Consider the following 72,089-nt stretch of genomic DNA (forward strand, 5'->3'; position numbering starts at 1 on the left):
TCATATTTTTGTTTAGGTCGACGAAAATAGAACCTATATCCATCCCTACCTATTAATTAGTAGAAGAAAAATTTCATTATTGGAGCACTTGATTTTCAAATGCCAATGTAGACATATATACTTTAGAGTGAATTCGATTTCGTACACTGAACTTACAGAATGAATAATATATTAAATACAGAAACTTCGCGAAAATAACCGTTCAAGCAGAGTAACAATAATTAACAAATTGGCAATTTGACTTACAGTTTTTGTGAAACGGCATACCTACCTTTTTTTGGTTTTTAACCTGATAACGAAATACCTACTAGTGGTTCAAAAATCACGTCAATAACGAATATAGGTAATGGATATGTGCTCCACTGTCAATAAAAATAATAAAAACGATATAATGAGTAACTGCACTTGTTCCACCGTTTGTTATTTAACGAAGTATATTTTATGTTTCCCATTTCATTTCCACATCCTACAATGAGGTACATACCTAATTGTCATATCGGACATGAACTCTATAGCATCTTTAGGTATAGAGAAAGCGTTTAAAAAAATTAATTACTTTGATTACTCTACAGGTACCATTCAATTTTCTTCAATTAGCAATTCTCTATTCGTATTTATTTTGACAATATTCAATTTTAATAACAAAATCTACGTTCTCTTTCGAGAATTGTGGAATATTGGTTCTTTCGAAAGCTAGTTATTTCGATTAGCTTTACAGAGATTAAACTTTAGAGAGGTAGAAAACTGAATTAAATAGACATAGAGGGTGCAAATAAAGAGAAAATAGTAATTTAAATAATTTAATATGCACCCTCTACCATCAAATCTCGGGGACTGCATCGAATTGGGCTGAATATTCGAAGCCTAATCCGGTTAGAATTGAAATCCATGCAAAACAGACCGATAGAAATAATAATGTCGATTATTTGCGATCCGAAATCGCTGTATGAATTCTATTCGTGCGTATGAGTACGAAATTAATTCCTATAAAAAAAATTTGAAAATTTCTCCTGAAAATGTGCTAGAAGGCAGAGGTATAGGTACGTAGTTCGATTTTTGCAAATGGTAACTCATTTTTTCTATCAGAAATGGATAGATCTTTCGTTGTCGAGGATTTGGTCATTTGATTGGGAAATTTTATCAAAAAATCTTTCTTCATCTTGAGGTCAATGACATACACTTTTTTATTTCATTATATTCATCCTTCAAAAACATCTTTAACTCTTAAAATGTACCTATATACATTTTAGGCATACCTATGTCATTGAGCATTGTCCTCAAATAAAAAAAAAATTAATTTCGAATTCAATGAGTTGATGATAAAACTCATCAATGAACAAATCATCCCCTCAGCAGCAAAAGGTCTATTTATTCTGGTAAAAAAAGTTAGGGTTGCAATTTAAACGAACTCAACTATCCTCCATCCATAGTAATACGGGGTGACTGACATTCTCTTATATGAAAAGTTGCGAAATTTAAAATAAAAATTGACCTGTTTTCTACGAAATAGCGAATACCTAAGATATAAGTGCTCATTATGAATCAGATAGTATTTAAGTAGTAGGAAATGATCTGATGATTTTCAATTCATATATTTGATCAAGTGTACGTTGTATGCTTATGACTTCAACACAGGTACTGCCACCTATATTTGAACTAGCGAAGCTTTGAATCTATCGTTTGGATCTCTCCTTTAGGAGAGATCCAAACGATCTCCCTCTGTTTTAACAGAGGATTTCTGTTTCCTTGCATGGGCAGGTTGCCCTTGCTACAGTGGTTTCATCAAACATGTTCAATAAAGTCACTGTAGTCCTTGCCATAATCCCATGGCATTGGAACGAAATCAAACCCCGGAGAAAACTTTTCTGTTTTAATCCCCTACAATTTTCAGTTCACTTATTAATACTACTAATACCAAACTAACAAAAATACATCCATTTGATTCTTAGGCCTTCCCTTTGAAACCATGAGAGCTAGGCAACTAAAATTTGGTGGAAAATCCAGTACCCTCTGACAATGATCCTTCCAGATTATCAAAGCTATCTACTCATTCTCAATGTAGACAGTTGAGATTCTATGCATAATTAATTCTTTTGTGAAATTCAGAATTATATTTTTCAGAAGAATGGTCTAGATAAAACTCAAATCTTTATTGTGTATATACTGTTGAATTTTATGTACATAAACATATTATTAATGTCAATTCTATAACTTTATATCAACTACCACCTGCTTGGGGACCAATTCCAACAATTTCAGATATGCCTTATTAGTAGTTTCTTCATCAGAGGATTCAATGGTTATTTTCAACTTATAGCATCTAAAAAAAAAAAATGTAAAACTTGAAGTTAATCAAAAAGTCGAGAGAGTTAGTAGATCATACATGTTTTAAATTAACTTAGTGGCAGTGTTCTCTCACCACCTTGAACTCCACAGCACTAATAAATTATTAACTGTGTGTGCCCAATTAGTTCTTTCTCAACTGGCGCTTCTAAGTCAGGGTTTTCAACCACTGCACCAATCATAAATACATTATGAATGAACAAATTCGTTTGAGCATTTCATTTCCTACTTACTCATCATTAATTTTTGGATAAGATCCAAATTCCACTGCTGGACAAAGGGCCACTAAGGAGTTCAAATCTTTCAAAATTTGTTCTTCTGTTGCATTAAGATACACAGATTTTGAATAGAACCGCCCGCTACACTGGAATGAGTCTTTCGCTACAACTAAGAAAGCTTTCTGGAAAAACTCAGGAATACCAGGGAACAAAAATACATTTCTAACACTTATTCTAGGAAATTTCAGTTCAGGGTAAAATTTCAACTTAGCTGACAGTGGTATCTGAAAGTGAACACTTGGTATAAACATATCATAAACAGACTTGCGATTCCTTACACGTGAAAGTTTGATCTTTGAACATTGATGATTGTATTTTTCACATAGAGCTTGAATCTCAGTATTATTTACTAAGGGCTCACTGAAAGCTTGAGCTACTCCTGAAAGGTATAATCATTCAGAATCAAGATGATTTGACTCATTAATAATAACCTTCAAAAGTAATATCATCATGTGTTGGGCCAATTCCTCCTGTAGTTATTACATAGTCATATGAACTGGAAAAATGGGATACCTCACTACTTACTGCGGTGATATCATCTCCTACAACTGAAATCTGTTACCGGTGGTAAGCGAGAAGATCTGAAAATGAATTACCTTTTTCATCTTAACACCTAAGTCATGTAAAATTTGGCAGGAAAGTGGGGAGTTAGTGTCTGTGACTTGTCCTTTCAATATCTCATCTCCAATAACTGAAATTGATTAAATGAAATGAACTAAAGAAAACAGGAGAGAGCAATTGATTTGATAATTAGTTGCTGTTTACCAATCATTCCAGCCGTCTTATGTATTTTATTTATACTAGCATATTCCATCCCTCGAGAAAGTTCGCGAGACATATTTCTCAGGAAGTTTGAAAACTGGGACCTCATCTTCAGTTTTTTTATCATTATACTGGCATTCGTATATCTAATTCATTTTTGAAACTATTAAATAGATTATAGAGATTTTCTGAAAATCATTTTAATTTCATTATTTTTGTTTTGACTGTGACTGTCACTTTCTGCATTTTTTAGGTTAGCTCATAGAAGTCGTAACTGTTCTTTTTGGAATGTTGGCGACTGCAAGGCTTTGTTAGTTGGATTCAAACAGATGTTTTAACAGTTTATGAGTTTAAGCACAACATGCTGTTGCTTTATACTATATTTTTCTGACAACTGCGATGAATGATATTTGAAAACAAAGATTTTCCAGTAAATCTAAAAAACAGGGACGGCTTCAGGGTAGCGTTCGGAATCATTGTGTTCTATTGGTTGTCAGATCCAGGGCCGGCGCGAGTAATTTCGGCGCCTGAAGCAAAAAAATTTTCGGCGCCCATGCCAAAATGTATCAATATATCAATAATAAAATGTACAGGATGGGCAAATTTCGCACAACAGCATTTAAACCAGAGGAGATAGAGAAACTAACAAGAGTAGTAGTCATTTTTGGACACTTCTTTTGTTTTCGAGTTATAATGGAAAGTTTTAAAAATAGGGATATCGAAATAAATTTATATCTCGGCTAATACTGATGATAGAGCTCTGAAATTAAAACATTATACAGGCCCTTTTTTACGTAGAATCCAGTGGCGTGCTCGCCACTGGATTTTATCAGGATTTTTAATTACGAAGCTATGACCCAAAGTTATGTTTTTTTAAATGGGAAAACTAGATTTCTGTGCAATTTTTCGAAAGTTCAATTTTCACTGATTATTCATAGAAAGAATGACATTGCCGGAAGGAGGCTGATGTTCTTGGTATAGGAAGCTGTATGCTCGTCCAAATTAGAAACCATAGAAATATTGAGAAGAAAAGTTTTTGATCATATTTAATTATTTATATTGATACAAACCATATGATGTTAAATATTTTTGAAATCAGTAAAAATTAAGCTTTCAGAAAATTGCACAAAAATCTAGTGTTCTCATTCAAAAAGACTTTGGGTCATAGCTTCGTAATAGAATATCCTGCTAAAAAGGCAAGCACGCCACTGGATTCTACGTAAAAAAGTGCCTGCATAATGTTTTGATTTCAGAGCTCTATCATAAATATTAACGGAGATATAAATTTATTTCGATATCGGCGTTTTTCCAATTTTCGCTTATAACTCGAAAAAAAAAAGAAAGTTGCCAGAAATGACCACTACTCTTGTTAGTTTCTCATGAAAAGAGAACGAGAATGGGAAATCAGATTTTGTCTATCTTCTCTGGTTTGAATGCTTTAGTGCTAAAACATCGAAATTTGCCCAGCCTGTACGCTGTCTACTGTGGAGATCTCGAGAACTATAGCAGCTAGAAGAAAACAGATGGCAAATTTTCATTTTTCATGACTAATCCAAATGTGAAAACAGAATCGGCCTATCACTTTTAGATTTCGTGTTATAAACAAAAATTGAGATTTTGACGATTCCGAAAAGTTCTCATAACTTTTTTGTCTTTGAAGTTACAGATCTGAAACTTGAACCTTCTCAGGCACTTTCATACGTAAAATTTACTGACAAAAGATTTTTTCCAATTCAAAAATAACAAATTCAATAAAAGTTTTCTTTTAAAAAAATTAAAATTCACCTAATGATTCGAAATGAAAAAAATATTTTGAGGTCATCAGTGGATTCTACGTAAAAAAGTGCCTGTAGAAAGTTCAAGTTTCAGATTTGTAACTTCAAAGACAAAAAAGTTATGAGAACTTTACGAAATTGTAAAACTCAAAAGCGAAGTATCGTACCAGGCTGCTGTTTTCACCACTCTTAGTTTCTCCGAAAAAGAGCTCGGAAATGAGTCATCCGTTTTCTTCTAGCTGCTATAGTTCTCGAGATCCTCTCAGTAGACAACGAATTTTGCCCACCCTGTACTTCATCACTAACAACGCCCACCCCACAAAAAAAAAATCCGCTCCGATGATAATACACACATTTCTTCTTCCCATGAATAATTTTGAATAAGAGCGTAAAAAAAATTAAATTCTAGTGAATGAGGAATATTTGAAATTGAAGATGAAATTCCAAAAGGCGGATGGTAAACTGAGCCTACATGCCGCCCCTCAGAAAGTGGCGCCTGAAACATTCGCTTCACTGTTTCACCCCTAACGCCGGCCCTGGTCAGATCGTTAAGTCCCGTTAAAGAGAGCGTTGGGCAACGTTCGACGTTGATTCCGAACACAACCCTGCTCATTAGGCTCGGTTTTTGCTGGCTGTTCTTATTTCCTAATCCAGAGGTTTCCAAAGAGTAGACAGGGAAACCCTAAGGCGTTATTTCGGCAACAAAACATAAGGTTTCAAGGATAAAAAACTAACAATTCGAATCGCTGTACCATTTTTCAATACCATAGGGTGCCGAGACGAAATACAAATAAACGTAGTGATTTGAAAATTTTTTGGGAATCCCTGAGCTAATCCCTTAACTGTTGCAGGAAACATGAAATTCTTATGTTTTTGAATGAAAAACTGCAAAGGAAATTGCAGCGATTTCCAGCTATTTTGACCGTTTACAGTGAATGTGGAAAATGATCATATAAATATGATATGGTAGAATACTATTGCTTGTAAACGCTTCTGAACTCCATATCTTATTTGATGAGGTTTTTCTCTAGAATATATATTGTATCAAAGCAAAAATAAAATGAAAGATATTAATCATTTACATAATTTATTCATTTCAAGAGATAAATACTACATAATCTACTTAATCATAATAATATTGAGCATCCATAAATATACAAATGATAGTCTAAACGTTCAAGTGGCAGAACAAGTCCCTAATAGAAAAGTGAAAATTTGATAGAAATAAAAATATTCTTCTGCCAGTCAAACAGTTTAGATCTCGATGCGGATACGCAACAAATTTATACTAAAAAAGGGCCCAGTAAAATGTAAAATGGCTCATCGAAAGGGATGTCTAAAAGATCCTAGATACAAAAGTGTAAAATTTGCATTTCAGTCGTTCCGTTGTAATATGTTATCACCTTAATCCAGAATAATATACGAACTTAGTTGTTTTAAATTAATTCAGAGCTGGCACTTTTCCTATATTGATTAGATTTAAATAAAAGGCAAGGGAAACTGCAGATTACTAATTTAAACTTCCAACAAATTCGTCATCGGTTAAAAACCGATCACTTGGACTAGAATAATGAAAATTGCAAGTACTAGGCTTCCACACTCTTCGAATTAGCATTGGTGATCATCCCTTTTTTACATAAGATATCACAACTCCTTCGGTGAGTTTGAGAGAAGTCCATGTTGTAAGTGAAAAACATTTGATTGTAGATGCGGAACCAGCTCTGTATTTTGGTTGAAATGTCGCCCTATCACTTTTCAAGTGGAAATTGACTGGTTTGATCCGGTCAATTCCTGGAAGGCACATCTTCAATAAGAAACAACAGTTCAATATGTTTTTGGCACCCAAGAATGCGTTACGCAGTGGTTTCAAGTCCCGTCACGATATTCTTCAATTAAAAAAAGTCTGTATCACTTGTACTAGCCCATTAGACTGTACGGTTGTCACTATTCGTTGTTAGGAACTTTAGATTCATCTTCTCCTCTTCGACGTCGCGGCAACTGTCAACATCTGCTCCAACATAGGGCTCGGACTGCAAACTACAGGATTACACTCCATTTGTCCATGGCCTCCACATCTGAAAGCAAAAATGTTATTGAACTTCTGCTAATGCACCTCAAATATTCGACTCATAAAATTTGTCAACTCTAATTAAAAAGACATGATATGATTCTAAAACATATGGCTTTTGATCAAAATTCATATCTACAATTACATTGATGGCTGATACTCACTTGCACTGGAGGCATGGTCCTGAAGCAGATGGTACAAGATCGCCCACTTGATATGCCTGACCCTTGATCAAACATCCAGCCTTCACGGCTTTACCTTTGTAAGCATGAGAAAGGAAATGAGGCGGCAGTGTGGTAGTTGTTGTAGTTGTTGTGGTAGTGACGTTCATCGATAAGGCCATGCTAACAGGACACTCGTATCTTGGGCAACAGAATCCTCTTATCGGCTCTTGGTGACAGTTCCTGATGGGCGGTGGACAGCTCTGCTGCAAGCAAATGATATCACTTCTGAAACAGAAGCAGAAATCACATGGATCGTCTCTTGGAATCTGCTGCGCCGACACATAGACTTTTCCTCCATAACGGCACGTTCCAGGCCCAAACTCATCTCCGTTTTCTTCGTAGTCTGGTTCAGAGTAATCCGGAAGACTTGGAAGTTTCTCAGGTTCGGCCGTTGTTGTAGTAGTGACGGTAGGAATGAAATGTGAAAGTGTTGATGGTCGATAAGTTTCCCGTTCTGGAATATCTCTAGATGTTGTTACTTCAGTTTCAATTGGTTTTCTGACGAATTCTGTTGTTGTTTCTTTCTCAGTTTCTTCAGCAGGTACCGTTTCTTTTCCGTCAATAACGGAAGGTTTCTCTGAAGTAGTTCCTTCGGAAGATGTTGAAACTATATTTTGCTCGGTGACTACACTTTCTGAGTTTGCACGAGTGGTTGTGGCTTCTGGTTCAGAAACCTTGATGGTCGTTAGTTTATCGTTCTCATCGCTGGTACTTATTTGAACAGCATGGTCAGATTCTTTGTCAACTGTGGCCTCAGTGGTAGGTGAAACCGCTTCTGTTCCTTTACTCTCTGTAACACTGAAAGATTCGTCAATTGGACTAAAAACATCCTTCTCTTTTTCAGATGAGAGAATTTCAGCTTTTTCTGTTTTAATATCTTCTGAAACGTTATCTTCTGTGGTCAATTCAATTTTTTCTGTTGTAGACGTTGTTACATCTCTGTTTGTTTCTGTTACTACTTCAGTCGATGATTTGATGAAACCATCAGTGAATTCTTCAGATTTCAATGTAGTTTCTTCCTTTGGAATTTGCGTTGAAGATTCTGAAGAAATATGTGAACCTGTTTCTGTTGGACTTGGTAATGCTTCTTGATCGGTTACCGAGGAAGATTCTTCAATTTTTTCTTCAGTAGTTGTTTCGGGTTCTTTATACACAGATTTTGGACTAGTCACAATTTCGTTTGGAATTGTTGTCGGAGAAGAATCGCCATTCTCTGCATGTTCTGTTGGCACCGCTGTTGTGGGTTTATTTTCTTCTATTGGTGATGAAGTGAGTTCAGATAGCGGAGAAACTGTTGTTTCTTGGGGTTCTATTTTCTCGGTTTCTGTTTCCACAGATTCCACTCGTTCAGTTGATTGTTCAGAGATCACAGATTTTTCAGTTGTTCCAGCTTTGGTAGTAGGTTCTTCTGATGAATGGGATGCTATAGTCGACAAATCTTCAGAACTAGATGTAACTGATTCGGACCCTCCGTCTTTCACTGGTACTGGCGACAACGTCGTTAGATCTGAGGTAGATTCTGATAAAGCTTCCTGTGATTCATGTCCTGGTTTTTCAGTCGACTGAGTAATTGCTGTTGATTCCAATGATTTTTGAGTTGTTACTTTATTTTTTTCTTCAGTCAACTCAGTTCCTTCATTTTCAAGAGATTCAACTGAACTTGATTCAGTTGATTCATGTTTAGCAGACTCTGTCGAAGGTTCATTTCCTTCCTGTTCTCCTTCGGAAGGTTCAGTAGAGTCAACAGATTTTTCAGTTGTTTTCTTCGTTTCCTGTTCTACAATCGAGGTCACAGTTGTTTCTAATTTGGGCAGTTCGGTTGAATATTTCACGAGATCGTCTGACCCATGTTCACTATTTTTATCAACAGAAGATTCTGTCGATTCTTGTTCAACAACTTCGGTTGAATATTTATGGGTTGTTGAACTTGCTGATTTACCCACTGTTGTTTTTTCTTCCGAAGACTCTTGTGTACTAACATCCTCTTCAGGAGTTCCGGTCGTTTGATGAATATCCTGTTCGGAGGCTGTCGAAGTGGTTTCCTTATCTACTAATACTCCAGATTCAGTAGTTTCCGATTGTTTTGGGGTGGTGCTAAGATCCTCTTTCTTACGTTCAGATTCAGTTGAATGTTGGGATGGTTCGTCGATTGCTTCAGTTGCCTCTGATACTTTTTCAGTAGTTGTGACTTTACTGTCTTGTTTATCGATCTCATTTTGTTCAGCTTCAGTCGGTAGATTATTATTTTCAGTCGTGCTTATTTCTTTTTCATCTTCTTGGCTGGATACAATAGATTCAGTCGATTCAGATGATCTTGGTGTTGTGGTTTGGTCCGGCTTTTTATCGAAATTAGTTGACTCAGGAATGTGTTGATCAGTCGTTTGTTCCAATGTCGTGTCCTTTTCTGAGGAATCGTCAGGTAATGATTCTGTTGGGTGATACTCTCCTACGGATTGGTGAGTAGTAACCTCTGATAACTTACTGGTTACTTCTTCAACCGATTCTGATGATGATTCAGATTTTTCAGTTGAACCTTGATCGGGAGTAACCTCTGATGCCTTACTTGTTACTTCTTCAATTGATTCTGATGTTGCTTCAGATTTTTCAGTTGAACCTTGCTCTGGAGTAACCTCTGACGGCTTACTTGTTACTTCTTCAACTGATTCTGATGATGATTCAGATTTTTCAGTTGAACCTTGATCAGGAGTAACCTCTGATGCCTTACTTGTTACTTCTTCAATTGATTCTGATGTTGCTTCAGATTTTTCAGTTGAACCTTGCTCTGGAGTAACCTCTGACGGCTTACTTGTTACTTCTTCAACTGATTCTGATGATGATTCAGATTTTTCCGCTGAACCTTGCTCAGGGATAGCCTCTGTTGGCTTACTTGTTACTTCTTCAATTGATCCTGATGATGATTCAGATTTTTCAGTTGAACCTTGCTCTGGAGTAACCTCTGATGCCTTACTTGTTACTTCTTCAACTGATTCTGATGATTCAGATTTTTCAGTTGAACCTTGATCAGGAGTAACCTCTGATGCCTTACTTGTTACTTCTTCAACTGATTCTGATGATGATTCAGATTTTTCAGTTGAACCTTGATCAGGAGTAACCTCTGATGCCTTACTTGTTACTTCTTCAACTGATTCTGATGATGATTCAGATTTTTCAGTTGAACCTTGATCAGGAGTAACCTCTGATGCCTTACTTGTTACTTCTTCAACTGATTCTGATGATGATTCAGATTTTTCAGTTGAACCTTGATCAGGAGTAACGTCTGATGCCTTACTCGTTACTTCTTCAATTGATTCTGATGTTGATTCAGATTTTTCAGTTGAACCTTGCTCTGGAGTAACCTCTGATGCCTTACTTGTTACTTCTTCAATTGATTCTGATGTTGCTTCAGATTTTTCAGTTGAACCTTGATCAGGAGTAACCTCTGTTGCCTTACTTGTTACTTCTTCAACTGATCCTGATGATGATTCTGATTTTTCAGTTGAACTTTGCTCTGGAGTAACCTCTGATGCCTTACTTGTTACTTCTTCAACTGTTTCTGATGAAGATTCTGGTTTTTGAGTTGAACCTTGCTCAGTTGATGTGGAGTCGATTTTTTCCTGTTGTTGTATTTCTGTAGAACTACTGACTGCTCCTTGGGGACTTTCAGTGATTTGTTTATCAAGCGCATCGATTGGTTCACTCGACTCCGTTGGATTCTGAGAATCTGCATCTCCACTTACTTTATCCGAAACTACTGGTTTTTGCTCAGAAACTTCAGTCACATGATGCTCAGGTTCAGTAGAACTTGTTTCAGTTATTTCCAAGAATTTTTGTGTTGTTGGTCGATCCTCATTTATTTCGATAGATACATTATTTTCTTCAGATTCAGGTTTTCTCGAAGTAGGGAAAGATTCATTAGATTCTGAAGATGTTTCTGGTGTTTCTTTAGTAACTTGTCCCAAAGATTCGTTTTCAGTTGAAGTTTCTTTAGTAGTTGCCGTGGTGACTTCTCCAGAGATTCCTTCAGACGAAGATGAGGATACACTCTCATCTACAGTGCCTACAGTGACCTTTCCAACCATAGATTCTGTTGTCTCGACAGATTTTTCAGTAGTATCTTTATTTTCTTGATCAACACTAAGTTCTTCTGAAGGAGCAGAGGTTGAAATTTCTTCCGAATGTTCAGTCACTATTTCTTTCGGTGCAACTGTGGTCGTTTTTAAGTCTTCAGAGATACTCGAAACTGTGTCTTTTTCGGTATGAGCGGGTACGGTGGAGACCTCAATGGAGTTTTTGTCTTTGATATCAGTAGTACTTTCAGCAGATTCTGTCGAGGTATCTTGGTTTTCAATCACTTGTTTCTCTGTTGAATGTAGCGTTTCGGTTGATATTTCTTTCGGTAAATCACTACTGGTGTTCTCCACACCACTATCCAAGTCATTCACGTGAGAAGATGACTCTAACTCGGAAACTGGTTTAAGGGTACCTCCGTGGGCTTCCTTCTCACTGGTTGAATCCTTTTCGGATGAAACTGTTGTTCTCTGAATATGTTGAGTTGTGGTTTCAAGTTTTTCATCAGGGCTTGAAGGTTCACTCGGAGCTTCCGTTACCAAATTATCATTTTCAGGCATTTCAGGCTTAGTATCGTCAGGAATTGTAACGTGCTCGGGCTCAGTAGTTTCTTCTCCACTCACTTCGTCAATTCCTTTGATTTCTTCTTCAGGATTTTGTTTTTCTGTTACTATGAAACTCGGCTCTTCGCTTGCTGGAGTTGCAGGGGATGATACAGAAACCACTTCCTCTACAGGCTGTTGTTTCGTACTGGAAGTTTCAACATGTTCCTCCTCTTCGAAATCATCGCCATCATAGATTGCCGCATCATCAAGATCTGCTGTATTGGATGGGCTCACCTCGTTTTGTTCCACTGATGGCTTGCTTGTATAGGGTTCATTCATATCTCCATTTGGCACTTTCTCTGATACTTTATGGTCGTCAACAATAGTAGGCGACGTGAAGGGCGTTTGTCCCTCAGTCAATTGTTTTTCGGTGGAGGTTTCACCTTGAGAAGATATTTCGTTCAAAGTTGTGTAACCCGATCTTTGAGTTGTTATTTCTGCTTCGTTCAATTTTTCACTTGCAGTAATTTCGGTCGATTGTTGCTCTATGCTTGGTCTGGAGGTAAAAGGTTTCTCTTCTCCAGAAACTGTTGTGTCTTCTTTATTATCATCTTCTACCACTCTTTCAGAAGTCTCTTCAGGACGAGTAGTTTTATCTGTCAATGCTTCTCCATCAGAAGGTTGATTTGGTTTTATGCTGACCTTGTCATCTTCTACAGGGATTGATTGTTGAGTGGAAGATGATGTATTTTCTTCTTCGTTCTTTTGAGTTCCTGATAACTCTTGTTGCGGAGTTTCGGTAGATGTGGCGCCCTCACTTGTTTCAATGGTGGTAGTGCGAGAAATCTTATCTTCTGATGCTACTTCAGGTTCCGTAACACTTTCAGTGAAGATTTCTTGTTTAGATGTGGAACTGCCATCGTAATCTGAAGCATCAGTGCTGGGTGAACCGCCTATGTATATGGTTACTTCATCTGATGTGCCTCTGCTGGATGATGTGGAACTTTCACCTTCTTTGATATCTGATTCCTTATCATCACCACTGGTTTGATTCAAATTATCATCTCCTGTACTTGATTCCGTCAGACTTTCATCAGTTTCTTTTTCACTACTCTCGACTGATGCCTGTTCGCCGGTTGATGAACTTTCAGATTCCTTAGAAGGTAGAGTGGTTGATTCTTGGACAGGTTCTTCTGTTAACTCTGACACCTTGGATTTGATAGTTGTGATGTCGTTGTGAGATCCTTGGATCAAGTCAGTTGAGCTTTCTTTCTCGTCATCCACACTTGAAGAGCTTGTAGTTATGAAACTTGTTTCTGTTGTTTCGGAAGCCGATGTTTCGGTGACCACAGGAGATCCTTGAATTTCATGTTCTTTCTTCTGACTGCCGGATTCCATAGACTGATCTCCAGGGGTTGCTGAAAATAAAGTATGTATATTAATTACCTACCCATATTTTGAATGAGAAAATAGTGATGCTTACCACAATTGTATATAGGACAACAGCTATCAGGTCCTGGATAGACAGCCATACAATTTTGTAAATCGGCAGCAGGAGGATCGCAGGTGATGGATTCACATTTAACGATAGAGTTAATGCACTTACAGGATACTTGGCACTGGTTAATTGGTTCAATGTGAGCATTGTTCTCGTAGGTTATTCCATCGACTAAACAACTGCCTTCTCCTGGAACCAGACGTTCTTCAGTTGTTTCAGATTGAGCAATACTTTCAGTAGTTATCTGAGCAGAATTTTTATCTAATTCATAGCCCAAAGTTGTGGAAGAAGTACGTGGTTTTTGAGTTTCCGTAGATTCTGTTGAAGCTGCTGTTGATTTTTCAGTTGCAACATCTGCATCTGCCTCAGATCCAGTAGTCGAAATGGGTTCCTCATTTGAGGTAGATTGGCTACCAGTTGAGCTCTCTACTAATATTGATGGTTGCATCGTTGTCTGGCCACCTGAAGCTTCAGGTGAGGTGGGAATTTCTGAGGAAGATTTTTCTGGTATATGGTACTCTGTAGTTTCAATTTCAGGCGTTGTACTCGCTTCATAGATTTCGAAAGTTTCCTGAGGTTCAGAATGATTCGATTCGCCTTCGATTGATTTCTCAGTTACAACATTTGGGACATTTTCTTTAGAATTGTCACTGGTTACTTCAGATAAGTTTTCGGTCGAGGTTGATAGTTTTCCTTCAGTTATTTCCTGTGTTTCTTTCGGGGTTGTACTCTCTTCTTCGGTTGGACTGTTAGTAGAAGATTCTTGTGGCTTCTCTGTTCCTTGGAATCTATCTACATCCTGTTTTTCAGGATTTTTCGGTGCTATTTCTGTTGTTGACTTACCGGATTGATCTTTCAGTGATTCCGTTGAAAAGGATTCGTTTACCGATGCATCTTTTTCCGTTGTTTCTTCTCTGATTGTTGGGAGTGAACTTTCGCTCGATGGTGATTGTTCATTTTCGATTGTTTGTACAGATTCAGTAACAACCTTATCTTCTACTCCAATAGTAGTTTCTGCCGATGGAATTTCTGGTATACGATCAGCGACCTGGACCGGCGTCTTTGGAGTTGGAGCTTCCATACTGATAACAGTAGTCGAACCCATAGATTCATCGCCATTGTTCAATATTTCAGACTCACTTGATGCCTCAGTTGTTTCTTTAGGATGTTCTTCCTCAGGAATTGTTGTCTTTTCATTCGATTGTGAATCTGTGGAACTGAATACTTCACTTATGTTCTCAGTAATTGTTTCGTGTTCCTTATTGTCCTCTGATGTATCTTTTGTGAATGCGGTTTCTGTATTTTCCCCTGATTTAATGCTTTGTGTTGTCGCTTCTTCGCCTAATGTTGTTTTCCTTTCGATTGGGGATTCAGTACTATTAATTTCAGGTGACTGTTCATTCTGCGATGATTCAGTCACTTTTCCTGATTGTTCAGATGTATCTGTAGTGATTTTAGGTGATGTAGTAGAGTCAGTTTCAATTTTATCTTCATATTTGGTAGAATCCTCGGTATGTCTTTCTGTACTGCTATCTTCAGGGTGAGATGAGCTTGATTCTGCTTCGGGTACAGATGTTGACTTATCGGATTCTTTCTCTAAATCTGAAATATGAGCTTGAATTTGAGGCGCTTCAGTAATTTTATCCATATCTTCTTCTCCGACTTGAGACAGTGTAGTGGGGGCTGTGTCATCGTCAGTGTTAGGGAATTTAGCTTCCGTTGTAGCCTCAGGGGAAACTTCTTCTGAGGCACTTTGAGCGTTTGATGAGTGCGTAGTAGCTTCAGCAGAGCTTACTTCGGTGGTTTCTTGGAGGTTTTGTCGTAGGGTTGTTACTTCACTAGATGAATCTTCAGAGTTCTCTCCTGTGGAATAGGAGATTGGTTCAGATGTTGATTTATATGTTGAATATCCTTCTGTTGTAGTTGTTTGCTTAGCGTTATTATCGTATACTTCATCCTGTTTTTCGGTGCTAGGAGATGTCGAATGCTCTTCACTGACTTGACTGATCGTTGTTGCTTCTGAGCTTACAGCTTCAGTGTTCTTTCTAGTAGTTGGTGTTTCATGTGATTCTTCTTCGTCACCATCGGCAGTATCGTCTGACGAAGTATTCTCTCCTTCTGTAGAGTGTTGCAATGTAGCTGTTGTTATTGCTTCATCTTGCTTTTCGGTTGGTTTTATTACCGAAGTTGTTGTTTCATACTGGACTTGGGATCCTTTACCTTCTTGTGGTTCATTTGTCGTGACTTGAGATTCTGAAGAAATAGTGGGAACGTTCTCTTCATCGTGCTTAGAAGTTGTGACGCCATCTTCGGGAATTTCGGGGGTTTCAGATGAATGTTCTTGACCTTCGGTGGACAGATCTGCTTGAGCTAAGCGGGCAGTTGTTCCTTCCGGCTCCGGTTCTTTGTGAGGGTTAGTGGAAGACTCTACATTGGAATCTGATTCGCTGCTGGTGTCAACTTCGGAAACAACTTCTGAGCCGACAGGAACCATTGGGATGCCATAAATTTCTTTCCCGGAATCTGTTTCGCTAGAAGGTGCAGTCGTGGATAGATCACCTGAAATGTTGTCGCATTCGTACATCGAAGGACAGCATTCTCCCTCAACCGGTGGTAGTGCAGTGCAGTTGATTTTCTCTAATGGTGTTGGGGCGCATTCTTGAACGGCGCAAACTATATGACCTTTCATACAATAACAAGTTTCACATGGTTTATCATTCTCGTTCTTTTCTAATCGTTCGCCGTCTTGATATACTTGTTCGTTGTAAATACAACTCGAGGGCGCTTCTGTTGTTGTGGGAGCCGCTGTAGTGGTTGTCGTTGTTGTTGTTGTTGTGGTTGTGGTTGTAGTGAATACCAATCCTCCTTCTGAATCCGTGGGTCCTTCAAGGCCAGGGCGATCTGCAAAAAATGAATAGAATTATATGGATGTTTGATAATCACTTATAACTTATTTCATATTGTGGTTATATGGAAATTCTGAATACTGACGCCTTCAGAATATTCCTCTTTATATTTTCATTCAAAATTGAATAGTTCATCTGGATAATACTCACCGCAGTTGTAACGAATCGGGCAGCAGATGTCTTTGTGGTAAACAGGAGTGCAGCCATGAATTTTCAGCGTGCATTCTTGCATTACACATGCAGTCTTATTCTTGATGCAGTAACACAGTTCGCAAGGCTTGTCTGGATCCCCGGGTATCCTGACACCATCAGCGTAAAATAGACCATTGATGGTACATCCGTAATTTTCTGGTCGACCCAAAGCAGTGTCGTCTGTGCTTTGTGTTTCGTTGGACGGGATCAAAGGCACTGGAACTACATAATTAATACTTCTCGTCAAACTATCAATTACCAAACGAAAAATAGTCGAGCAAAGGTGATAAATTACCTTCTGGGCAAGTGATGATTGGACAGCACAAATCAGCACGTTTTTCCACTCGACAGTTGTCTCCATAAGCTTTAACGAATGGGCAAACTCTCAGATAGCACATGAGCATTTTATTGTGGCAGGTACAGTTCAAACATGGTTCGTTTGTGAATATCCTGTCCCCTTCGTCATAGTGTTGAAAGTTGTAGTAACATCCTGTTTGATCAGATACTGAAAAAGAGATGAATTGCATTATTGTTGTTAATTGTTCGAATATTAATGTAGATGTAGAAATCGTAAGAAATAACCTGGTATTGTGTCAATATTTACCTGGGTAATATCCAAGATTATCCGATCCAAGCTCTGATAAGGGAGCTGAAACAACAAACAAGAAGAGATCAGCTTCATGAGTAGCAAATAACATATTGTATGTGAGTCAATATTCAGTATTGGTGTCATAATTGTGGATATTTTTTCTCCTTATTTATCGGTTATGATGAAATCGAACTTTACTACTAAGATTGCGACCTGATTGAAAATGAACTCTTTGGAATAGGCAGACCATTGGGAAATGACAATTTTCCCATCTTCAAAATAGCCCATATTCATTCTACATGGAAGGATTTTGGGGATAGCTTTTCAAACAGCGTTCCACAAATCAGAAATATGTAGCATTACATCCCTTCTTTAGGAGCATTTTGAAAGGTGAGTAAAAGACATCTGAAAGCTTTTAGCTCAGTTAATCAGACCAAATGGGTGTGGTATATTGATGTTGCCTAAAAGAATAATGCTAGCATAGATACCTTAATTTTGCAGCTGCGTTAATTACCGGGGTTTCATTTCGAGAGGTCGCATATCTATTCCAGATGTTTCTGAACCCCTAGCGCCACATGTAACATGCTTAACAGACGCCACTAATTGTTAACTTCTAAAAGGGTCGCTTGAGTGGAAAAGGAATATCATAAATATATGTGATGGACCAGAAAAATATTTCTAGGGGATAACAATTTTCTTATTCGTGGAAATGTTGTGAATTTTCAGTTGAATTTATTGCCACTAAATATTCCCCATATTATTCTCTAGACGGAGCGGAAAGCTCTCCTTTTCATTATTAGATATCTCACAAACAGGCTTCACCTCAACTTATAAGACCTGAAGGAACAAGTGAGATTTTTTTATCGACCATAATATACACACATCCCTATTGAGGTTGCCATGGAATGCCGTTTATGGGTTTCGTAGTCAAAATATCGTCTCGTCTAGTTGCAGAAAACGAAAACGATTTTCTTATTCAATGAATAAGTTCAACAACCCCAGATGGAAAAAAATTGCATATCTGAACCCATTTGATATTTTGGTAATCGTAGTATAGTACCTACTAATTCCATTTAAATAGAGTTGCTATAATCGTATAGATAGAATCTCTGCTTGTGTGAAGCCTCAGGCGTCCAAAACTACTGTTAAATTATGTCCAAATTTCTTCATCACGATCCTGAGCATTTCGTTCATCTTGCTACCACTATGAAGTAGTTAGAAAACTTTTGGTAAGTTCCATAAGTTCATGTCCCTTTAACAATTTTAAACAGTCCCTCAAGCTCATGTCTTTGTTACGTTGGATTCGAATCTTTGAATACCAATTATAAAAATATAGATATGAAAAAACTAGGATTCATTGCCTCAATCTATGAAGTAGTAGCTATTTAATCTGAATGAATTCAAGCCACCTCTGTTCGAACCATCCAAACATCTCTGAACTGGATCAGAAAATACCCCTATGCAGTTATTTGTTTGTTCTCTCGAATGCCTTATCAGGGCCAGATGTGACACCACATCACAGTTATAATTCACCTACGACTTATTCCTTCGACTTCCTCGTTCCACAAAGACATTCATCACAACCTTTAACCTCGTGTAGCTGCTCCACGAAACCAGTCCAGAAATGTTACAGCATATGACACAGGATTTGTTCTACATTTTTGCCGCTCGCGAAAACCATGTAGAAGTCGGTCCCGTTTTCAGGTCTGACCATCAATGGTTTAAAAATAAACCTGCAAGCCGGTATATGGGGATCGTGATTATGCAAACGGGTACAGTTACGTTTATGCGACTTGTGAAACGAGATAACGAGAAGTCTGCTCGAAAAGATGCAAAATTCACGATATCGCGTCGATATATGTTGACCCAGACGATCCTCTGAACTGCCACGAGACGGAAAGTCATCCACGAGGAAATGGTTGATTTTTGGGCGAAATCTGACCTTTTTGAATGAGCAAGATTAACATTTTTTCCTTTGTTTGATGCTATTCTGCCTGAAACATTAACAGACTCTTCAAGATAAGAAAACCCCTCCATATTGATGAAATTATGGATTACTCCAATATTTGAACCCCCAGAGTTGATTATTACTCATCAATTAGAATCAATCACAGCTCTTTTTAGCTGAAAAAAATTATGCTACATTAATGCATGTAGAGGAAAGGAGTAGAGCTTTAATATGCACGAATTCTCTCATCTGTAACGAGAACTTGACGAAGGCGAAAAAGCGGTGCAACCATTAAACAAAGACTCATATTTCCAACCTCAATTTTTAACAAAAAAAATAAGATGTATGACACCAGCGATACTCTAACTCACTTGCATAGAATTTCTTTCAGTGCTCGATTGATATTTGCGAAAGAATAAACCCACACCATTGGTGTTACCAATGTTACCAAAAGTAGATAAAAAATGAAGGAATAAGTGAATAATATCAAGCATTCTTATCAAGTTTCTAGACCCATCGTCAATACTTGATTTCTGTTTCAAAGAAAAAGTCTGGGCCCTTTTTTTATTGAAAAATCTGAGATGGAAAGAGAAATATTGTGGAAAAATTCCACTAAGACATTTATGTACGTTCTGGGGTGGTTCTATACAATTAAATCGTTATATAAAGATCAGTCATTGATCATTCTCAAGTTATTCCTGAGAAACAACATTTCCGATGCTGCAGTTCCCGATAACAGATGAAATAATAAAATTCTATAGACTTCTTCGAAGCATAAACTCTCCATTCCCATGAGAAGATGGCTAGCGTCCTTGGCTTGTAGAAGGAATTTCGCAGAAAAAATTCTACCTAGCCGTAGGTTCTGAAGTGATAATATACAATTAAACCGCTGAAAAATATCAATCAGGTACAACTGGAAGGATGGAGCACCCATAAAACATATGTTATGACGGTATATCCCAAAAAAGGCCGACCAATACAGAAAAAATTATGGCTATTCCCACACTCCAAAACCTCTACTATATTTTGAAACATTGATGAAAACTCGAGTGTCCGCCCCATCTCGATCACTCTTCGGTATTTACATACAGGGTGAGTTTTTGACTTTTAACAGTACATTCCTGAGGTCGAAGGAAAAACTTTTTTCCGACGTTTTTTCCGATTCGGCATAGATAAAAAGATATAGCCATTTTGTGTTTTTATAATAAGCTATGCCAACCCTGAAAAAATTCCAGTATTCAATACAGAATTAATTCCTATTGTTTTAAAAATCATTTCGTACTGAAATGGGACATGCACGCAGAATGAAACAATCAATGTAGAGCATATATTAGAGCTCTTGGTGGCCACTTTGAACCCCTTTCCTAAAATTTAATTCAATAAAACGATACTTATTTTAAAATTTTTATTTTCTTTCGTTTTTATCTTCATTGATAATTCAAAAATTAATATTTTAAAGTTAATTTCAAGTAATGCAGTGAATTTTAGCACTTTTTAAGAGCAACAAAGCTCTTGACTTACTGTAATAGGAATTTATTCAACTTAAAAATATTGATTACCTACATGAAAGGTAATGTTAAGGTTGAATACTTATTTATCTTACTTCTAGTGCCGTTAACATACGTCTCACTGAAATAAGTATGACTTTTAAACCTCCTTGAATTTGTTGGTGTGAACATGCATAAATACACATTTGGATGAAAACTAATTTTTCTGAGCCTGCCACCAAACTATCTTTCAAAAGGTAAAAGGAGTTATTTACGTCTTCAACCAAGTGAGAAAAAACCTCTATTGGTTGGCCCAAAATGGTATCATCGATAATGTTCATGAATCAGTACAATATCGGCAGTCGACGCACTCGAAACAACATTAACATTGGACTTGGGCGAATGACTTTCACCTTGCTGAACTTACTGATGTCCACGAGACTCCGCGGTCAAGTCAGCGTGGGAGCCGTGGTGAAGAGAACACAATCGTCTTTGGAGGTCAACAATGCTAGTAAAACTGCAGACATTCAACCTGTCATAATAGTTGAAATTTGCATTTATCGTTATGCACCTCGTGATTGACTGCAGTTAGATCCCAATCCGTCCGAGACATTGAACTCCTTCGCTCATAGATACGTAAATAGTTTCTCAACATTATCATATTCGATTTGGAGTTATGCGATTTACTGTCATTATATGATTCGCGGGGTCTATTTTGATGTATGCAGGTTCAAAGTTTTGTGTTTACGACGTGGAATTTCAATGGCGTATTTGAGGTTGAGTCACACGGAGAAAACTTGGCTGGACTAGAACAGACCCTTGGGGAACTCCGTGACTACTTTTGACCTCTATACTTATTCCCAAACATTTCGCTTATTTGACTATTGAACGAATAAAGACACGAATTCAAATTTTTACTCTTGTTTGGTTAGACTACGTCTAATCAACTATCTTATTAATGAGACACGTGTAATAGTAAGAAACCTATCGTGTAATTCACTCAAGCGCTGCAAAATTTTGAGAAAAAACTGAATGAAAATTTAATTACTACACAGAAGAAAATGATAAGCAATTAGTAGGTACACCCTTGGTAAGGATGTTTTTTTCTAGCCGGAGTCCATTATTCGTTTTTGTTGTTTTACTCTCCATCCCCATAGACAATTGACTCAAGGGCTTTCCATTGAAAGGAGGAAGGGTCAGTTGGCACCTAGTAATTCGCAAAATTCTGTAGCAATTGAATGCCGGTGAATGGAGAACTCTTTGTCCTTTTAAGAAATCTCAGGATCATCCAATCTTTTTCTGCGGCAGCGTTGTTATTTTAGGAATTCTTTTCTGCAGGAGCATTACGCAAATCTCAAAAAAGTATATCTTTCATTTGTTTCGGCGTACTCAAAGAAATAACACTGTTCAGTTTTCCAAAATTTGCTCGAATAATTAAATTTTGGCACACAACTTTTGGAACAGGTGTTTTGATTGAGTATTGCAGTTCGAGATCATTCTGAAGATAATTTAAACGGCATAACAAGCCCTCTAGAAGTTTTTCAGTGAGTTTGAAATAAAATCGATCTAGTTTTTTGATTTGGTCAAGTCTTCCTTGAAATCTAGTTCCACCCTAGTTAAAAAAGATTTCCTTCCAATAAATGCTCAATTTGTCAAGAGCATAGCTCAGGGACATATCTGCTCTTCGTGTGAGGAAGACGAAAGTTTCAACAATACAACACAACTGGTCGACCAAAGTTCTATTATTGGCATTCAAATCGTTCTTCAATCAATTTTCGCGAAGGAAATAATTGGCCATTTACAGTGGCTCGTACCATTCCTCATATTTCATGAATGGTTGCAATTCCTGAACATAGGCCATACAGCATGGGACATAGTTCCATACCATCACATTAAAATTCTGCGTGGAAACCATCAATTTGATTATTATTCATGACACAAGCGCGACACTACATCTGTCGTATTACATGCTGACATCGAACATAAATATTATGCCAATTCACACACACATACCGGCTGTAATCTCACATAATGCTAACCTAAAAAACTATTTGCGAGCGACACAGTTCTACATTTCAGCGTTCTACTGGACCTGACCGTGCATAAATTAAAATCGGAACGAACAAAACGATGGCGGATTTTTGTTGTCAACGATTGTTTCTATTTGTTTTACTTCCTGAACACCGCTAAGTAGGTGTTTGATGACGATTTAGCCGATAGTTACTGAGGAATGTAGTAGGCTGTGAAAACGCGCCGAGCAACGTTGTTGCGAGCTTCAAATCTTGATGGCAAACTTACACGCCACTCCGGACATGCACCTTAGAAATTTAATGCCTCACAGATTCAAAGCGATGGTTCTAATCTGTGTACTTTCTATCTTTATGGTCCTTTTAAAGCTGAACTCTTGGTGAAAAATATTGCTCATAATTATTTTCAGGCGATTATGGATAAGACTCTTTTGGTTCGAGATTTTTCTCTAGGAAATGTCTACAATAACAATGAAGAAAAACGTTAACTCACCTGCATATATCACTGGAATCAGAAAAAACACAAGTAGATTCAGACACACCATATCTGAACGAGACCACGCCATCTTGGCGTGTGCTGCAATAGAAATAAAATATTAGTATACGATGAAATCACAGACGATAAAATTTTAGCACACATTTGAGCGTAGCATGAAGAACCGATTTGTTCTTTGGCATGAAAATTTGAAACAATGGTCAATTTTGCCGGTGTCTTATAAGCTTCCAATAAATCTATTAATTTTTCTACAGTAACACGATTCAAGATCTTTTAGTTAATGATTTATCTTTCAACCCATCAATGTTTCAATTTTGAAATTAATTTTTTCAACAACGAATTTTGGTCCATTTACTGATTTTTAGCCGCCTTATCATCGACTCCTTGTCATTTTAATAATATACGAGTAATTATTTCATTCAAACACCCAAATCACTGTTGAATGCTTGATAAGGACTTTAAATGTTTGCATATATTTTTACTAGAGTTTTGGCTGTACCTAACTCTTGTGGATGGGTTCTTGGGTTCTGTGCACTGTGCAGTCTGGGAAAATTTGGTTTTTTACATAATTCAAATACCACTAAAACGAATTAATTAGGAAGAACAATATTTACCGATCAAATAACATAAAAAGTTCATGAAACCAACGAAATCAAACAAACGAATCGAATACGACCAAGGATCGTTAATTGACTTTTTTCAAGAGAATTTGTCATCATCTTCAAGATCCGAATCGAATTCAAGGCTGATGAATTCTGTCGTTTTAATGACGGTCCGCTAAATGGCTTCTTTAATTGTTTGAAAATTGTTCCCCTTTTAATTCTTCACGCTCACCTCTAAACCGAGACCGTAAAATGTAGAAGCCCGTAATTATTATTGGATTCATAGATTATTATTCTAATGCCCAACTTACTACACTTGTTATTAGTTCGTTCAGCGTGTCAAGCGTAAAATCTACATATGGATGTATGTTTGTTCGAAGATTGAATTAGAGAAAAGTTTTTAAACCATTAAATTTCCAACGTTATACTGTAATTCCAAAAATATTTTGAAATATCTGGATTTTCACAAAATCGTTTTATTTTATTCCTGGGTTCATTCGACCACGAAATTCAAAACAGATTGCACCTGTTACATTTTTATAATACGCCATTTTGTCTTCAAGGAATACTCATTAGCTCATTTGTGATATTGACTTGATGAAATCAAAGTATCATTTTTTTATCTGAATGAGATTATACAGGGTGAGTCTTTGACTTTTTTGAGATCAAAAGAAACACTTTTTTCCTATACAGTTTTTTCCGATTCGTCCACGATAAAGAAATATAGACATTTTAAATTTTCATTATGAGTTGTGCCACCTGTGGGAAAACAAAATTACCTTCAGAATAAGTAGCTAAATCTGTGACACTACACATCTGTGGATCTTTAAACAGAGTTGTATTCAGCCAAAGTACCCAATTTTTCAAATTTCACAGATACTTCTTAAATTTGAACATCAAATTACTCGAAAATTACGAGAAAACATGAACAATACTTTTATTTTACCAAACTTTCAAATATTCATCAGATAACGTCCAACTTAGTTTCAAGAGTTGGGTTTTTTTAATTTTTGGTACGTAATGGTCGTAATGAGAGAACTGGAAGACGTGGGTGATATCTAATGTTCGAAAAAGATTCATCAAATAAATGAAAAATTATACTCCGGAATTCATTTCATTCGATAAAACAGTTTTTGAGATAGAAAAAAAAATTTTCTTTATGGTTTTTCAACAGCCTGTATCTTTTAAACCGAGCAGATTCGGAAGAAATGGTAAAGGAAAAAAATGTTTCTTTTGACCTCAAGAATCTACTATTAAAATATTTGTACGAGTCAAAGACTCACCCTATTTCTTTATATTAATAGGGTTTTCGTCAAAAGTGTCCAGAGTACGGCTCTGTGCACACACACAAAGACATATTTATAATATTAGTAAAAATAAGGCTAAGACTAGATAAGGATTCACGACATAGACAGAGTAGCTATTGAAAATCAAATTATAGAACGAAATTAGCAATCTTACAAAAATGTAAGGTTTATTTTCAATATTAACCTTGCATCAGTATTTTATCAACTTATCCGACTTTAGATGTCATTACTTACTTAGTTTTAATGCCAACAAAAATATTTATGTTATGTGATCATAAATTAACTCCAAAATATGAACCTTAGAACTTGAAATCTGGGTCAAGATATGGATATTATGATTGCCAGACAGTAACAGTCATCAACGCTATTATGGAGTAGGTGTCAAAAATGTACCGTTGAACTTGGCGTGTCAGATTCGGTGTTCAGACTACAGACGACGGAATCTCCCATGGGCCAAAGCCCCCAAGGTTCATTTCCTTTTGTGACTCAATTTCGCCGATTCTATTTGACCACCATACAGGTCGTGTTTGCCCAACAATCTAGTTAACTGATTGCCCGGTATACAGCTCGACACCGGTGTTTGTCCGTGAATTTGACACCTATGCCGGAGGCGTGGTATCTGCCGTTCTACATTAACTTATTAAATAAACCTGAAACCGAACAACAGAATCTTTTCCCATAGCCAGGATCTTTTCCGTCAGCGCCGTATTCGGTATATTCCTTGGGCAAATATTTGCCAGTTGAATGTGAGAAACTCTTCGGTTATTGGAAATGTAAAGGATCTAACAGTTCTTGTACCATCAAATTAAACAGGTTGGTAGGATGGCCTTCCTGTGAAACTAACCCCAGTCAACAAGGTGGGAAGTGTCTATGAAGAGATGCTGCTTCAGTGTACAACGGAGTATTTGTAATTCAATTTAGAATTCCTCAAAATCATGCACGAATCTTCGAGAAGGTCTGTATAAGGCGTACGATCAAAACTGACTGTTGATGACAGAAATTATGCAGTATGTCACGAAATTTATTTAAAAAAATTAATGATAGGTATATATCTACATTCGAAAAATATGACGACAGTTATTTTTAATTTTTTTCGAAGGTGATGGAGATTAATGAGTTTAAATCTGTATATCCTCAGATTTTCAACTCTTAATTTAAAACTAGTATGTTTTGATTTGAAATATTTCATTTTGAATTGCTCGTTTATATAACTTATGTTTGTTCATCTTTTATCTTCAAAAATTTGTTTTTATTTTCTACTTCCAGAAATGAAATTCATTCGTAGAGTTTACTCGGAAACGGTTCGTCCTACTTCTTTGTGTAAAAATGAAGCTTTTTCACAATGTCCATTGCCGTTGCTACCCGTTATTGATCTGACTTGCGTCAATTTTTGTGCATACTTAATTCCATACAGACCCAAAAATCCGAAGAATATACCTACCCTTGACTGACTTTCCACCAGATTCGAAAAAAATCAAATATAGCTGTGTATTTTATCGTCTAATGTACCGTTTTCGATTAATTTGATATCTGTGAAATTCGAAAAATAAGATACTTTGGCTGAATGCACTTCTGTTTGAAAGATCCACAGATAAAAATAGCTTTAATAAATGATTAAATATTGGTGATCATATTGATGGTTGCAAGTTGAATACGTTGTTATTATCTAAAATAAAATACGAATCAAGATATTCAATATTTATCGCCAACGAAATTGCGGTAACTCAATTATTGTATGATAAATATTACTTCGTTGACTGAATGGAATGTGAAAAATGAAAATTGATATGGTATATTTAATGCAACAATACCGTAGCCCATTATGAAAACTCAAAATGGCTATATCTTTTCATCTAGGCCGTATCGTAAAATATGGTAAGGAAAAGAAGTGTTTCTTTTGACATCTAGAATCTACCATTAAAATATATGTTAAAGTCGAAGATTGAATATGTTTAGTTCATTAATGGCTTTTCGCATTCTTGGACAATTATTAAATTCTTAACCTAAGTTCATTCCGTAATTTACGATTGTCCAATAGAATGGTGTAAACAGCCATAAGAGTTTAATAAGATGGTGTAATAAAAACTTAAATTCAACAACAAGTCATTGCAGGATTTCATAGAAATCTGTCTATAAACTTTTACCGCCAACACAAAATCAAATTGAAAGGATATATGCCTGAATGAGTAATTTTTGCCAATGAACTCGACAGGTATGATGGGAATTCAAGGTGCCATATGGTCACTCAACCCGTCCATAGGATCATCGTAATAAATCGAAAAACGGGATACATCTTTTATATTATGATCTCCGTAGCATAAATCATCCACGTTAAGTAGAATTTGAAATTTGTGTCCACCAAAACCAGTTTGTAACATCCTAATCCGATAGGTCGCTATTATATTTCAGTTATGAATTTGATTTAACATCTGAATTGAAAAAAGGCCGATTTTTTCTCGTCCGGACCGTAAGAACGTCATTATAATCCGGACGAGAGGAGTTAACGCTTCCTCAATTATTTTTAATGAACTGAATTCAAACAATTCCTTGTCTCGAAAGTGTGTTCGTTATTGTCAAAAATACGAGAACGGAGGACAATTATTAAAAATGAATTAGGAGTGACCGAAATGCATTTTACTTTTCGGAAATTATGTATTTCAAGGAAATCGTCAATATTATAATAACTTAATTCTAATACTATTTCACGTTAATCTTCATTCAATGAGTACTAGTTTTTCTGGCATTGTGATTATAATCATTTCTGTATAATGGCGTGACTTAATCAAATGAAATATTTTCAGCAAATTCGTGTAGGTTATTGCAATGATTTCATTGTCACTTCAATATCGCGAAAATTACACCTCGATAAAGGTTTAAAATTCTATATAAACTTAGAGTTAGTTACTATAGGATGTAAATGTTTCATTTTCGATTGGTTTGGTATATCCAGTTTATGGGGCTAATTTTTTCATCATATTATTTTCATTCTTTGGATATCCGCCTCCATGGTATGCAGTATCTATTATGTATGTTATCTAAAAATATTTTCAATCAATTCAAATCGAATTCAAGGTATAATTTTATTCCTCTCATAACTTCCCTTGTGACGAAATAGTTAATTCATTTAGCTCCAACGATACTTTACAGCTATCTTAGCCTGGACACCTGCATTTCCATCACGTCAACCATCAAATCAAGTCTTATGAAATTGTGTGAAACTCCTTGTTTCTGGTACGAAAAGATGCTCACGCACATGCATCATGTGACCTCATCAATATTTATGATTTCCGATTTTGTCGTCGAATTAGCATATTCAAATAGAAGTTCTTCTTTCGGAAAGATGCACCTTACAATCATCTCACGGGTTTTATTTATGCAGCAATTATAATTTACCAGACGCGCAAATAACCTTAAGGCTAATTGGTGAAAAAAACTAATAGTACTAAATGTATTTACAAACTGTTCGAAAACGAAACCTGTTCGTTCAGGAACCGTTTTCGAGAGTATCGACATCTTGGGAATGTCAGAGGTAGATCGTGTGCATTCTCAGGTCTTATTTGCGGGATTTCAGTGGGTATATACAGGGTGAGTCTTTGAGTCGTACGAATATTTTAACAGTAGATTCTTGAGGTCAAAAGAAATACTTTTTTCCCCTACCATTCATTCCAAATCGGCTCGGTTCAAAAGATACAGGCTGTTGGAAAATCATAAAAAAATGTTATTTTTAGTTCTATTCCACAAATGGTTTTATCGAATGAATTGAATTTCAGAATATAGTTTTTCATTTATTCGATTAATCTTTTGCGAATACAAGATATCACCCACATCTTCCAGTTTTGTCATTATGACCATTACTTATCATAAAAATACCAAAAATTCAAAGCACCCAACTCTTGAAACTGAGTTGGATGCTATCTAATGAATATTTGAACGTTTTGTAAAATAAAAGTATTCGCCATATTTTCTCGTATAATGCGCCTTTTTTGAGTAATTTGATGTTCAAAAATTGAAAAGTGTATCTGTGAAATTTGAAAAATTGGATACTTTGGCGGAATACAACTCTGTTTGAAAGAACCACAATGTGTTGTGTCATAGATTTAGCTAGTTCTTCTGAAGGTAATTTTGTTTTTCCAGGGTGGCACAGCTCATTATGAAAACTCAAAACTGCTATATTTTTCCATCAGGGCCAAATCGGAAAAAATGGTATAGGAAAAAAGTGTTTCTTTTGACCTCAAAAAAACTACTGTTAAAATATTTGTACGAGTCAGAGACTACTCCTGTATAGTCATGTGATGTACACCATGAAATTGGTGTTTTGATCAAAAATATAGTTCGCCTATTTCCATCACTCAAGTTAGTTGAAAAAGAGAAAAATTATGAATATACACTTTTATTTTCGAATATTGAATTGATGTAGTCGATACTAGATGAAAATCAATAATTGAAGTAAAAACATGGTTTTCACTAAAATAAGTTATTAAAGTGTTTCGCTATCACAGTAGCCTCTTCAGCTCGATCTTCGGTTAGGTAGGCAGGTAGATGAACTTTTACCCCCCTGAAGACACTACTGTGATAGTTTTTTATTTTCCATTGATGAGATACCTAGAAAATTTTGAAAAAGTAACTTCTCAACTAGTTACTGAAAATCGATTCAATGTAATCCATTTTTTATCGAATAATTAGAAAACATTTTCGAATCATGAATATTGCCGATACATCTGAATTACTTAGGTAGATTTTGCCTATTTTTTGCCCCTTTTTTGAACCTTAAAATCTTCACAACCGGTCGAAAAAATAGAATTAAATAGGATTCTGAATCGTTTAGTCCAACCCATTTATGATCATTTTCTGCTCAAAATTATAAAACTGCAGGAACAAGCACGCAAAAGCGATATTCAGATATTTTGAAAACACAGTCGTCTAAGTCACAATTTTTTTTCTTTACATAGTTGCAACACCATTAAACTTACAAGTATTCCTTATACATCTTAGGCCCTTATTATAGGGGTGTTTCAATATGAAATCTGGTAAAATTTATTTATTTTTCAAGATATAAAGGATTCTGGAGAATATTTTAAATTTTAACTATCACTATGATACTCATTTTAAAAGATCAACTCTAACTAAAAAAGTTCAAATTTAAAAAAGCTGTAAAACAGTTACTTTTAGAAAAACGTTTTCAGTCGTTTAGTGAATCCTTTTTTAGATCAATTGGGATACTATGATAAAAGACTTGTTCTATACACGGTGTTATGTTTTACGGAATGAATAAAATATTTTATGAGCTGTCTACAGTAACTGAAATTTTTTCCTCTGGTAGATCACCAATAGAACAAACTGCATTTGTCCACAAGCTCCATTTGCTTAAGCAAATTTCATGATATTTCGTGATCTTTCACAGTTCGCGAAGCGACATAATCGCATGTCTGCAAGCAATTTCGTTGCCAAGCAAATGAAATCATACTCCGGGATCCGAGCACTCTACGAAGACAGCGTGATTTTTCATTCACCGCCAAGAGATTCTCGTGATGTCAAGTACTAGTGACCTTATGTTCTTGCGACTCGTCTTGTAAATTTATACAGTAGGAACACTTATAGATCATGCAGGAGGTGGTAACGGTAAAATCGGCCACGATACTGAGAATCCATAAACATATTTATTATTGGCCGGCCCTAATGAAAACGATCTGTGGGAAGAGAATTTCTATCGAGAATCCTGCATTTCAGAGGTTCCCGAGAAGGAAGCAAAGAAACGCGAATTATTGTTTATTATATTACCTCCTCGCTAACTATAAAGTTGGCGTTGCCACGCGGTTTCATTGCACCGTAGAACGAAATGGCATAATGAACTAATCACGGCATAACATCTCAATCCGCGATGTTCTTCCTGATTTGGGCTGTAATAGCGTGAGTTTTTATGCGAGTTCTCGCCTTGCATGCGTGGCATTTTTGGCTGGAATTATACGTTGCATTGCCGCCGATAAATACACGGCTGAGTCCATCCTGATCAATTCTGCGCATCTCCCATGCCTTCTCGGATGTTTCAATTTGAAGTGAAACGGGGTAATCTTGAGGTATCTCGCCTCGGGCCTCGAAGATCCAGCTATGAGTACGCCCAAGGCGGAAAAGTTTGTTTCCGACACGATTAGCATTTGAAATTCGCAAATCCGATTCGAACGTCTCTTTCCTTGAGACGCTTTATCTTTATAACACAAAAGCTAGTTTATTGTCGAGAAGGATCTCAGAAGCGTGAGAATCGCCGCTGATGCTTTTAATAACCCGGTGCAAATAGTTACTCATAGCTTGAAATCAACATTTGGTGACATAAAATATATACAGGGTGAGTCTTTGACTCGTACTGATATTTTAACAATAGATTCTTGAGGTCAAAAGAAACACTTTTTATCCTTATGATTTTTGTCTGAATCGGCTCGGTTTAAAAGATACAGGCTGTTGGAAAACCACAAAAAATTGTTATTTTTAGTTCCATCTCACAAACGGTTTCATAGAATGAAATGAATTCCGGAATATAGTTCATCATTTACTTGATTAATCTTTTTCGCACACAAGATATCACCCACGTCCCCCAGTTTTCTCATTATGGCCATTACGTACCATAAAAATACCAAAAATTCAAAGAAACGAACAACAAGATAACAAGATAAAACTGGGAAATTTCAGCTTCAAACATAATCAAAACTTTATTTTCACATCTTGCAAAATTCAAGAGACATTATTGATGTGAGAATAGAAGTTCCCAGACAAATTTCAGCCAATTAAATGTAATTGATATCCACAAACATCGATATTTGGAACCACTTATCTGGTTTGAAGAGCCGGAATACAATTTACGAATATTTATAAATACCCTCTTCCAGTGGTGGACAATTTTTGGGTTTGAAATTCGTGAAGAAATATCCTTTTGTCTCGATAACTTCTTCGGAAAATTTCATTGTTTTCAGTCGAGGTATGAAAATACCTATTAACGTCATTATGGAAGAACCTTCAAAAGGATGTGCAACTCGCGTTGCATTTCCTGCTTAAGGAGATGAAAAAACCGAATCAACTCTGACTCTTCTAGTACAAGAAGATGAATATGATCCTCTACAGTCTACATTTCGCAAATCCGTACAAATCACGTGACATCCTAGATACGATCTATAGCCGGAGACAAAGAAATGACGAACGCATCTTTAATACCGGCGCAATTTCTCGATATGAGCCTATCCATCAAGATGCACTTTGCTAACGACAGCTATTTTTAACCGGCCATTCCAAGTACGTAGAACTAATTTTTAATTTGTCTCGGGATGAAATTTATAATGCCACAAATGTCGTTCCCAAGATGATGGGATGTTCTTCTGCGAAATAAAACTAATAGGAGGAATTGCAAGAAGATATATAGTTGCTCGACTTCTATAAGGACGGATTCGCGGATGTTTTATTCAGGTGGATCCGGTTCTTTTGACATAGTGAGCTATGAAAAAGCGAACGTTACTTTAATAGGATTGAAAAGGGCAGCATCCGAAGACGGGCACGTCGCTTTTTTGGCCTTTCATCTCGCAATTTGATGATCCGAATATATGACGTGTTCTTTTTTGACTTATTTTGCCCGACGTAGAGACGTAGAGTTTCCTACTGGATCTTGAATTCTTTCGAATTGTACTACAATAATTTCGTCTGTAGCTTATTTCTTCATCTTACGGTTCAATTTGGGTTTGGAATTTTTCGCTGGATAATTCAGTGTTTTCAGAGCATTGCAATATAAAGTGCTCGTTTTTTGAAAGAATATGCGCAAACAGTCCCTCCAGTGCTCTTTTCGACATTTTTTCGAAAACAGTCAATCGTACAATGAACTTTTCAGGGTAGGTAGTTTTTCTACTACCTAAACTTCCTTGGAAGGGTTTCTAATTGATTGATCAATTTTCCCCTCAAAAATAGACACTATTGATCATCTTCATCAGTTTGCTCAGAAAAGTATCATTCATATTGACATAATCTGAAAGAAAAAGAGAGAGATCCTCAATTGATATCAAATTTTCTCTATATTTAGGGCTCTAAATCACGAAATGAAATATAGGGCTAAAATGCCTTGTTAAAAAAGAGTGTAGGTCATCTTTCAGATAATTTTTTTAGCAGCAGCTGCTTAGCTGAAGCTTTTTAAAGATGGCACAGAAAAACCATTTAATTTTTTTTTCTATAAGCTTACATTCTTGAGCCGAAATTCTATGAAAGCATGAGGCAATTAAAAAGTTCAAAGGTATTCGCAACTTATACGACTTAATTGTTGATGAATAATTATTTTTCTCAAAACTGTTACTCTTACCAAGAATTTACAATACTTAGTCCTTAGTTTTTAAAAATGAATGAAGCTATAAGAGGTTAATTCTTCAATGATTTAATATGAATAAGGCTAGAAGTTTCTCGCGGAAAAAATTTTCTACCCTTTGGAAAACCACTCGAATTTTTTTGCTCACCTTCAGGCAAGATATTTCATTACTATCAGTTTTCTGGTTGTTAATGAAAAAATCAAAATTTGTTTTTCAGATACCTACCACCTAGAGGCAACTCTGTATCTGAAAAGAGGCTGCACAAAAAAAAGTTTATGGAAGACCTTATTTGTTGAGAAGAAATCCCCCGTTAAATTTTTTTCGCAACTCTACAGGGTGGGCAAAATTGGTGATACCTGAACTGCAACTTTTTGACCCAACGAGATAGAGGAAAATGTATGTGCCCCTCATGTCGTCTTTTTTCGAGAAATTTGGGCTATGTCAACTTTTGTCATTATCTCCGTTTCTCTATAAGCTAGGATGTTGAAATAAAAACATTACATTGACACCTTTTGATAGAAATCCAGTGGCGTACTATGATTTTTTCCTATAGGTTTATTTGCTGAGCTATAACATAAAGTTGTGTATTTTCCTATGAAATCAGTAGTTTGAAATGGCTTAGAAAGAATCGCCATTTTCTTGCCGTTTTGGAAATATATCATACATCTCCCTCAGTCTTTCTAAGTCATTTTCAACTGCTGTTTTCATAAGAAAAAACACATCTTCATGTTATAGCTCAGCAAATATACTTGTTGGAAGAAATCATAGTAGGCCACTTGATTGCTATCAAAAATGTGTCTGTATAATAATACTTTAATTTCAACATCCTAGCTTAAAGAGAAACGGAGATAATGACCAAAGTTAAAATTTAAATTTTGACGTATAACTCGAAAACAAAAGAAGATAGACGAATGCAGTTGATGGCATTATTAGTTTTTCGAAAAAAGACGACCGTAATGTGTCATGCATTTTTCTCCATCTCGTTGGGTTGAAAGAGTTGTAAATCAGGTATCACCAATTTCGCCCACCCTGTACATACTGTATATTGACGTTAAATCCCGATAACTTGTATATATGAGAACAATCCATCGATTTTATATGTATCGCATCAGCACGTATTATCCTAACGAACATTCGTACAACATTTTCCATACGCAAAATGCGGCGTTTTCAGTTAAATGGCACAATAACTGAACGCCGTATCGGGAGGCTACCGGAATGCTCAATGAACAAAATTAATTTTATGTCCGAGCCACTTTGCATAAACGCCAATGACGAGAAACTTATAACCCCATTTCGCGCCCGGCATACAAATTGAACGACTGAGGCCATTATGTCGAATATTCCAACTTTTAAGAATGTCATTCGCAATTTCAATTCGACCTGCTCAACAAAACCAGGGTTTTTACCGGTTTCGATTGGAATTAGAATCACGCGCCAAATTTCTTCCCAAAGTTAAATCTTTGGGACGGTTACCCACCCATGGAGAAATCACAGGATCGACTGAATTATTCAATTGCCGATTTGAGTTGTGTCATTGGAATTTCCGAAATATTCGATACAGAGACGGACGCTTGGTAATTGATTCAGAATTATTCACATTCTTAGGATGTTCCATGACACCCTATACCTGCACGGAATTCAATTACAGTGGCGTTGTCGCAGCTATGCTGTATGCTGGAGTAAAACGGATAAATAAGATGCGAAACCGAAAAGTTTAACGGTAATTTGACGATAGACAACTGAGTTTTCAATTTGACGAATGAAGAAAGAGTTGAATAATTTCTATGAATTATTTCCATGTTGAAATCATCGAAATCCCGTAGACCAGAAAGGATTTTATAACCTCCCTACAGAAATATCATATCCAATATTTCTGACTTAATCTACCGCTTTATTCGATATACAAGGTGTTCCTAAATTGGAGTTACAAACGAAAAGAGGAGATTCCTTGAGTAATTTAGAGAAAAAAAAGTCCCATAAATATGGGACCGCAAACGATTCGTTCTCGAGATACAGGGTGTTGAAGTTAGAATTTTATTTATGGTTTTCTCTTATAGTATCTACACTTCACAATATATCCAACTGAAATTTGGCATAAATATTATAATTGATAGTTCACACCATGTGGCAAGCCAATTTCGATATCAAATCTACAGGGTGATATTTTTACTGCAACCCTGTCCACTGTTTTCGTCCAGAACTTTTTTTTGGTGAGCCGCTGTTAATTTGAAAAAATGTAAAAAGAAGCTTCGTAGATATACTAAACTTTATGGTGTCTTGTAGTTTTGTCGTAGCTGCTACCGATTTCGAGAAAAAAAAAGGATTTGTCGAAATCCGCAGAGAAATGCGAATTCTCATGAAAATTCAGTTAGTAAGCTGTGATGAATAAATTGACTGTTAGTTTCGACACATCAAATCGAACTCGGGATTTCTAATAATGAAAGTGCTTTCACATCTTGTTTTGATACCAATGCAAAAATTCAAATTTTAACACCCTGTATCTCGAAAACGAAACGTTTCCGATCCCATGTTTATGGGACTTTTTTTTTCTTAAAATTACTCCCCCTTCGTTTTGTACCTCCAATTATACAGGGTCTTCTCTGTATAGAAAACGCCAAAAATGATTTATTTTAAAATGTTCCGCATTTGCGTCGAATTCTCAACCATTCACAAAAAATTAACAAATGACCAAATATGAAATTCTAGCTCAATCCAATCGGCATTTTCGATTTGAAAGTCACACGGTCCGTCGAAGCTAACGCAGCTATCCAGAAAACTAATCGTCAGCTATCCGCACCAGCCACAGAAAGCCGATAACTCATAACAGCATAACTCCTTGGATATTTACGGCACTCCCATAGGAAATCGTGCATAATTCCATTTTCGCAAAGCGGAATAAATCACTCCAGAGGGAACGCAACGGCAACAACACCTGTAATAAGTCTGCGTTCGCGGCAAGAAATTTGTCGTGAGCGATTTATTTCATTGCCGTGCACCCGGCAGCTTAAACAATTAAACCCGAGCATCAACAATCACCAGCTGTCATTTTCATGTATACGCGGAACTGTCAAACGTTATAAAAGCATACTTTTATTGCTACATGACGCTAGAGGGCACCATAAGAATTTTTCCGTTTTTCCTGACAAAACGTTAACAATTATATATTTCCAACTACCAACATGACATTGTGACCTAGAGGTCACAATGAGGCGGAGCATCTTTTCGTAGCCCCTCTAGAGGTTTTTCCATGTGAATTCCTAATGTTATTACTACAACTTCCTCGATGCCTTCATAAACATGAGGCAGAACTCAGCGAACCATTAACCTACCGCAATTAAAACCACGTTAGAATCACCTTCTCAGCAGTTACCTGCAAGATATCAGGCACTTGAGAGCTTATTGCTATCCACAATTTGCCACCGGCCTTCGTACAGTGCATCCAGCGGAGCTGACTGAATGCCCGCGGAGCAAAAGTGGCAAAAATTCCTTTATGCAAACCTTTCCCCCTCACTCCTCGCCATTTGTTTACTTATACTTTCAACCTGCACGGGAGGATTCAATTACTGGCCAAGTGCAGACAATATTGATTAACGGCTTCTTCGCCAGTGCAAACTCGAAAAATTCTTGTTGGATCTCGTAGCTATCCCTGACCGAGCACAGTAACGAAGATGCTCGGGACAAATATTGATATTGCAACGGAATAGCAAATATTTCACAGATGCCTGACCGCCCTAGGTTCGCAAAAAATATGGTGCAGGCCAGGAATGACTGGAAACATCGAACTTGTTCTTGTTTAATTGATGACTAGCCTTCTCGTACGTGACGCTAGAGGTGGAAGGTTCATTGCGAATTGTTTTTGGTTACGACCATTGCATCTGTTTTCCTTTTGCCATAACCTCAAAATATTGATATCACAATACGCTAGAAGGTTTGTCTCACACTTTTAACTAAAGCAAAACTAAAGGAATGCCTACATCTAGAACGAATACGTTTGAAACAATTGCAACACCTAGGGTCCCATTTGTTGAAACTGAATGTCAATGTAATCTTCACTGGATCTTCATCAGCATGGCTTCAGAGCTAGGAGATCCACCAACAGTGAATGCTGCGGGTTTAAATGATTTGTTTATTCCTTCCTAGATGAAGGGAGTATTTTCTCTCTAACCGATCCATGATGAGCTGGGTGACTCCTATGTCCGAAGATATTATACCAAATTGGGTGTTCCCCAGGGTTCAGTGCTGGGGCCACTTTTTCTTCTTTTATTCATCAATGAACTTCCTCATTGTATTGTGGCGAGCATAATAGTTTTTTTTTTGCTCATGGTACATATTCTTGGCAATAAAAACTCGAAGTCTTGATGAGTTAAGGAGGATTTATGAAACTCTCATCAAGAGTTTTAATACTTGGTACCAACTTAAGCAAGAAAATAAATTAATCATAATTTGCAATCTCCCGCCTCAAGAATTCTCTCTCATTGGATGCTCTTTTTAGAGTATATTTGGGCAAATTCTAATTGTATTGTTTTATGCTGAATGTAGAAACTAACTGCATTGTAACAGTTTATAGTTAATAATGAGAGAGCTACTATCGCCTTCTCCTTAGTCTAACAGCCATTTTCACAATCAATTTTAGGGTTCCTATAGTTTCACTTTTTAGTAGGACTAAAGAAGCTTTTTTAAATTTAAGCACCTCCATGGAAGGCATTCAAGTGTCGACAGATATTTGTGGTTTGCAGTTGTTTCGTATCAAGTTCTTGGCGAAAAATCCGCTCTAACATTCTTCTCAGATAGAAAACGCGCACTCGGGATGGTCAGGCAGACAAGACCGCGACATTTAACAGGGTTGAAGTCCGTTTCCTTTCGGAGACCACAATAGGACCGTCATTTCGCCCAACAAAGGCAGGAGCAGCGCAGCTCATCTCCAATCTGCTCCATTATTACCGGCCAAGTCTCCGCTGCAACCTGTTCTACGTTTGCGTAGACGAGAAATTGACTCGCAATGTCAATGACTCCGGAACGAAAAAAAAAAGCGAGTCCTCTAATGATTCATCGAAGAAAACGACCTCGAATGATGTAAGTCGAAGAAGCGAACGAGTCTGCGATTTTGTATCTCGTTGTACAAGAATTTCACCTTGATTGGTTATTATTCAATGCGATGTAAAGTGTGTCATTAGCAGGGTACGTACGTAGGCAGTCCCGGAAGAGCGTACGCTAAAATAGAAGTAATCTATGTTGGATTGCAGAAAAAAAATCGGCGATGAGCGGGATCTTCCTGGGTGATTAGTTGAATTAGTTTTTAGAACCGTTGGACATGTGTCAATCAATTTTCGATATTAGGAGTTCTGTTTTGGTGTATTGTTGTGTCGGTTTTTTCGATTGTGTGTGATTATAACTCGCGCATTTGGAAGTAGAAGGATTCTTGTTTCTCGATTTAATGCGACTGTCGCTATTTGGGGATAATTATAGGGTAATTCTATCAGCGGCACTTCAGCCCAATTATTCGATTGGAAAATTTTATTGCCAGCATAAGGAACCGATTTTGACACACACAGGGTTAGAACTCTCAAGAGGGGGACTACAGGGATATCGAAAACCGTTAGAAATACAGGGAAGCTTAAGTTACAAAAAAGTTGCGTTATTCAAGGAAGAGTAGATTGGTGTAAACAGTTCCAAAATATCTCTGATGGTTCCTGAGATATCTCAAAAAAACTGAAAATCAAGATTATCATTTTTTCTTCATAACTCATTTGTTTTTGGACATAATTACACGGAATTCGGTGTGTAATCATAATTCTACATAGAGATTATACTGGTGTACAACTTTTTCGTCATTTAAGCCGCCCTTTATTTTTAACGGTTTTCGATATTCATATAGTCAGCCTCTAAATAGTTCTAACCCTGTATGTGTTCGATTTTTCACTCAGACCTGAAAATTATGCTCAAGATACTGCATTGAAAGTTGCATTAAAATATCTGTGTCAGAAAAGCTATGTAATTGAGGTCCAACATATAATTTATTTTTCCTACTGTTTAATTTTTTCCAAATTTTGTTCGATTACTTATCTGAATTTTTGCACTGAATTCATGAAAAGTGTCCTGTTTTCTATTTCGTTTTGCATATACAAGGTCTTTGATTAGTACAAATATTTTAACAGTGGATTCTTGAGGTCAAAAGAAACACTTTTTTTTACCAGTTTTTCAGAATCGGTCCGGTTAAAAATATACAGGCTGTTGAAAAACCATGAAAAAATGTTATTTTTAGTTTTATCTCACAAACGGCTTTATCAAATGAAATGAATTTCGGAATTTAGTTTCTCATTTATTATTTCGAACACAAGATAGCACCCACATCTTCCAGTTTCCTCATTATGACCATATACGTACCATAAAAATACCAAAAAAGAACCCAACTCTTGAAACTAAGTTGGACTCTGTCTAATGAATATTTGAAAGTTTTGTGAAATAAAAGTGTTCCTTATCTTTTTTCGTATAATGCGCTGTTTTCGAGAAATTTGATGGTCAAAAATTAAAAAGTATCTGAAAAATTGGGTACTTTGGCTGAATACAACTTTGTTTAAAAGATCCACTGACTGTGTAGTGTCACAGATTTAGCTACTTATTCTAAAGGTAATTTTGTTTTTCCAGGGATGGCACAACTCATTATGAAAACTTAAAATGGCTATATCTTGTTATCAGGGCCGAATCGGAAAAAATGGTATAGGAAAAAAGGATTTCTGTTGACCTCAAGAATCTAGTGTTAAAAATATTGGTACGCGTCAAAGATTCGCCCAGTATATGAAAGAATTTAGTTCTCTATTTCAATTATGGATTTTCACCCAGTATCGTCCACATAATTTCAATACTTCCATTAATTATTTTCGGAGTGGAATGACTCCTTCAAATTTCGCATAGAAAGGAACGCCATCTGTATTTAAGGGCCAGTTTCAATTTATGGTACTGCTCTCCAAATAAGTTTCTTCTCTTTATTAGAAGAAGGATAGTGACTGCGTCTGTTTCGAAAGTATTAAGTGACGTAAATCACATGGCTGCTTCTAATGGGGAACTAATTTAATGGGGTCAGTTTCGTCGAGAATTAAATCCTTTTCCGATTAGTTATGCAGATGAAATTTCGGCATAGCGGTACAGACGTGGAGGCGGAAAAACCTCATCCTTGACCTCTTGCGCCATCTTATTCACCTATAGGCGCTTAGAATCGAATGCGTTACAAAGGCGATAGAATCTGACGGCATAGTTGTACGTTACGTACGTAACATCACATAATTTATTTTTATTGCAGTACGTACAAGCTCGGTATGGATACCGCACAATTCTCGAGATCTCCGATGGGATATGTCTCTTGGCCCTCTCCACCTCCGGTCTACGGTCAGACAACGGACAACCGTCAAGTTTCCGAGTAATTTCGAGCAGACCGCAAGGTTACTGCATTTCTACGCGACGTCAGAATGCTAAAACCGCCAAAGGTTGCTGAAGAAACTGTATTGCAGGTTTTCTGAATAAGATATTTACGAGGAGGAAGCCGCTTAAAAAAGTTTGGCCCGTAACGGCGAGGCAAGATTCGTGATATGCTAGAGCGAGAAGCTCAATCATTTCGGCAACGGTACCTCGGAATCGGATAATCGAAAAACAACTTCATGCGTTACGGTTGGATCGAACATAATCTGGGAAAAAATGGTGTAGCCCATTAACTCAATGTTCAATTACGCGTAATAAGAATGCTACATGTTTGCGATTGATCCTCAAAACCTTATACTGAATCAAAAAGGGTGAAAAATGCATTTCGGCAATTTGACATTTCAGTCGAAAACCCGAACGCCGATCATGCAAATCTTCAGCACGAAATTGTGATTAGTTCTCAATAAACGTCTAATAGGCCATTCACCGTGGGAGACCCTGTATATTATACTCCGGAGAATGACTTAACTGAATTCATCACACATCTAACTATGTATACGAAGATTTCAAATTAGACATTTATAGTTGAACGAATCGACGTGAAAATAGTTAAATTCGGTATATCAAACTATGTTCATTTTCTTGTGGTATGAGATTTGCAGCACAAGCATAGCGTATCATACGTGTGGGAAATGCGCATTTTGAGCGAGCTAACACCGTTGCCACAGACGAGGTGAAAATGAGGAATAAAACTCGATTCGAAATTGAAGTTTTTCAATTACTACAGAGAACCCAATTTCGTTTCATAATAACCCAGATTCGATACATGCTGAGGATATTGGTTATTTCTATTCATCGTAAACAGACGAAATGGAACGATTACATACTAAAAAAGCATTATAATCGAAACTATTGTGTTGGATGACTACCGTAATAAAATGTGACGATTTTGTGTGAAGATCACTGTTTTGTAATGAGATTTATAATCTTTCCTCATTACTTAATTGTCCAAGACATATTTATCCTAGAATCCAACGATGTGATGGATTTATATAATAGATCACACTGTTATAGCATATGAATTCAGGTCAGAAAAAAGGTACTTCGAAAGGATTTTACAAGTTTGTATTTGTGGAATCTCATCGGAAAAGGTCAGTTCTGCTCAAATGTCGAATTGAATGGTGATTTTGTTTTATAGCTGGAATGATGGCATATTGAATAATTTCTATGAAGAATTATAAAGGATTACGATTAATGTTCTTTGAAACCCTTTGAACGTTATCAGGAATTCTCGGGTATCCACCTTTTATACCATTGAAGCGTAAATATTTATGGTGAGCGAATAAAACGTACGATCCTGTAAACTACCGTGAATCAAAATACGATATATGTTTCTTGATAATCTATATATAGATAAGGTACGTACGTGACTTGAGTACATACGAGAATATATAACTTTTTTCCATCGAAGTTTATTGACTGCTATACGGATAGGACAGTTAATGGTGATTCAATATGATCATTTGGTTTTCGGATCTTTGAAATTGACCAATAATCGAATATAACTTAAATATAGGTAGTAGAAATAAAAACTAAGAAATTTGTGTCTTCAAATATCACGAAATATGAACAATCTCGAATTGAGAAATATTTTTCCTGAGATTTTTTTTTCAACTGTTTGTGATTTAACCATTAATTAAGTTTTTCATGGTGTATACAATATACAGGTCGAGTCTTTGACTCATACAAATATTTTAACAGTGGATTCTTGGGGTCAAAAGAAACACTTTTTTCCTATACCATTTTTTCCAAGTCGGCCTTATAAAAAGATAAAGCCATTTTGAGTTTTCATAATGAGCTGTTTCACCCCTGGAAAATCAAAATTACCTTCAGAATAACCAGCTAAATCTGTGACACTACATATCTGTGCTTCTTTTAAACAGAGTTGTATTCAGCCAAAGTTCCCAATTTTTCAAATTTCCCAGATACTTTTTAATTTTTGACCATCAAATTACTCGAAAACGGCGCACTATACGAGAAAATATGAGGAATACTTTATTTTACAAAAAGTTCAAATATTCATTAGATAGCGTCAACTTAGTTTCAAGAGTTGGGTTCTTTGAATTTTTATGGTACGTAATGGTCATAATGTTTTCATTATGACCATTACGTACACACACTGGAAGACGTGGGTAATACCTTGTATTCGAAAAAGATTCATCAACTATATTCCGAAATTCGGTAAAAGTTTAGGAGACCGAAATTCATATCATTCAATAAAACCGATTCAGAAAAAATGGTGAAAGAAAAAAGTGTTTGTTTCGATCTCATGAATCTAATGTTGAAATATTCAAACGAGTCAAAGACTCGCCCTGTATATGAGCTAGCCAGTTCCCACGATGCATAAGCGCCAGTAAATGCTGAATGTCGCATTATATTCTTTTACCATAAAATGTCAATCAAACTGCTTATCAAAACTTATGAATTGTAAAACCGAGTTGATGATGGCTTAATTTCATAATGTTCTCCGCTTATGATGATATTTTATGTTCGACAATACGGTGATAATTTCAATACCGCTTTCGATTCAGTAATGAAGCAGAAACATTATCAAAAACTGTTGAATTGAAAGATCGCGAAATGTTCATTTCCTAATCGTGGGAAATGAAGTTCATTCCATGTTCCCCCACACACAAGAGAGAAAAGATGATGTTTCACGGTGAATCTGCGAAAATTTCGAATACACAAGGATTCTCGCATCCGTGGAACTCCTCCAGGACAATCTCGGTGTCCATTATATTATGCCTGCTGACATTGCGACCCTAATCGAGTCCCAGACGAAAAAATCCGTGCGAGACACGGCGGTACCGTGGAACTCTGCATACAGTAGGCATTCACAATACAATAAGTACACATACACGGGGCATGCCGTACAAAGAATGCCTAACAATGAAAACTTCTCTTGGTGCGGCCTTTTCGATCCATCGAAAATGATCTATGATTCGATATTCTATCCGGTGAGACGGTGTTGTTATTATTTCCGACGATTTATGAAAAATGTATGTAAGTTGTACGCCGGGAGTTTAACGAATCGTTAGGCAGATGAACGATTGTCAACTGGGCAAGTGGCTAATCCGACGAAGACGACAAATGGATGAAATAAACAACTGTTGAAACAAATTTAGGAATTCCACCTTCACATTTTCAAATTTAAATTGGACACCACGTATATTTTCCAGATTTCAAAAGGCGTTTAATTTAGAGGAAAAATGAGTTGCTTAAATCATAGTGTAGTGTCAAATTTCTTGTCGATGTTTGAAGTAATTCCTCCTCCAAATCAATTAAAATTTTTGTCTAGTACCTGCATTCGTTCAGGTCAAAGTTTTGAACATTCCCCCAACTTTGTAATGTTTTAGTAACCTTCGAAAGTGAGATGACATTTCAGGATGCAAATAATTTCAAATATTACAAACTTCACCGATCATCTTTGACATTTCAATACGATCTTATTCACTTAAATGCTACTTATTTGCAGATAGTTTTCTTCTATAAACACTACTCTGATTTCTTACTACATAGTATATTAATGAAGAATTATCCAAAAATAAGTGTTTACGTTTTCATTCTCAGTAGTCTGAAGTAAATAAATTCATGTCCTACTGTTTTTTTTTTTCGTAATTTCAAATTATTTTCATTTTCAGCTGACGAGTAGCTTTTTCTTGCCTGAAAAATTCCTGAATGTCTAACTTGCAGTTTCCTATTGAAATTATCGATTCTTTCGCTATAAAATCGGAAATGACAAAATGTCAAAAATAAGGAAATCCTGACGGAGTATAATTTGCAATGAAGAGCTCAGTTTTTTCTTATAACATAAAAAATATCAGGAATGAGTATTCAAGATTCAGATCTGATGGACAGTTCAATGCAAATGGTACAAAAACAGTTTCATTTTTGGCAGATTCTTTCATTTTTGAAGCCTCAAAGGAAAATATTTCAAAATGGTCTTGCAAATCAATTCATTGAAGGAAATCATTTCCCGACTGTAACGATAAGCTGCCTACAGGCTGCTTCAACCACTTGCCCAGTTGTCCGAACCAATTAAAGTGAATTCTAGTCTCGACACTTTTCAGTTGTTGGAGTTGTGGCTGCATATTCTCAGAATCAATGAATCGTAATGCCAATGAGTAATTTTCGGAAGCAACAAGAGTTATTTTACGTTATGTAATTGAAAATTCTTCGTGGCATTGTCTTCAACTGTTGCAGAGGTGTGGTCGCGAAGGAATAGTATTTGTTTCTTTTTCGTTTTTTTTACCAGCTGCCTTCGAGAAGAGAGATACTCGGTAAAGAGGAAGGTGGCAGATTGCGTCGAAATGATAAGAATTCGAAAAATGTCAATGTTCATTGAATATTCATTTGACTGAGGATTCGTGCTGTTGTCAGGTGTCTCTGGTCGGAGATTCATTCCGTTAATCCAACGTTTAATCTGTGGAATATTTAAAACGTGAAAATTCTCTGAACAGATGAACTCACACGAACCCATAGAGATTGTTTCGGAGTTTCCGTTAATTTTTCCGAATACAGTGAAACCTCTCCTTGCGGACACCTCTATTAAGCGGACACTCCCTTTAAGCGGACAAATTTTCCGGAACAATAGCGTTACTTATGTCTTTACGTACAAAATCAACTCCTATAACCGGACACTCTAATAACCGGACGCGGACAACTTTCTTGGTTCCAAAAATACTGTGACCTCCCTTAACCGGACGCGAACCTCTAACAACCGAGTTGTATTATGTAGCAAAATAATATTTGTACATTGGTAACACTGCACTGTGTAACCGGGGAATTACCGTTTTTCGTTCACATGCGAGTATGGACTCGGGGATTTCATTCGTATAACATTAAGTTTTGCAAGATCACCGACGGTTACGTATTTAATTTTCACCATCAACCAAGTTAGTGTTTAATTTTTATTGTGCTATTGTTACTGTTGTGTTATTGTTGAAATGGCACCTAGGAAAAAACTTCTTAGTTTGGGTGAAAAAATGGAAGTTATCAATACTTCTGAAAAGGAAAATTTGTCAGTCAGGAAGCTCGCCGAAAAATTCAGCATAGGAAAGACACAAGCCGCTGAAATCATCAAGAATAAAAACAATATTCGTCTACAATGGGAGTCAGGAACCAATAATAATAAAAAAAGGGAGTTTTTAAGATCTGATGGACTTAAAATTGACAAAGTGTGTTTTGATTGGTTTTCTCGTTCTCGCAGCCAAAACATTCCTATATCAGGAAGTTTAGTGAAAGCTAAAGCTCAGGAAATAGCAGAGAAATCAAATGTGGCGAACTTTCGGGCGTCTAATGGTTGGCTGGAAAAATGGCGTAAGAGACATGCCATAAGTTTTAAGTGTATTTCCGGAGAATCAGCAGATGTCAGTCAAGAAGACGTCAATCAGTTCAAAATTAAATTGCCATCGCTACTTCTTGGGTATCGACCAGAAGATGTGTACAACGCCGATGAAACTGGCCTTTTTTTCCGAGCCTTACCGGAAAAAACCCTTGCCTTTAGATCTGAAAAATGTATTGGTGGAAAGCTTTCCAAGGAAAGGCTAACAATTTTATTTTGTGCTAATATGGCAGGACAAAAAGAAGATATGTTGGTGATTGGAAAGGCGGCCCGGCCTAGGGCATTCAAAAATGTACCAATGAAAGATTTACCGGTTATGTGGAAGTTTAACAAAAAAGCATGGATGACACAAGACATTATGAGTGAATGGTTGCTCAAATTTGATTTAAAAATGAGGAAACAAAAGCGAAAAATTTTGTTATTTTTGGATAACGCAGGGTCCCACCCACGTGAGGTGAAGCTACAAAATATAAAAGTTATCTTTCTACCTCCTAATACTACATCAATGTGTCAACCTCTGGATCAGGGTATCATACAAAATTTCAAATTCTTTTATCGAGGCTCAATATTGAAGCACATATTATCAAAAATGGATCAAGTAAAATCTGCTTCAGAGTTAGCAAAGTCCATAAATGTTTTAGAAGCCCTTTATTACATGAAAACAGCCTGGAATAAAGTTTCGTCAGCAACAATACAAAATTGTTTCAGAAAAGCTGGTTTTCACAAAAGTAATGGCGATACTGCATCAGTTGAATGGGATTCAGAAGATTATCTTCCTTTATCTACGATTGCTCAGATGGAAGGGTGTGCCAAAGAAATGCAAATTTCTCAAGAAAATCTTGAAAGTTATGTTGGCATCGACGATATTACAGCAACGGAAGAAATTACTTTCAACCTTGACGAGGCGATTGAAAATATGATTGACCAGCAAAATTCACCAGATGAAAAAGAAGACAGCGATCTCGAGCTTGATACTGTTGAAAACAATAATAACTCTATTACTTCATGTAGTCAGGCTTTGAAGGTGATCAATGATTTAAAAATCTTCGCGAATGACGACTACATTGCCTTTCAACATTTAAAAAATTTGGAAGATCATTATCAATCCAAAATTTTTAAGCAAAAAATGCAAAATATGCGGCAATCGAGCATTTTAGAATTCATAAATAAGTAAATTATATACAAAATATGTATGAACAATATGTATGCATTCATAATTCTAATAAATGTTTGTGTTAAAATTTCTTACTTTTTTACACACCCATTAAGGATGACAACTCTAATAAGCGGACACCTCTAATAACCGGACAAAATATGCGGAACCGTGAGTGTCCGCTTATTAGAGGTTTCACTGTATATTCAAATTTTTTATGTTTACACTAAAATAAAACAATCATTATTAGTAGCTACCATTATTCAACTGAAATTATTTTAATTTTATTTAGATTGCCTTTAAAAAATTATTTTCAATTCGAAAAGTTTCGTGAATTGAAAAATTATCTGATTGCATTTTAAATAAATTTTCCCCATATTGCGTTGCTTCCTATTTAATATTATAATACGAAAAAAACTCATAGGAATTTTGTAGCGCCTCTGAGTTGGGTCCATTCATTCTCAAGGCAAAATAAACAATTTATTCGGATCTATAAAAAACCGTCATAAAAGTGCATACTCGATAATTCCGAGATTAGCGTATTGAGATAAAGTAACCTCTATGATTAATTCTTCTATATAGAATTCGGAGTACACTGGTATGTTAACATTTTTTCTCGGAATACATGATTAATTTTCAGGGCTCAAAACCGCAAGAAGAACGCAGGTATTGGAGTTTAGTACGAAATCTAAAACAGTCGGAAATTCCAAACTACATTATTTCACACTAACACGTGAGCCAAATATTTTTCTTGATTTTTCTCACCCTCACATTACGAGGAATATTACATTCGGATATTTCCAAAATATTTCCTCATTTTTAAAAATACTTATAGCAATTTTTTGATGCTATTTTTGCATGAAAATTTTGTTATAATAAAGGAGTTGATTTATTTATTTTAGAAATTATGCGGATTCAGATTAATTCTCACAAATTCTAGAGCTACTACTGTATGAATCGAGAGTGAAATTATTGTTATTTAACCGGTAAACTAACATTACGCTTTGGAACAAAATATAAATGCCGTGATGAATGAAATTGCCGCCTCTTATTCACGCTAAATGGCCACAGTATTCGTCGAACTTGACCTTAAAATTTATGTAGATCTGTGGGTGAAATGATTTAGATATACTAGACGTATTCTTGTAGGCGAATGATTTCAATGAAATTTTGGAGAGCAACTTTTTCTTTCCATTATTTTGAAACATGGGAAATTTTATGACTATGCGATGACGTTATTGGGGATAGGTGGTCCTAATAAAAATACTGCAATGTATCGCAATAGCTTGGAGCAATAAATTATCAGATTTTTTTTTAAATATTACAAATTATCAGCATCTCTGAGGAAAAACGTCGGTACAATTCTCTTATTTTTTCTTATCGATCTGAATGGGATCCTTTAGCGAAGGGGACACGATTGAAGTCAATAAACTGAAAGCAATATTTCCGTAACTTGAGCATATCCTAAAAGCCGGGTGGAGGAAAATCCCTGTCGGCAGTTTCCGCGTCGAAGGGAACACGTCTGCTCCACTGTGGAGCAACAAGAATGCCCTGTGAAGCCCTCTCCAATCTCGCAACCCCTTCAGATTACTTTTATTCCAATTAAATCTCGAGACTCTGTCTTAGGTGCAGCATCGATCGTGCAAACGGACGATTAACTGCGTTGAAGTGGAAAATTCGAAGGAAAATCCTCAGTTTATTTTCCATTGAAATGTTATCGATAACATTTTAAATTCTACACCTAATGGACTTTTTCGTGAATAAAAAATGACAAAAATATCTGTTGGTGCTTCGAAAGAAAATATTTTATTTTATTTATCATTAATATAATTTTGCTTTTTTCGCAATACTCTGGAAAAATTCGCTTTTACGTTTGCATCTCCTATAACATAGGAAATATTACTAAAATACGAGATAATCAATAAAATCGATTTCCACATTAAAAATTCGTCGAGAAAATTCAAGAAAGATTTTTTACTCAATAAAATAAAACTCGAAAAACTTTGCATCATAATTTATAAAACATATACATAATTTGTTCGCATGAAAATCCTCACATTTTTTAACAGAAAATTTTTTATTGGTTTTTCCACCAATTTGAATTGAAATTTTATTTTTTATTATTTTTTTATAAGAAATTTACTCATTCCAGATATCCCAGAATTCATAAATTATTTCGAATCTCAAATTGCTGGGAAATATAGAATCTGCGTTGACAATTTCCATTCATTCTGTTTGTCTTCTGACAAATGAATTGACTATATTCTGAATTCACTTCGTTCGCGGATTTTCGAAGCCAGATTTTCATTTTGGACCCTAGCATCAACACACCGATTTTCAGATTGTCCTCCAGAAATTTTCACTTACAAAAAGACGTCACACCGCACTTTTACGAAAAATTCACAACGTCCGCAATTTTTGGAAATTCTGACTCACCTCAATCCCTGAGCGAAGGACCACCAACCCGCAGGGCTTCCAGGATAGTATCCCGAAGAACTTCCCGAACTGCCAAGTCCTGGAAATCACTCAAAAACTGACACTGGTTTATCCGCGTGAAATTTTTCGGACATGGAAAAATTGGCGAAACTTGAAGTTCGGACGAGGGTATGTTTTGTGTGGTGTGCGTATGTCCGTACGTGCGTGTGTCCGTTTGTGCCAAGAGATGTCGACAGATCGACCAGAAATGAACTCGTGCGAGAGCGAGCGCCGCTAGTTTAAATAGTCAGAAGGGGCGGGGGAAAAGTGTATCCGTCGAGCTTGCTGTTCTTCTTCCTTTGCGGTGCTCTTGGTGCTCCTCTCGACGTCCGTCGTCTAGAAGGAGGCATCGGATGCGGAGGTTCATTCTGCAGGCGACGATCGAAGATCGCCATGGCGAGGCGTCATTTGTTTCACGTCGCGCTGGGTGCATAATGTCGTCTGAGGATCGCAGCATCCGCCGTTCCTGGACCGGAAAATTCGAAGGGACACGGCTCATTTATGTCGGCGGCAATAGTGAGTTTTCCCATTGAGTAGTGCAAACGAAACGTTTCGTCGGAAAATTAATTTTTCAGTGCATCACCCTCGATCTGTTTCAGTTTGTCGATTCGCGAATTTTTTATGCTTTTTAAAATTAAACGTGTGAAGAGTTTGCTCCCTATTCGATCTCGGCAGGATTATTGGACATTTTCCCTTTTTTAAGTACATATGAATGATGTGTCTGAATCTGAACTCAATATAAATGTTTCTGGCATCTTTTTCCCCCTCACTTTGTGGAAATACAAATCTTATGTGGAACAATTTTGATAAATATCAGCAGAATATTGTTGCTTTATGTGATTATTTTCACCGTTTCATCTTCATCTCTGTATCTGTCGTATGCCCAATTTTAGCAATTCTACATCTAAATTAAGACTTTTAGGAGGTGGTTTTTATAAATTGTATGTGTTGTGATGAACACTGTGAAGATTTATGTGAATATTTGTACTGTTCCATCCTCATTCGACACTGAAGTATTCGTTCCAACCCCATATACGAGCATATGTTGAAAAATTCTTAGCCTACTATAGAACCAAACAAAATTTCAATGTCAAAATATTTTATTACCCAACATTTTCTCCTATTAATTAGATACATTTATTACAGCGAACCTGCAACGTCTCTACACCTTAAAAAAAATGTTTTTCTTGTTTCGCAAACCAGACCTCCACCGCTTTTATTACCTCCTCGTTGGAAGAACATTTACGACCTTTTAAACTTTTTTCAGTTGAGGAAAGAAATGATAGTCGGATGGAGCCAAATCTGGTGAATAAGGGGGGTGTTATGGTAATTCAAACTCTTAATACGAATTTTTTGCATGGCAACATGAGATTTGTGTGCAGGGGCGTTGTCCTGCAAAAACAAAACACCTTTGGATAGCTTTCCGCGTCTTTTCTCTTCAATATTTTCCCTTAGAGTGGTCAGTAATGTCGAATAGTAATCTCTGGTTATTGTTCTACCCTTATTCAAAATATCAATCATGACAATCATGGCAATCCCAAAAAACTGAAGCAAGAACTTTTCCATCAGATTTTTGGACACGAAATTTCATAGGCTTAGAAGAAAGAGAGTACCAGAGTGTCGCCATTCTATCGATTGTTGCTTTGTTTCTGGATCGTAGAAATGTACCCAAGTCTCATCCATAGTACCAATTCGGTTTAAGAAGTCTACATCGTTTTCAAATCGAACGCGATGCTTCTACTCTTGCACGCTTTTGGCCAACATTCAAACATTTGGGGATCCATTTTGCAGCAATTTTTCTCATGTTCAAATTGACGTGGACTATATGATAAACGCATTCGTATGAAATATTCATTGTTTCAGATATCCGTTTTAGACTAATTCGACGGTCTGATAATATCATGTCATGAACTACATCGATATCTTCGGGGACTGACACAGAAACTGGCCTTCCCGATCGGTCATCATCTTCAATGGAACATTTACCTCTTTTGAAGCTTGCAGTCCAATTTTTCACGGTCGCATACGAAGGACATTGATCACCAAGGGTATTAAGCATATCTTCGTAAATCTGCTTACCTCTTAACCGTTTTAAATACAGGTATTTGATGATGGCTCGATACTCCAATTTTTCGATTTTCACAATTTCGGTGGACATCTTCTTCTTTTTAATTTATTTCGTAACTCTGGTTTAGTTTTTTGACCTCAAACTTCACACTGACACTTCTAATGAGTTATCTCTGGTGCTCTGTAATCAAGTGTGTATTGATCGATTCATTTTCATACCCGAGAATTTTCATGCTCTTTGAATCCTTCTTACTTGTTCTTTTGCTCAATGTGAGATACCTAATGCATATAAAACCTGCTTTCACCATTTTCGAACAAAGTTCTTCATAAGAAAATGAAGATGTTTTTTCTTGGCAATTTGTTGATGACTTATTCCAACTGTATCATTACCTGAAATAAGAAAAATAGCTCGAGTTCATTTTGTTATTGGCATCATCATTTCGAGTCTTACTAAATTCAAGAGTTTCTCGAAAAATTTCAGAATCCGTATAGCTTTAATCGAGTATAAAACTGAAAAGATTGATTCGGTTTTATATTGCATTGAAAATGTTTCAGTCCTGAGAAATAGTGTCTATTATTTACCCCTCTAGGGTTCGAAGGGGAGGAAATGAGAGTTACAATCCCTAAGGAAATCGTTGAACTTTTCGTCATGGAAAAAAGTAATTGGGAAAATATGTCAATATCAAGTTGAAATTGCAATAAAGACGCATAAATAGTGGTAGACTTCTGAGAATTCAACAAAAAACAGGAAAATACATCTGAACCTTGCACCTTGAAATGAACTCAAGATTATATCTATACAGGATGTCCCAATAAGTAGGACAACTTCTATTGTAACACGATAAATTTAGGTCAAAGATGTGGCACCGTCATTATCATCCTCGTAGAATCAAAAATATTGGTAGAAATGTAGATATTTGATATGTTAAATCTTCCTCTTCTTCTTCTTCTGACCAGTGTAATACAGGGTGTCTCGAAATGAAGGCAATAAAATTTTGTCACAGATTCCCGAAACAAAAGTAGGAAACCGCTACTTTTCATTTCTGTTAGGAGTCCCCCTCTTTATTTGGAGTAACAGAATAACCCTTGAATTCAGCCTCTCTTTAGAGGCTGAAGATTTCTTTAAATCTTCTCTTCTTATCTCCGAATCCGCTTATACTAAAATCACTGAATTTGTTTCATGGGTGTTTTATGATATATGCGAAATCTTATACTGATACCTATTTTGGCCATGGACCCTTATTTTATGACAGGTTTCACTGAGCCACAATACGTCTGAAGCCACTAAAAATTGAACCGTTGAAAAGCCCATTAAATCAATTTTTTTCGTTAGTGCAAGATTCTTGAGGAAATTCTAAAAGTGTGATTGAGCGCATTTTGAGATTCGTATGAAATTCTACTTGTTAATCTCAAAGATGGCTGACATTGTGACACAGTAAAGCCGGCCACATAGACACAGAGAGAAGACGGCGTGCAACATGCAAAGAATGACAACCATCAACGCTCGTATACATAGATATAAGTCAATAAAACCATCTATCAAAAAAATAATGGATTTCTTTTTCCCCAACCTATTATATTTCTTATTTTCCTAATTCTATATGCATCATTCATAGGTTTTTGATTTTGGTGTAAGAATGTGGACTCTTTGGAATTTAGGTTACTTGAGGCAGTGAAGCAATTATTTTTTTCTCTGCTCATCTGATTATAAACCACAATTTTCGGCATAGGATCATCAATAATTAACTCATACCCTTTCGAGTAATCAACGAGTTGAATTTTTCCATATATGACAAGTTTAAAAACCAAAAATTTGCATTGCTCCGGATCTACAGAACGTGGCCAGGTTACCCGCTTGACGCATCATCGATATCTAACATTGACTATCATAAAATATGCGAGACAGCGTACAGACGGAAATAAAGCAATTAACGGAGGCCGCGAAACCAGACGAGGAGTTATTTTACGTGCGGGCCAACAACGTGCAGGGGACCAGAGCGATAAAATATACGACCCTTGCTGCATCCGTCGCGACGCTACAACTTCAGACGCATCGCATCGTGGATGCTGTTACGGTTGCCTGCGTATGCCGATCTAATTGGGGGGGCGTGACTGTGTCCTCTGCCGCTCGGAAATTATCGACTTTGTCGCCGGTAACATATTCCTGGAAACGGTTGATATGTTCATAAATGAGGAGTGTCCTCTTGAAACGGACCGTTTATGTTCATCCTCTGTTATCGAGATTTGAAAACCTCGAGTGACAGCAGAGTTATTGAACGTAGAGACTTCAATGTTGGGGGTTGAAAATGAAGGACTATAGACGCGTGTCAATTTGGTGAAAAAATTAAGTTCAATACTTTTTTTTACGGACAATAACAGTTAATAATAGCCTAAAAAACAAATATTTCAATAATAATTCAGGTCCATGAAATGAAGAATCCGTTTGCTGCTGATCCCTTTTGCAGGGCCAAAAACGACACCATCACCAAAGAACGTGTGAGAGGTTTTTTAGTGAGTTAGCAACACAACTCTTGGGAGCTGAACCCCAGTTTTATCATTCGTATAAAAATATATTAACCCTTTATCGGACAAAGACTTACATATTGAATGAAAAATTCTAGGTTGTTGTAAAGAGCCATAAAGTGTGACTAAAAAGTATTGCACAAAGTTCATATCTTCTGACCTGTAGGTACTTACTATTTAGAAGTATGTAGAAAAATACTCGAACAGATCAATTCTAATTTCAAATAACCAATAACGCATCTCATGTATTATACAGGGTTAGAACTATTTAGAGGGGGACTACAGGAATATCGAAAACCGTTAGAAATACAAGGTAGCTTGAATTACGAAAAAGATGCGTTATTCAAGGATGAGTGGGTGGGTGTGAACAGTTCCCAAATATCTCTGATAGTTCCTGAGATATCTCGAAAAAACTGAAAATCAAGATTATCATTTTTTCTTCACAACTCATTTGTTTTTGGAGATAACTACACGAAATTCGGTGTGTACTCATAATCCTATATAGCGATTATACTGGTGTACTACTTTTTTGCAATTTAAGCCACCCTTAATTTTCAACGGTTTTCGATATTCCTATAGTCATCCTCTAAATAGTTCTAACCCTGTATAACAGTTTATCACTCACCCTCTGCTTGATAAAAAATTAAAATCTATTGAATTTCAAAAGAATATACGAAGTGAATCTTTGACTAGTACAAATATTTCAACAGTAGGTTCTTGAGGTCAAATGAAACACTTTTTTTCCATACCATTTTCCGATTCGGCACTGATAAAAAGATATAGCCATTTCAAGTTTTCATAATCAGCTATGCCACTCCTGAAGAAATGAAATTCCCTTCAGAATAACCATCTATGACACTACACAGAGTTGCGTTGAACCAAACCACCCAATTTACCGAATATCACGTACTTTTTTTGTTTTTTATTTTCCAATATCAAATTACTCGAAAACGGCGCATTATACGAGAAAATATGAAGAATGCTTTTATTTTACAAAATGTTCAAAGATTCATTAGATAGCGTCCAACTTAGATTCAAGAGTTGGGTTCTTCGAATTTTTGGTATTTTTATGGTACGTAATGATTTTAATGAGAACACTGAAAGAAGTGGGTAATATCTTGTGTTCGAAAAAGATTCATCTACTTAAGGAAAAACTAAATTCTGGAATTCATTTCAGTCTATAAAACTGTTTGTGAGATAGAACTGAAAATAAATTTTTTTATGGTTTCTCAACAGCCTATATCTTTTAAACCGAGCAGATTCAGAAAAATTGTAAAGTAATTGTTTCTTTTGACCTCAAGCACTGTTAAAATATTGTGTGAGTTCGAGACTCACTCTGTATATACCTATATATCATCCACAAATATTTCCGTTTCCTGCTCTGTTGATGGTGTTATCTCTTGATGGTCTAAGAAATCTCTCATCGAAGAGTCTAATAGTTCTACCAACAACTCGATTACACTCGCCATGAAAAAGAATGACATTCAAGTAATCTTCATTCGTGAAACTTCACGAAACAAGGTTGATTGAAAATGAATTCCTGATTGCATTTAGCACATTGAATTTTTGGTGAAAAATAAATAATTATAAGAAATGGATATGTGATTACCTTGGAAATATGTTATGTTTTCAACATCTCGAAACTGGCCAATTTTAAGCATATGGTTGATGGACTTCTTTATTATTTTCAGGAGTACAATCATAATTCAATAAAGGATTTGGGTGACCATTTGAAATGAAGAAATTTTTTATGAAAAGTGGAATCAAAATTCATGTGCTTTCTTCTTTCTCTTTACAATTTTTTCATCCAGTTTACAGTGAAAAACTCATGACAGGACTTTCATAATCATTGCTGAAAATTTCATTTTGCATTAGAGGCAATTTTCTAGATAATCTTTGTAGTTATCCCGAGTGGGGAAAATATTTGTCTTAAAGCTTAAATATCTCTAGAACTCTAGAAAGCTTCGGTATATTGGTGAGGTCATGCTAGAAATATCATAAGGATACTATGAAGAATAAAAAAAATGTGATAACTCATTTAAGGGCATCCCATTACAAAAAAAAACAAAGCTCTTTCTACAAAAGCTCAAAGATATTTTAGATTTTTCTCTTCGTTCTGAGTGAGGTTGAGAAATAATGACCTTGTATAGTATCTAGTTATACACACATAAAGGAGTTACTCAGTAAGCTTCAATACTATTATTGATGGCCATCCCAATCTCCAGACAGTATGACATAGACAGAACGAAGGTAGTGAGCAGTAATTAGTTGGACTACCAATGTAGTCATTTATTCAATAACAATGAAACTAGAAAAAGTACAGATGTTCACTTTCTAAGAGGCTCATCTGTTTTTCGATAAAAAATACCATCCTGAAAAAAGTCACGCGTCAAGAATTTATATGTGCTATAGACATTCGCAACATCATGGAATAAAGTGCTCCATTTTATCTTCCTAAATTTAAGGTCCTCCTTCGGGACCACACTCGACTTAACACATGTCCTTCAGGAAAATACCTCAGTTCTTTTGTGCCCGAGTTGTCATAACGGAAGTCCATTTCGGTCCACAATGGCGAAGCTACGATGTTGACAACCTCCCGGCTGTATAGTTTGTGAACGATTATTGATTCAGACAATAATGCATCGTGTCGTTGTGGTGTAGTCCCCCCAGGATCGGAGAGGATGGCGGAAGAGAACGCGCAAGGAAATATGATGTAGTAACCGGGAGTTCTGCACCCCACAAATCCCAAGGTTTATGTAGGAAATAAACGGAAAGTTACGTTGAGAACGGCGAAGGTTATATATTTGTACGTATACTCTGCGGAGCACTCCCGGTTATTTCCTCTATTACAGCAGTATATATCTCTGAAAGCGCGAGTTTTTCTTGGCTTTATTTATCAGGTTGAAAGCTTTTTGAAACTGAGAGCGATAGGTGCTTGATGGACCAAAATTGATTCTGATTTTCTGATCGATTCAATAATAATAATAATAATAATAATCTTTAATTCCTTATCATCTTCACAATACGGAAATGAAAAGAATAGTGTCAAAACAACAACAAAAAAAAAGTAAATTATTGGTTCATAAATTTGAAATTCTCTCAAAGAATATGGTTCCAAGTAGAGGAGATATTTGAATAAACTTTTTTTAAAACATGAAATATTTGAAATTGATTTTATATTCCCTGGAAGAGAATTATACAACTTCAAACATCTATATTCTGCCTGCTTCTGAGATGTTGTCAGGCGATGCTTGGGATAGATGAAGTCACCATTTCTTGTATCGTAGAAAGTTCTTCTCTTTTCATGCTTCTCAAATAGAGCTTGGTTGTCCAAGATGAAAAGGACACATTCTTGTATGTATAGTGCATATATAGTCAATATTCCAGATCTCCTGAAAACACCTCTGCAAGATTCATCATATTTGATATTATTTAAAATTCTTATCACTTTCTTCTGCAGAATAAATAGTTGTTCTATATTGCCTGACCCATAAAATATGATACCGAATCTAAGTTTGGCTTCTACCATCGCATGATAAACTGTCTTCATGTAATTATTTCCAAGATACCTGGCCATAACTCTGAAACCATAGACAGCTGTTGTTGTTTTTTCATACAAATAATTTATATGCTCCTTCCAGTTAAGGTTTTTATCTATGTATATGCCCAAAAATTTGGTGGATTCTAGGATGTTATATTTTACTTGGCTGAGTTCTATTGAGCTATCTTCTTCAATTCCTGAATTGGTTGGTGAAAAAAGAATAAACTTTGTTTTTTCTTCATTAAGGAGAAGATTGTTGTTCTTAAACCATTCATTTGTCTTACATAATGTACGTTCACATAACATCTTCAGCAGTGTGTACAGTTTTTCTATCAGAAGCAAATTTGTATCGTCTGCGTAATTAACTATGGTCACTAATTGTTCTTTCATCTCTGCATCTAGTTTGAAGTCGTTTAAATATATTATAAATAATAATGGTCCCGCCATACTTCCTTGTGGGATTCCTAGGATTAGTTCTTCTAGATTCGATCTGATAATCTCTCCATGCATTTCCAATTCAACCCTCTGTTGTCTGTGTGCTAAATATGACTTGACCCATTCTAGAGCTGGTCCTCGGATCCCATAATTCTCTAGTTTTCTGAAGAGTTTTCTGCTGTCCAAACAGTCATACGCCTTTGTTAGGTCGAGAAAAATTCCCAAGCAATATCTTTGCTTGGGTATGGAGATCTATTGAAGTTTTATAGCAATACCAAATGAGAATTTTAGGGAACTGACCATTGCAACAATAATTGATATTGAAGAAGCATTCTCCCCCTTTTACGTACTGGCAATTACCTACAATTACAAAACTTGTAATTATTTTGAATTGAGGTATCAATCCGTTTCTCGGTTTTTTCGATACAGTTTATACCTACATGTTTTATAAGCTGTTCATTTTCAATGGATGTGAAAGTATAAGCATATAAAGAAGCATTTAGGCTGAAATTGTAGAGAAGGGATTATACAGGGTCATTCTTTGACTCGTAAAAATATTTTAACAGTAGATTCTTGAGGTCAAAAGAAACACTTTTTTCCTATACCAGTTTTTCCGATTCGGCCCTGATAAAAAGATACAGCCATTTTAAATGTCCATCATGAGCTCTGTCAGCCCTGGAAAAACAAAATTACCTTTAGAATAACTAGCAAAATCTGTGACAAAACACATCTGTGGATCTTTTAATCAGAGATGTATTCAGCCAAAGTACACAATTTGTCAAATTTCCCTGATACTTTTTAATTTTTGAACATCAAATTACTCATTATACGAGAAAATATGAAGAATACTTTGATTTTGCAAAACTTTCGAATATTCATTAGAGAGCGTTCAACTTAGTTTCAAGAGTTGGGTTCTTTGAATTTTTGGTATTTTATGGTACCTACATAATGAGAAAACTGGAAGACATGGCTGATATATTGTGCTCGAAAAAGATTCATCAATTAAGTCTTTGACTCTTAAAAATATTTTAACACAAGATTCTCAAGGTCAAAAGAAAAACTTCTTTTCTCTACCATGTTTTTCAATTCGGCATTGATGAAAAGAAATATAGCCATTTTAAATTTTCATAATGAGCTGTGCCGCCCCTGGAAAAACAAAATTGCCTTCAGAAAAACTAGCTAAATCTGTGAAACTACACATATGTGGCTCTTTCAAAAAAAAAATTTATTCGGTGAAAGTGCCCAATTTTTCGAATTTTACAGATTTTTTCATTTTGGAACATCAAATTACTCGAAAACAGCGCAACATACGAGAGGATATAAAGAATATTTTTGTTTAACCTTCAAACATTTATTAGATAGCGTCCAACTTAGTTTTAAGAGTTTTGTTCTTTGAAAATATGGTTTTTTATGGTACTTAATGGTCATAATAAGAAAAGTGGAACACGTGGGTGATATCTTGTGTTCGAAAAAGATTCATCAAATAAATGAAAAACTATATTCCAAAATTCCTGTCATTCGATAAAACCGTTTGAGAGATAGAACATAGAAGTAAAAATAAATTGTTTTATTGTTTTTCAACACCCTGTATTTTTTAAACCGAGCTGATTCGGAAAAAATGCAAAAAAAAGTTTTTCTTTTGACTTTTACTGTTGAAATATTTGTACGAGTCGAAAACTCACCCCGTATATGTTGTGGATTGAGAAATCCATCCAGTAGAAGGTTATTGTAATGGATATCTTGTAAAGTACAATTCAGAATCTATGCTTATTGGACAAGAAAAATTTTACACTAAATCAATTCTCCTGTTGTTGTTGTTTTTTGTTTGATCCATTCAGTTTTAAGTTAAAGGGTTTTGAAAATGGAAGTCAATAAATGGACAATTCGGTAGGTATATCTCACACTTATTCTTTGATAAAGACGAAAATGCGAGGCAAGTGACTGAAAGTGTTATTGCTGTTTATGATTCCAGTATTGTTACAGCCAATTTTGGTTTCCTCGGTTCTGTTCAGGTATTTCTGATGTTCCATATTGCCAAACACTATTGACCAGAATACTGGATAGCCAACAAGAGCAAAACGCCAGAACACACACACATCTTTAGTGACTCACTAGAAACTCCAGGAACTTGGATGGAAAGTTTTGATGCATCTACGTTATAGTCCGGAGCTGTTACCAAGCGCTTACGAAAACAACCCCAGTGATAAGAAATTGGCATCAAGAGAAGATTGTGAAAATCAACTGCAAGAGTTTTTGGTCGATATAAACCTAGGATTTTATAAGGGAGGCATTATGAAGCTGCCTTTGAAATGGCAACAATAGGTATATCCAAGAAAAAAACGGTGCATATCATTCCTATATCGGACTATACAAAACATGTTAATTAAAACCTAGAAATTCATGAAAAATAATGGCACGATAACGCAAGTTCTATAAGTTGTAGCATCATATGACCCAACAGTTATGACTTTCATCTCTCCAGGGAAAATAGAATGCTACAATTCCGTCCAGGAAAGAAGTGAAAGAAAGCATTTCTTAGAAAAAACGAAGCAGCCTGATAAGGCACTCACAGCATCTTCTCCAAATCGAATTTTCGCTAACAGGGCCTCGTACTGCCTCGGAATCAGTTATATTTTCCTTTTATCTTAGAAAGCAGAAATGCTCTTTGTAGATCAAAGCGCTCCATGACTTATTACTGCTGCGAATAGCACGCGCGTTTTCCCCTATTACTTAGCAATAACGTGGGGAGATATACAAAATAAGGTGGATAGAGCGGGTGCATTCGTATTAGCGTTGGGGTAGGTAACGAGATGAAATGAGGGGAGAGTGTTGGCATAAACTGATCAGATATTTGTTCTGCCGTAGCGTGATTCACATGTCTACAGTTTTGCCGCATCTCGGATATCCTGAATGGACCGTGAATCACGTTTTCTTAATTGAAATTGAGGGAACAATGGGTTTAATTGAATATCAAATGATGAGTTTTAGGTACATTGACTGCGAAATCGGCGATCGAATAAATATAATTATCAGAAGTGATCATTACATTCGAGGTCAAAATTCCCATCCAGATAGCATTTTGAAATTATGAAAAAGCAGTGAAGTTCATCATTTCCCTCCTTGAAGTTCAGACCTTCCACAAATATATGAACAATTTTTCCTATTTCCAACCCCCTTCAGAAATCTCTTTTTCTGTATAACTGTGGAAGGCACATTTCAAATAAATGGAATTTATATGAGATATGGTAATTATATGGTTATATTCTACTCCGAAAAATGAGAAGAAAACTTTATATGTACGTACCTGTAACTTTGTTTTCGAAATACAGGATGTTGAAAAAAATTCTGAATTTTTTGTATCTCGTGAAGGGCGTTGAGTAGATTTTTTCACATTCTCAACTTCTTATGTAGAAATTATTGGGTTCAATTCGAAATATTTGATTTTGAATGTTACGTTCATGTGATACACAGGGTAGTCTTTGATTCGTACAAATATTTTAACAATAGATTCTTGAGGTCAAAAGATATACTTTTTTTCTATACCATTATTTCCGATTAGGCCCTGATAAAAAGATAGCCATTTTAAGTTTTCATAATTTGCTGTGCCACCCCTTGAAAAACGAAATAACCCTCTGAATAACTAGCTAATTTTGTGACACATCTGTGGATCTTTCAGAGTTGTATTCAGCCAAAGTACCAAATTTTTCAAATTCCACTGATATTTTTTAATTAAATTAACATCAAATTGCTCGAAAACGGCACATTATACGAAAAAATATAAGGAATACTTTCATTTCACAAAAAATTCATTAGATAACGTCCAACTTAGTTTCAAGAGTCTTCTTTGAAGTAGTCCGCAGAAGCCAAAATATGGTCCGCGAACTCAGAAAATGGAACCTCATTCGAAGTCCACGAATGATTTAAAGTTTTTTATTTAAGATTTAACCGCTGCTCTCAGACCAAACTGTGTAATAAATGGCGTTAATGAATAGAATCAGTAGTACAGTCAATACAAACTTGGTGAAAAATTTTAGAACGTCGCAAATATATTCATTTTTGAAGATAACCTTCGAGCTTTTATTTGCAAACTTCAAATGTGATTATACGTAAAAATTTCCAAAAAGATGGAATCAATTAGATAATCGTCAAGACCGAACGGCTGCATCGAGCTCCATAAAATTTTCAGATTTATTCCTAGAAGAGTTGCTCTTTCAGAATTTGTATCACAATTCCATCTGCGTTTATTGTTATTGAGAGATAATCTACTCAAAAGGTGACTATCGAAAATTTCCAAAAAGATGTGATCAATTATCGAGCTCCATAAAATTTTCAGATTTATTACAGGTGGTCCCTGCTAACAAGAATAATATGAAAGAGGACCCTGGCCAAGAAAAAGTTGGGAACCCATGGCTTAGGTGGATGATAACCACGAATTTGGTGTCAAAAGATGTTTTTTATCAAATACAAATTCACTTGTATGGGCGTTTTCCGAGAAACTAATATCTGGTTGCTCTTTTACGTAGGTAAGGCATATATGATTATGTTGTTCCAGAATGCCGAAGGCGTCGGTTAGGATTAAGGCATTAAACATACAAGCAGCGGAAAGTGTAAATTATTCTTACCACGATATTCCCGCAAATACAACAAAAATATTTCTCACTGCAACTTAGTCCAATAAAGCCCGTTTGCAACAGCCGAAAATTCCCAAGAGAATTTACTCGTGAATTCATGCACCGTGAATTCTCTGCATTTACATACCTACTTTCAGTAGAATTCACTGTTCAGTTGCATACAAAATAATTTCTATCATCTTCTTGCCAAAATTCTGTAGATAATTCTCCAGAGAATTTTTGGCTGTTACAAACGGTCTTAAGAAATGAAAAAAAAAAAGAAATTGATTTGTATCAGAAAACTATGAAAAAACAAAGGTTTACATGAAACGGTTATCATCGAAAACTTATTTTATACCAATTCTTATCTATAAACCCAATATGTGAATATTCTCCGACTATTATTTAGCGATTTAAACACAAGGGAGCTGAACTTCTACCAATGAAATGAATGAAAGAAGTGTTTATTCAGCTGAAGTAATCTATTGGCAAGATTCATGGACTTAAGTCGAAGACTTATTGTACATAATACCAGAGAGCTGAATGAAATCATGTTGAGTATATTTAGCCTGAAAGAGGACGTAATAACTAATACATTTTCCAAATGCCATCGTCACTAAATATGAACTTCCTAATCTTCTAAATTCCAGCAGTACCTAAACATGGGAAAACGAAACAAAGTTGCTTCCAACGCATTCGATAAAAGCACAACCCTTCCTCTTCTAAGAAGAAGCCGATACGATTTATTTCTCTTTTTCCTTCTCGGAGGAAGGATATGTTGCATAACAAATCAATCGACACTACGCCATCAAATGCCAGGAATGCCTAAACACCGTCGAAATGGAAGACCATAAGGGAAGAGTTGTTCTTCTCACATCCTATGCAAGTGATGTCGCAAACTTGGACGATTAATATGTGCGACGGTGCGGCGCAATAAAGTGTAAAATGGAATCCTGGGAAAATTGCATTGATGATCGAGTTCGGAATACGGAAAAATGGTGCACGTTAGATGTGGTCAGTGATTGACTGTGGCGTTTCGTGCTTGTATAAGCGCCACACTTACAGGATGGTCAGAAATCTGTCTATTTAAGAATAATGAAAAGTTTTGGAAGAACACGTTGAGATCATGTGATACAGTGTATTGTTGTGATGCAAAACAAAGTCTACTCTCCATAATTTTGGCACCTTGCGCCTACCAGCTAAACAAAACGATGCATAGAGTCATTCGGGGTAACTGAGCGCAGTGGGTAAGTGTGCGCAGTGCGTATATCTCGACTATGCAATGTATGAAAGAGGGGTTCATTTGGGTGAAGCAAGGGCGCAGAATCCCCAAATTAGTTTTTCATACTAGTGAACCGTGCGACGTTTCCTTAACTTTTTATTTGCAATGAATCAAATTCACTAGTTTTCTTGTTAATATTCAGCATCTCTGCAAATTCTGCCAGATCCAAGTTCCGAGTCCGACAGTGTTAAGCAATATTTTATTCGATCATGCGCATATGAATCTAAATATATAATGAAACATTTTAGGTTCTCTTAGCTGCTCAACTCTTTAAGAACGTCAATTCAAATTTTGGCTTACTGGGGAAAGTGTGCACGGGTAAGTGTGCGCATAGATTCATTATATGAGCATTAGTTCAGTGAGGAATAAATTATGACATTGTTGATTTTCTTGGTTAAGACTCGATCAATATTGTCCTATTTGTTCGGAAAAATATGAAGAACCACCAACGGGAGAATGTATCAAGTGTTGTGTTCACCAGGAATTGTGGCACTAACAATAATGCAGTGCTTATAAAAAGGCGCTTCTGTATTGACAATAAACAGCATTTCTCTAATATTGTAATATTTTGATGACATTATTTTGTAATTTGTTTTGATTGTGTGGTTCGCTAAGCACTGCGTTCACTTACCCCGTCAGGGTGCGCACACTTACCCGCAATACGGGACATGTGAACGCACTCCGACTTTCACCATTAAATTTCTTTTTGCGGAAAGAAAACGTTTTTGTTTGTTGGCTTTTTGATGTTTTTTTATAGATTAGAAAATTCTCTTTTATCTCTATGTTTTAATTTTCCTAGCTTCAACATTTGAAACAGGGTATGGCTTGAAAGGCAAAAGTGCGCACAGTTGCCCCGAATGACTGTAACGCTCAGAAAATATTCCTTGCAAGTATTCGCCTGGCAGAAAACATACAAGTTCTTTTCAAAGGTGAGGCTTTTTTTTGACAGAAGGTAGAACTCATCAAAATAAGTCATTCCACCAAAAATTTTTTATATAAAATATCCAAGATGGCTGAGAGAATCGTACGAGGCAATGGTTCTCACCATTCTTTGTTTCTCTTTAAATGAGCTCGGAAATGTGTGATCTGTTTTCTTCTAGCTCTTATAGTTGAGATCCCTTCAGTTAACAACGAATTTTGCCCGCCCTGTACATTTAGCGAACTTTTTAATATGTGAGGTATTTTATAGCTAGTATTTCAAATACTTATGGTTTAAATATACAGAGTGATTTCAAAGGTGAGGCTTTTTTGACAGAGGTAGAACTCATCAAAATAGGTCGTTTAACTAAAAATTGCCTATATAAAGTATTCAAGATGGTTGGGATACAACCCCTAGAAGTTTGACAAAATTTTCTTGGATTTCAAGTACGGGATTGTGAAAGGTGACTCCGGCATCGCAAAAACGAAACAAAACTTAAACATATGGCTGGATAATGAATGGTTCAGTAGCAAGTTCATCGGATTAGATGGATAAGGTCAGTTTTGAGAGAATCATAATTGTTTTATCGTGCAATTTGGGGTGAAAAAAAAAATGTAGAAAATCTAGGCAGTTTCTTGAAAGTGTTTATGTTAGTTATGTTGAAAAAGTGCTATGATGTTTCCCCATTTCATCCCATTTTTACGACGATTGTTGGAATGTTCGAACAAGAAGATTGTGATGCCCATTGTGAAAAAATTCGTGAATAATTCAGACGAATTTTATTGGTGAGATTTTGAAGTGATATTTTTTTTTCACAATTGTGTTCTAAGTCTCTAACAGTTGGTATCGAAATGAGCCATTTCATAAAATCGTGTAAGTTTATGAAAAATTATGAGAAAGACTCGGCAATCCTTAGTTTCCATTTTCATTATAACTTAAATATCGAAGCAGCCAATATTCTAAACGAAACCACATTGTCGAATCTATAGGTTTTTTCCATTGCTTGGAGATAATTCAGCTAAAAAACGGTCTAGGGTCGTATTAGGATATATTTCAGTAATCATATTTTTTCCACTTTGTCATTTTGAAAGTTTTGTATTGGTGATTTTTGGTGAAACGCTTCAGTCCACTTCTACTTTTTGTTAGAAAAAAGCCTCACCTCTGAATACACCCTGTATTTTCCGTTATATTTGATTTAGAAGGATTTAAATGATATATATTTTGAAATTTAGGAAAACAGCAGAAGACAGCTTTATTGTCTTGTGGTTTACAGACCTGTGAATCATGGCTCATGAATCAAAAGTGACTATTGAATGTAAAAATAGAAAACAGTTAATTATGGCTCATTTGTACGGTTGTTTAGGCCTTAGTTTCACCTTCTGCCGAATAATGTTTGATTACACAGTACTCAGATTCATAAAATTGACAAACTGATCTAATAATACACTCCTGGGCAAAAAAAAAACGGACAAACAAAATGTTCACCGAATTCATTTTGAAATAACTTTTTAAGGTGTGCATCGATTTTGATCATGCTGTTGTCTATTTCTCTGTTTGTAGCCTATCTCATCTAGTTTATCACCTAATGTCGAGTCTGCAGGATGGTATAGAGGGTAGAATTGAAAAAGAAAATTTCATTTAAATTTCTGTGGGGGTAATTAGTGACGCAATGATGGGTTTTTAAATGAGTTTTTGAGCCTGATCTTCTCTTGACCTTTTCTAGTTCAATTCATGTAAATAGCTCTTACCTGAAAGGAAATGCGATTTTTGAAAACAACAAAAAAGTCCTGCATTTCTAAGGCAGTTTAATGGACGGATGTTGTCTGCTGCTTCCAGTAGAAAAGTAAATATTATTTCACTTAACAGAAAGTGAATTGCAAACTTCATCAATGTCTCGAAATTCCCGAGGTCAAATATAATTTGGGATAGCCAAATTTCATTAATTCCCCATCGATGAAAGGCAAACATACGAAGACGTAATCTTCGGAATCCCCAAAGTTAGATTATTTATTTAAGAATTATTCTACACGATTCACCGGTACAAACAAAATATAAAATACACCCACCGAACAACTTCAATGAAGGTTAATTACTTCCTATACAGTGTGAAGATGCCACAGACCACCTTAATTAATGATCCAACAAATAGCGTATCCACAATTGAACAGTAATTGCATCACATGAGGAATCAATGAAAGCTATGATTATACGATTCTACGAAATATATCGATATATCGGACCAAAGCCAATACCAATACGAATTGAGTTACTCACGTTTTGTTCTTCGACGAAATAATGAATTGCGTCAACCACTGATGTATTTGGGAAACGATTGTGGAGGGTAGCATTGATAAATTCCGTGATGACTGATTTTTCATTGAACTAAAGTGATCCTCGAGGTTTCAGGTACCATGGAAAGTACTGGGTAAAAAGCGTTCGCCATGTGTATTATTTCAATCGATAGATCGTTAATCATTGGGATGGATTTTGGTCAATGATTTATGTCAAGATGAAGATGATTCTGTGTATTGATTTGAATGTCTTACTCTGGTGCAAGATATATTTCCTTTCCAAGCAATGTAGGTATATGCTATCGAACCTTTATCCCATGGGGTTTGCGCAATTGCGAATCCCCATAGCTGAAAAAATCGAAAGAAAAATTCATTAGTACTTTTACCCTATAAATGATTTCACTGCCCTACAATAAAAAGACGAAATTTCAAGCGATAAGGCTATGGCATAGATACATATACGAGGAAATATTGATATCTAGTTAGCCTAGACCAGTTCCATGCATAAAAAAAATATTGCGTTACCATAGCAACGAACAATAACTCATGAGCAGTGTCAGTGTGAAGTATGAGTTCAAAAAACTAAACCAGAATTACGCAATAAATTAAAAGAAAGAAGAAATTGTGAAAGCGAAAAATTGGAGTATCGAGCTATCATCAAGTACGTGTATTTAAAAGGGTTAAGAGGTGAGAAGATACGCTTAATACCCTTGGTGATCCATGTCCTTCATATAGGACCGTGAAAAATTGGACTGCAAGCTTCAAAAGGGGTAAATTTTCCATTGAAGATGATGACCGATCGGGAAGGCCAGTTTTTGTGTCAGTCCCCGAAAATATCGATGCAGTTTTCTGTCTTATGTTTTCGTTGGACCAGACTGTATCTACTATGAGTTCCTGGAGCTATTCCATTCAGTTATGGTCGTGGCTCGCAAGATTCGGACTTGTATATCAAAAAATGCCATAAAACCTAACTGGACTGCGGTTAGAGATCATCGAACATGCTGGCATTAGCTGCCAGCCAATTGAATATAATTCGGCACCTAAGCACCTAGATACATATAGGTACTGCTTTAATAACTCCCAGTAATGATATATTTTGTTTAACGTACGATTCAACAACGCTGGGATGTGGGGATTTTCTTTTACGATAAGACATAAACAATCCGTAATATAATAATATTATCTGATAATAATAGATTTCAACGCCAGATTACGACGGATACTGTTATAAATCATTTCCCTTTGGCTCTCTGCAGATTGATGGGACGAGCCTATACCATTATTATTTATTCACGTCGTAAAATGTGCAGATACGGAAATGGCGCGGATTTTAAAGGAAAATGTTTACGATTGGCATTCGTACTCATGCGGTATGCTATATAACCAACCATATTTTGCTATGAAAATATGAGGTTCCCGAGGTATATATACTTTATTTGCACTATTCCTGGGAAGATGTAAGTTATAACTACAATATTTGTGGATGGAGAGCGTTGAGATCCTTTTCTGGTTCTTGCTCTGAATGATGTTAGTGTGGAAAAGCTCTGACTTCAACACTCGGCAACAAAGTCACAAAATCGGCATATCCCAGGAAAGGTAAGTAAATCTTCTCAAAAATATTCGTTCAACTTTACGAAGGGAAAGTCAGAACTTTTCTCATTGTGATTTGTAACCCTTCATTAGATACATTATTGGGCAAACAGCGGTGCCTAAATGCCAAAAGTAATATTCCAAGACTAATAGCATAAAATCATCCTTTCGATAAGGCTCAAAACATGATCATGATATTTATATATTTGATTGCATTTGATATTTTTATTCATCTAAAGAAACATCCTTAAGAATTTCACAATTTTCTTTGCAAGCGTGAATTTGAGTTGATTGTTCGCCATGATCTCAAAGTTCAAAGCAAGTACCTACCATGACGTTTTATCTTAATGCATTTTGTTTTGTGGCATAAGTGAACGCAGATGGCAAAAGTCAAATTGTTATTATTTTCGCCTCTTATATTAAAGCAGAGGAGTAATACATACAGGGTGTTTTCTAATTGAATGTCAATATTTATGGGGGTGATTATTGGGCTTTATATGAACAAATGTCCTAAACGTCTTACCTTTTGAGATAAAGGGTTTTATTATTTAGACAGGCAGTGGCACGCCACTGACTGTATTCAACATGAGCAAATTTGATCTCTTTTTAGTCCAACTCATGGGTTTCATACAGAAAAAAATAAAATCCACGTATGTCTCTGCATGGCGATATTGTCATATGTATGTATTCATTCATTCATTCATTCATTGCTGTATCCCGTTACCGGGAATAAATCTACAAAAAGAAGGAAAAAAAAAAAAAAAAATTCGAACAGACTTGTAACTTCTTAGTGCTAGTTGCGACTGTGTGCCCTCCTGTGACTAAAGAGACCCAACCGTGACCTGCAGATCCTTCCACACTCAGGGCATGGATAGTCTCCAACCAGATCTGGCCGCCGCTGTATCCTTCTCGATTCTCCATTATAACTGTGGACCAAAGACCTCCACTGTGACCTGTCTAACGCTAGTTGTTCCCAGTTATGGTTGGCATTAACTGATTTTAGGGATTGATGTAGTGTATCCTTAAACCGCTTATACTGGCCTCCTGGTTTCCGGGCTCCCTCAGTGAGTTCGCCGTATAGAGCTATTTTGGGGAGTCTTGTGTCTTGCATCCTCAGAATGTGGCCGCTCCATCTGAGTCGGGCCCTCGTTACTTGAGTCTCAATAATCTCGAGTATGTATTAATGATATTGTTATGATCATGCAAAGAAACAGTTTTTATTTTTTTAAGCGGAAACCGTGAATCGGATTGAAATAAGTCAGGTGATCAACTTTGGTAAGAAATGATTGGGAATTTCAAAAATAGTTTTTATTTCAGGAAAAATCTGTGGCGTACCCTCAATGTCTGCCAAAATAGGTAGATCAAATTACGTACGAACGCCACTGGTGGAAATTAAAAAAAAAGTGATACATTAAAAAATGCCTCTTGATTCATAGTACATGAATGACAAATTTCATTAAAATATCTGAAGTGGTATTGTTGATATTGATAATAAATGATTTATTTTTGAAAACTTTATCACCTCAAAAGGTAAGAAGTTTAGGACATATGTTCATATAAATTTTTTTCCTTAAAATGGGCCCAAAAATCACCCCCATAAATATTGACATTCAATTAGGAAACACCCTGTATAAAGCAACACAATAAGAGATACTACTGCTCGAAAAGTGTGAATATTCGAAAGAAAACTTACTTTATGTACCTACTTGAATCAGAATTTTCAGTATTGAGAAGCAGCGCGTAATTCTCGTATATCGTTGGGATCTTAAAAATGAGAACGAAAATGGAATCAACGCACACAGCAATGATAAAACAGAATGAAAATGAATGAGACCTTTTTTTTCAATTAGGCAATCCAATCTTCGTTTTCGCAGTGCCTAATTCCACTAATCCAATCATGATATATTTCACTGGTCCAAGATTACAACAATAACACTTCGTTTAGTTGGTACCATGGTGAGCGTGAATTATTAGCATTATCCTTACCCTTATTAATAATACTGGAATATTGGGACCCACCAAAATCGAGCTAAGAAAGTTGACAGAATGATTTATCATTCGGCTGTTCGTAATGCATCTTACTGAAGTTGTTTGCCATAAAATTATTTTGAATAGAAGGAGAGAGAATCATATAAGCAAGGGGTGTGCAGTGATGTCAGTGGCGTAGTGAAAGGAGTTACTGATAGGAATTTAGGGAATAGGTATATCAACTCCTTGATTTTCTTCTACCATCATTAGTTTCAAATTTCATCGAATCTCATATGAAAAATATATCCTTAAGAACATTCAACAGACAATGGAAAACATCTGGATTATCAAAGACCACTTTGAATAAGCTTATTTAACCAATTAAATCTGATGATTGATGACCTCCCGAACATACTCACATCACCATTTTGACAACCACCAGATTTCTCCAATGTCACATCATTTATATCTATTCCTTCCCATTATCCAGGACATTCACAATCAGCTGTATTAGTGTACAATTATTCAACGTTGGTTTTCTATTTAGAGAATCAAGAATGTTCGTTTCAGTCTTGAGAGTAAAAAGATAATTGTACATTAGCGGGAGTAATTATTCTGACGCCTCGTCATGTCTTCGAATTAATGCATCTGTACCACTTCTAATAATACACCCCTATGCCTAATTGATTTAATTGGTCTGTCTGACTGCTTTTCCGAATACATTTTTTCTGAGGCGGCCAATAGGACATCAGTAGATCTTGAAATACGGTCCTTTTTTATAATTTTACTAGCTTGAATTTTATTATGCAATTCATCAAAACCATAGTTTCGTGGAACTTTGTATATTTTGAAATCCATTCAATGGATTTGACTCTCATATGATATGAGGTCTGATATGTGCAGTTAAAACAGTCCCGCTGGATATTTTATTTGGAAGGGGACATATTTTGACTTCAAATTCGAGGGTTTC

At 36.1% G+C, this 72,089-nt stretch overlaps 3 protein-coding genes across 5 annotated transcripts; 1 reads left to right on the plus strand and 2 right to left on the minus strand.

Annotated features, from left to right (window-relative positions):
* Positions 1-2,135: 2,135 nt before the first annotated feature.
* LOC123313403 (FAD synthase-like) lies at positions 2,136-3,648 on the minus strand. Its single transcript, XM_044898276.1, has 6 exons — positions 3,387-3,648; positions 3,218-3,312; positions 3,053-3,176; positions 2,900-3,000; positions 2,577-2,845; positions 2,136-2,320 (listed from the first exon to the last, which is right to left on the minus strand). Exons 1-6 carry the CDS (start codon positions 3,508-3,510, stop codon positions 2,206-2,208), a joined length of 828 nt encoding a protein of 275 aa, XP_044754211.1. The 5' UTR covers positions 3,511-3,648; the 3' UTR covers positions 2,136-2,205.
* A 2,578-nt stretch (positions 3,649-6,226) lies between these two features.
* LOC123312824 (mucin-5AC) lies at positions 6,227-50,217 on the minus strand. 3 transcript variants are annotated; one of them, XM_044897335.1, is made up of 9 exons: positions 49,855-50,217; positions 23,204-23,287; positions 17,264-17,308; positions 16,955-17,164; positions 16,618-16,881; positions 13,547-16,462; positions 13,060-13,481; positions 7,391-13,011; positions 6,227-7,233 (listed from the first exon to the last, which is right to left on the minus strand). In XM_044897335.1, exons 2-9 carry the CDS (start codon positions 23,274-23,276, stop codon positions 7,128-7,130), a joined length of 9,657 nt encoding a protein of 3,218 aa, XP_044753270.1. In that variant the 5' UTR covers positions 23,277-23,287; positions 49,855-50,217; the 3' UTR covers positions 6,227-7,127. The 3 variants fall into 3 exon arrangements, with proteins under 3 accessions (XP_044753270.1, XP_044753269.1, XP_044753268.1); XM_044897334.1 differs by having other exon boundaries at positions 7,391-13,481; positions 16,618-16,875; positions 49,855-50,216; XM_044897333.1 differs by having other exon boundaries at positions 7,391-13,481; positions 49,855-50,216.
* Positions 45,843-47,439, plus strand: LOC123314095 (tigger transposable element-derived protein 6-like). The gene is made up of 2 exons (XM_044899210.1): positions 45,843-46,021; positions 46,154-47,439. Exons 1-2 carry the CDS (start codon positions 45,868-45,870, stop codon positions 47,437-47,439), a joined length of 1,440 nt encoding a protein of 479 aa, XP_044755145.1. The 5' UTR covers positions 45,843-45,867.
* Positions 50,218-72,089: the final 21,872 nt, after the last annotated feature.

This window comes from Coccinella septempunctata, chromosome 5, assembly GCF_907165205.1.
Source record: "Coccinella septempunctata chromosome 5, icCocSept1.1, whole genome shotgun sequence".
Lineage (NCBI taxonomy): Eukaryota > Metazoa > Arthropoda > Insecta > Coleoptera > Coccinellidae > Coccinella > Coccinella septempunctata.

Bases quoted from the DNA above. Each gene is read 5' to 3' on its own strand.
- LOC123313403 (XM_044898276.1), bottom strand. From the start codon at position 3,510: ATGATAAAAAAACTGAAGATGAGGTCCCAGTTTTCAAACTTCCTGAGA. The intron at 3,313-3,386 runs GTAAACAGCAAC...AATCAATTTCAG, and splicing joins TAAGACGGCTGGAATGATTG to TTATTGGAGATGAGATATTG. The intron at 3,177-3,217 runs GTAATTCATTTT...CACCGGTAACAG, and splicing joins TAGGTGTTAAGATGAAAAAG to ATTTCAGTTGTAGGAGATGA.
- LOC123312824 (XM_044897333.1), bottom strand. From the start codon at position 23,276: ATGGCGTGGTCTCGTTCAGATATGGTGTGTCTGAATCTACTTGTGTTT. The intron at 17,165-17,263 runs GTAAATATTGAC...TCTCTTTTTCAG, and splicing joins TAATCTTGGATATTACCCAG to TATCTGATCAAACAGGATGT. The intron at 13,482-13,546 runs GTAAGCATCACT...CTTTATTTTCAG, and splicing joins TTGTCCTATATACAATTGTG to CAACCCCTGGAGATCAGTCT.
- LOC123314095 (XM_044899210.1), top strand. From the start codon at position 45,868: ATGGCACCTAGGAAAAAACTTCTTAGTTTGGGTGAAAAAATGGAAGTT. The intron at 46,022-46,153 runs GTCTACAATGGG...CTATATCAGGAA, and splicing joins CAAGAATAAAAACAATATTC to GTTTAGTGAAAGCTAAAGCT.